Raw genomic sequence first — 66112 nt, forward strand, 5'->3', positions numbered from 1 at the left:
AACATCCACACATCTGGAGCCACTAGACTTATGTTATATTAATAAAACAAAAAATGATAGGAATTTCTACATTGATATAAATGATCCTCAACATGCACACATGCACACGCCTCCACAAATTCTACCACCATTTCCAAAAAGAGCCAACTCTCCGAGATAAGGATCTCACTACACAATCGAACGACTATTCAGTAAAACCAGGGACAAGCCACTAATCCTGCTAAAGTATTATGTATGTGCCATCCTTCATTCTGAAAGAACTCCAACAATGCAACATATTATTATTATTATTTAGAGCCTGTTAAATTCACACACAATATACGCGGCTCGTATGATGCTGCTGATGTGTGCTGCGAGGATTGCTCTTATAGAGGATAACATCAATTTGACTTGAAATTTTCATTTAATTTTTGAAGCCGTGCACATGGACCACGACAAGGCGCTGGCTTCTGCACTCCATGTTTTCAAGTCACATACTGCCCCCTGGTGTGAGTGCTAAGTATTACAGGGAGAAATCAGTGCATGCCTGGCAAGCCTGCTCCTGTGGGAGAATCTGCACAATGTAGAAATGCTTCATGAGATGCAAGGATGCTGTGTATTGTTATTTTGATAGTGTGTGCTCGTGTGTGTTTTGAACAATAGCACAACCAGTTGACTTGGGCATTGCCGGACTGAACAGGGAATGGGGTTAGAGGCAGGTTTGTGGATATATTATGGTATGGAGGTTGGGGTACAGTAAAAATCCAAGAAATGAATGTAACTAAAAGCAGTGTGTTTACCATTATGAATATACATTTGTACCTGTCCAGGTGTCTGTGGGATTTATTGCTCCACAGTCAAACCCATATGGCGATTCTAGCTGCAAGCAGGTGAATCCCCCACCCGTAACCTGGGATGCTATGCTGTTTTGCGTGGGACTATAGTCTGCAAAGGGCCCACAGGCCCCTGAAGTAAGTTGCGATGAGCACTTTAAGCACTTTAACTTACATCTTTTCTACAGCTGACACCAGCAGCAATAATGCAAAAAGATGGATTAGTAAGAAGCCGGGTAGAAATACAATTCCATTTGTTCAGGGGTGATGTATTAACATCGACAAAGACTCAAACAGACACATCCGCACACTGTGATTTAGCCATGTTCAGCTCTTCAGACAGGTAGGACTGGGGTTAATGGAATACTTATGGATGTAGTGTGTCTGAGGCTGAGGAAAAGATTGGGGTGGAGGTGGGATTTGGGGTCGCAGTGCCTCTCACCGCCTCCGTGAAGCCCCCGCTAACCAACAGCGTGCATGCCTTCGTCAGGCTGGATTAAGTGCATGTCAGGCTAGATGGAGCACATAGCCTAGGTTTATATATCACAGAGGACGGACACCGACACATACATCCTGCCCTTTTACGAAGGATTTGGTTTCGGAACAGTTATTTATGACTCCAGATATGGACAGACGCATTGGAGATATTATTGTAGGATTATACAGATGATACTTGAAAGCTATCAGTGTTATGAATTTGAATGAGATGATTATTTTATAAAGGAGGGATAGAGCAGTAATATGTTACAGCTGTTAGGTCTGAAATGCAGGATTTGGAATCTGGAGTGATTTGAATTGTTCAAACTAGTCTGTATGTAGAAATACATAGTGCTCCGTTACAATACGGGCAAAAGAAATCGTGTGGATCCTTTGCATTTCCTGACTTATGACAGTGAACAGACGGGCTGTTAGTATTTAGAACCTGCTTAGATTTGATCAGCTCTGAACTCATCCCAAACCAAGGTAAATCAAGCCAAGGTGCTTTGTAATACCAATGCGAGCCAAGGGTCCAATTGTATCTCCGAACGACTTGTCATTATATTTCAGCCGAGCAAAAATAAACATTTGGATACCGTGAAGCCAAGAATTGATTGTGGCTTTGGGGAGGGTAACATTGTAGCCCATGTAGCTTTGCCTGGGGCTGAAGCTTACCACTGCTTTTATACATAGTTTATTTCTACCTGTTCTCTCTCCATATCTTGGACTTGTATGATAGTATCTGCTTCAATTCCCCAGTCTGAGCAATCTGTTTGAATCCACAAGGTTGTGAATAAAACAAACCTGCTCTCCTGCTCAGCTTAGTGTATAATGCAGGACCTCGCCATTGGTCATGAATTGACAACGTCCACATAGAGCTATATCCCACACCCTTACCTGCTGGAAATAGCCATACAGCAGATGTGCTGCTATCAAGCAATGAGGTGGGAGGATTTGCATGACGGCGTGGAGAAATTCCCGTCGAGTAATGCAGGAAAAACCTTTAGTGAAGGAGAGCAGAAAATGGGACATTATGTTTGGAGGGAGCGGACTCACCGAGTTCACCCCCTCAGGATCACGGTTCAAGGTGTGGAGTGGACAGTGGACGAGCAGCGCGGGGCGAGGCATGCTAACAAAGCCACAGCCACCAGCCTGGTCTCAGGGAAGCACTAAGCCTGAATATTTCATGGCTCCTCCAAGCACAAAAAGACTACAAAACTGACCCGGCTCATTTGGAGCAGTGTGCTCACTGAAGGTCAGGACCTGAACGCAGAGAGGCAGGGGAAAACAGGGCCAAACATCAAGCAAATATCTAATGCTTAATAATATCTTTTATGTTTTGCTTTGTATGGTGTTTCTCCATCGGTGTGGATTTAAAGATTAGAACGCCTACAGTAGCACATGTGTTATTGTTGAATACTGGAGTCTCTCCAGAGTAGATGCAGTCGGTTCATTAGACTGATGTATTTCTCTTCTAGCTGTTAATGCATAAAGTTGATCTTTATTATAGAAAGCTTTGACAAGGTGGGTGTAAAATTCACATTCGCTCACTTCTCCCAACAACACAAAAGCGAAAACAATGGGGTGGTTTATACCCTGCAGACCCTAAAGGGAGGCGTTTAGCTCCTTGTGACTTTGTGTGCAAAGCAACCCAAAATCCCCGCGCTGGCGCATGGCAGAGAACAACAGCAAGAACTCAAGGGCTGTCTCTGACAAAAGGGAGCAGGATAGCGGTGTCTGAAACCCTCGTGTACCTCTTCTCCTATTCCCTCCCTAATCAATATCAAAAGCAACAAAAACGCAGGCGCGGGGAAGACACACAAAAAACACACGCAAAAGCAAACAAACGCCTGTTCAGTGGGGGGAGAGAATTAGAGCAAGGCGCCATCTCCTCTTCTTTACCTGTCATTATCTGCTTTAGCTCTTAATGAGTGCTCCTCTACACTTGGTCACATCGCATTTGTTTTATACAAGTCCCTTTGAACAGCTGAGAGATATTGAGCCTCCTTTGATCACGGAATCCGTCTGAATTTCAAATCAGATGTGAACCCCCACCACCGCCAGCACCAGCACCCCATATCTCGAGCTGGGTCGTCTCCGCATTTTCAGTCACTATTTTGTTTGTTTATGCACCAGGCGTGAAAAAAAAAAAAAAGAAAGAAAGAAATGAGGGGAAATAAAAAGAACTAAGAAATCAGATAAAGAAAAGGTGAATATGCGGGAGCCTCAGAGGAGAAGTGTGAGTTGTAGGAATTTCATTCATTAATGCTTACGAATTTAACAGAGGAATAAGAAAAGAATAAAAGAGAAACAGCCACAAGATGCCGTGGTGCTGCCTTTTTTTTGTTTTTCTTTTTATATATTTTATTTTTTGAAGGCAGCCGTCTTCTAATGATGACCCATGGCATGCTGTGGCACCTGGGACTTCCCCTAGCATGAGGGAGGCTGATGAAAATTAGCCCATTCACATTTCAAACAGAATTTGGCCTGGCCCCTGATCACAGTGCTGGGGCCCCCCCTCACGGTCCTGAAGAGAGAACACGCACCAACAGAAAAGACCTCCACCCGGCCAGAGCCTCTCCCCTGGCGATCATTGCAGGAACACATGGTGACATGACTGGAACGCGAGAGGTCTGGATGTACTCCGGCTGTTATTCCCTGTTAAAAGATTTAAACCATTGGGGTATGATAGGTCCCTTTGATGTTTGCTAAGCACAGAGCTAGGGAACAAGGGAGAAAGGAGAAAGAGAAGGAGAAAGGGGGAGGAGGCGGGGTGAGGTATAGTGGTGATGGTAGCGGTGATGCACGGCAGAGCGTTGTTACTAGAAGGCAATCATCTTTGTGGAGCCACACCAGAGGAGGGAGGAGATGCGTTGAAGCTCTGTTTCAATGCAGCCACGCCAACAAAGGGAAGATAAAAGACAGAGGTTGAAGCCTGGGCCAAGACCCGCTGTGAAGCCAAGATTACTGCCAGCACAAAGTTTTGGCACTTCTACCACTCCAGCAACTTTTACGTTCCTAATTGCCCCAATTTGGTTCTTTTTAGAAGTAAGAAGGAGAAACAGTAGACATCACAGTCACAGTGACATTGTGCAGCATGCTTACTGTATTCCTTCTGTACACAAACATTACGTACAGGTAGTCTGTAGGAGGAACTGGGACGCATTGGCATTGACCTATTCTAGAAACAATGTCATCCACAGTTGGTGCTAACTGGGCAAAGGGTTAGCTCCAGTACAGTATTTTTATTTGATTCAACAGGTTCATTTACCAAGAAATGTGCTATTTACTATTCAATAAGTTAATGGGGGGTCATTTTCATTGCAGCTGCAGCAGCTGCTGTGCAAGAAATAACCAAAGACGAAATGTTTATTCTTTGATCAGCACCATACACATTTGAAATGAGTTCAAAAATTAATGGGACTACCACAACTTTTACCCTCGGATGAATGGGTAGTGCATAATTATATGAGGCCTACACTTGTACTGTGTGTTTACACACAGTGTGTGTCTGTGCCAGTGTCTGTGTGAGTACATGCTGCATCCCCCCATCATGGTACAGCATTTGGGAGACAGATGGAAGACAGTCTCAGCAAAGGGAATACTAAAGATCTGAAAGCGTTTTAGAAACAATTAAAATCTTTGATGGTTTAATCTGTTCACATCAAAAGCAACAATCACTCTGTTTGATTTTCTTTTCGTGACACAGTAGAAAACTGATCGAGACAACTGTGAGCAAACACAAAACCCCAAACCGACATGTACTTTACAGTACTATAGAATCAAATGGCAAATTGCCAAAGTGATGAATCTAACATGAAACAGTCAATAAAATCTTTTTTCTTTTTTTGATGGAGGATGTATATTAGAAAATGTATTTTCTTCAGCATTGAACAGCGTATCAGGTAAAAGCTAAATTCATAAGACAACAAGCAGATTAAACTAGTTGATGATAGGCCAAGTGCTTTATTTGACCTAATCTTTGGTTAAATGTTTGGCTCTGGGGTAATCGCCTGAGAAGTTTTAATTTGCGCCACATCAGAGGACAAAAACTCTTATCAAACTGCCTAAGAAGCGTTATTCTGACCTATTTCAGCGCTGTCTTTTTGCATGTTCATTAGACAGTTAATCACAGGAGGGAGTACTTTGTAGGCGAGGGGATTAGTCGAGTCAGGGAGGCTTTTTGACATTCTGACAAGGTTCCACCAGGTCATCTTCTTCTTTTTACCATGCTCAAGCTTCACTTCTTGCCTGTAATGCTCTCACAGTCTGTCATTCTCTGAGGGATAAAATTCATTTACTTATTTTAAATTAACAGCAATTCAGAGGAAGATCTGGACTGCTAGCAAACCTCCCATTAATGTGTTGATAGCCTAGTAAAGTAGAAAATGTTCAAACCAGTAAAAAGTGTTTTCACACCTATTGTTTTGAGAATTTACTTTTCATAAAACATATCTCTTCCTATTTAATTTACACGTCCTTTAGTGGAAGTCAAATCACATTCCTGTCTGCCTGTGTCTGATGACCCCGGACTACTGAGATTTGCACTTGCGCATTGCACTCGGTATGTTTACATTTGTCTAAAAGCAGTGTAAATTGAATTTTGCTGTATGTTCTCAACAGTGACTACAAGTGTAAAGTGGCGTGTACAGAGTTGTACATAGCACTCCTCTGGGGCCCAACCCAACCCTCCCTCATTGTTCCATCAAGGCTCCGGATGATGGCTCTGAGAGCAAGAGAAAAATAATCAATAACTCACATAGCATCCTGCATCGAGCAAGATGCTGCTGTAAATTAACTTGACAATGGGGATGAAAAAGGAGGGAAAGCTCCTCTGGATATCTGTTTGTCTGCTCTCTTCTTCAGATGCGGCAGGGAAAGAAGTACCAAATGGGGAGCAATTGAATGCAAAGTGCTCGTTTTCTCGCCGACTTTTCTGCAAGCGCAGCCTACCCCCCGACCCCTTGAGGCGAGACCAGCAGAAACCTGCATCAGATCAGAAGGTGACATATCAAAAACCGTGTCACGAAAAAAAGGCAGTAATGGTTGCCAAAGATGTTGCAGCAGTTCTAGTTTTCTACTGGGCTCTTTCTATTGCTCCCCTGTCTATTGGGATTGTATGGTATCAGAGGGAAACGCACTCTCAGGCCTGCCATGTAGAAGCAGGATTTGATCTTGATGGCTCTGTGACAGTTTGGGATGAGGGATAGCGGTTAGTGCTGAACAAGAGACTCGGAGCTGATCAATGAGACTTTTCAGACAGGCCTATGTGCAGAGAAGTTATGGGATGGTACCTCTGTGCTGCTCAAAGCTCCCCTTTCCACTTTTTCACTTGTTAATAACCACTCTTCTCTTTTCCTTCAGGTTTTCCCACACACAGCAGTGAAAACTGACCTGCTGCCAACTCACAGTGTTTTGTTGAAGAGGCAATTCATTAGCACCAATGAGAAAATGTTAAGCATTTGGTGGAAAGTGAAAAATAGGGCAGGAAAATCACAAAAGCCACTATTGTAATCAACCTAACAACCTGTAAAAGCTTTAGACAGATATTTGTCACTGATTAAGCTTGTGAAAAATGTACACAATTGTAGAGTGACTGGTACACTCTGTAGCATTGAGCTGGTCATACAGGAGTCCTCTAAAAATAATCAGCTTATACATTTTACCATTTGACAACATCTAGCTGCTGCAGTAAATATTACATGAGGACCAACCATTAATACCTCCAAAGTTTGCCAGGGGGAGACTGGGTGGATGGGTGGCACAGCAAAGCACAGTACTTTCACGCAGGAGACCAGGGTTTTTGAGCCCACTATATAAGAAATCTTCTATTGATGTTGTTGATTGTTACCAGTAACATGATAAACATGAGCGGTTTGAACAGCTGACTGCCTTTGTGAGACCAGCACAATGTAAATCTTCCTCTCTATAAAATTTCTACCTATCACATCATTTAATAAGATGGGCTGTTAGCACCTATTACTACTAAGTCAATGAGTGAATACTAATAGGGAGTAGCTTTCTTCCAGCAGTAAGCTATCTTAGATTTTTTACAGATCATTATATCTTTATACTATACTGTATGTTTTAAATATATGACCCTCATTAAGTTCTGACCTGAGATATTCAGGATTTGGAAGCAGTTATCCTAATGTTAGTCATATTAGTCTGTTTGTCATGAAACAATTTAAGATACAATTTGAAGTAACATTGTGGGATATATAACATTACTTAAGATAAGACATGGCGTGACATAGCTGATTGATGTGTTTTTCAGCATCTTATAGATAATTTTTAATAAAAATAGGAAGCAGTTTATGTCACCTCATAGCTTAAGAGAAGGAATACTTGTTTTTACTGTTTGGGTGTTTATATATATATATATATATATATATATATATATATATATATATATATATATATATATATATATATATATATATATAAATCCATGATAGTTAAGACAACACAATAAATTTGGCTCATGCCAATGCAAGTGCATACAAATTATTTTGCTTCTTACTACAGTATACCATTTAATATCTGGACTTTACCATGTAGAAAACAATTGTACTCTACATATTTTCTTGAGAGATTCTTAGACTATAGTGAGGTTAGTTTTCCACATCAGGGTCATTGGCTTAGTCCATCCTGAGATAAGGCCGTCTTAAAGGTCCCTCTGACTAGTTCTCAGAACCTAATCAAAGGGCTGCACAGATGAATGAATGAAGGCATCTAACCACTGTGTCGAGATGGAAGGTCACAGGGGTGTATGCTCACCAAAATAGGAAGTATATTAAGGATCAAATGCCAGCAACCACAAGAAATCAGAGGCAAAAACATACAGTGAGGCACCTTTTACTATGTCGTGGCAGCTGTAGAGAAGTGTAGGTTTCATTATGGATGTAATGGGGAGCTGACCAAGGTCAGTAAGCAATCATCATTCTGACACCTGGCCCAGCAGGAAGCCCTGCTCCTCAGAGCATCACCAGGGCCAGAAGAAGAGCTGTTTTACACATAACAACAAGCAAGAGAGGCCAAAGCCAATGTCACAGGCCACCCCTCCATCGATAAGAGCGAAAAGGACCTGTAAGAGAGCTTTCTCAAAGCAGAAAATAGGGCCTGTCAGCGCGCAAAATTCTAGGGCTTCATGTCAGACAGCCCTCTTCAGTAAGTGATCTTAGGTGTGGATATGTTGACTTGACATATGTCTAAACTAGACGGAGAAACACTAAGTCAAGAAGAAGTGTTGCTTTCATAGTAGCCAACCAAAGCTCAGCATATGGCAGAGCCTATGGTGGCGGGAAAAAAAAGACAGGAGGCAGAAGAGCACAAGGTCCGTCCCAGGCATGAGCTGCCATCCCTGTAGAGTAGCCCTGTAATTAGCAAGGCTAATGAAGAATTGGGCTAAGACTAATGTCCCCGCTGACCTCTGAGCCCTTTTGGCAGGGTGAGAGGGTGGACTTCAACAGAGCAGAACATGATATTATGCTATAGCCATTAACCCTGACCCAGCACTCCCCTCAGGCTTACATCTGGTGCAGGACTGGACCGGTACCAAGTCTCAGTGGGCAGCAAGACAGAATACCTGGTTCCACAGGTAATGAATTGTCTGATAGGGCTTATTATCTCTCATCTAGTGCAGTTCACTTACTGCAAATGCAACCTTTAGGTGAGAGTGTGTGTATTACCAGGATGTGCTTCACATAAAATACAATTCAAAAGTGCATCTGAAGCATCCTCAAGAGTTTAAGTCACTTTAAGTCTGCACACTGTAGATTTTCCATCATTATAAAAACTGTTGTCTGTTTTACACAGCATGAGTCCTCACACTGTGATTACATACCAGAGGAAGACACCTGTCACACGGAGCTGTTACTAGCTGTTACTGGCTGTCAAGGCTTCCTACAGATTGGTTGTTGCTCATATGAATGCAAAGGGGAAAAAAATGACAAGGCCAATCTTGAAGTATATCATTTTGTTTTTGCGTATGCCTAAATCCCAGTTGCAGAAACAAAATGCTACATCCTAAAGAGAGAAAACAATCACAGACCCAGGGAAGTGATTTAAAATCACTTTGGGGTTGCATTGAGAGTTTTTTGTTTTTTTTTTCTATGTATTTGGAGGAATACGTGTGTGTATGTGTGTCAAGATTTACATGTGAGAAAGGAGCAATGTATCACATGATGCAAAATAACGAGCATCCCAGTACAAAGCGCTGGCGGCCAAAATTCATAAATAATAAAAAAAATACTGTAATATTTTAAAAAGCTAAATAATTTATTGTTAAGTAGTTGTGATGTTCCAATTACCTTATGAAAGTACTTCTTTGGCTCTGCTAGCAGTATTGGTCCAGCGGTTTTTCACTTTCTCCAATTCAGTCCAGACTACAATATATCATAAACAATTGCTAATGTGCTAAATTAAAATAAAAACAAAATGATTTAACTCAACATGTTCATATTGTTATTGTGAGCATGTTAGCATGTGACATTAGCATTTAGCTCCACTAGCAGAAAAAGTACTGGTTAAAAAGTACATACATCCACATATATTCTAAGTATCATGTTTAAAAGTGCTCATTCTGCAGACTGGGCCATTTCAGAATGTGTATTAACTAATGCATGATGCTCCACTCTTTTATGTAAATAGGATTGCCAAAACATTACAGAACCCCCCCGCCCCACCCGCCGCCCCCTCCCTGACAGAGCTGCTGTTTTTGATTGGAGTAGCTTGTACAAGTGTACCTAATACAGTGGCCAGTGAGTGTTTGACTGTTTGATTAGACCAAGCAGAGGAAAAAGGACAAATAAATATTGTATAAATGAATTTATTGTGTAATGTGAGCAATCAAATTAATTAAGGGGTCCACAGCTGTTGGAACCGAATAAGGCCATGAATTTTTCAGTGCTACCACTTCTCCCTAAGATTTTACAATAAATATTTCTGGAGGTCTTGGATGAATTTTTCATGGCTGAGTGGGGGAGATGAAAGGCGAATGAGGGATCCAGGGGACGGGAGCTCTCTGCTGCTGACACACCACAGAGAGGTGCATCAGCTCCAATCTTTATCAATGAAACCCAACCGGCACTATTGCTTTAATTACCCTGCTTTGTCAAGCATTCCACTATCAATAAAGAAAGCCTTAGCCAGGCTGCAGGAGGAGGAGGAGGAGGAGGAGGAGGAGGAGAGGGGGTGATATCATGAGTTTCACTTGTTTTCATGCCCTCCCACCTTAAAAGAGGAAATGGTGTAACTGTGTTTGAACAGAGAATTCTGGACCACCTTGTCATCCCTCTGCAATACAAGTGCAACCTATGTTTTGGCTGAGAGCCCTGAGATTTTCTTCCAGTTATTTAAATCCCAACAGCGTGGTGGTATCAAAACAGCAGCACCACCTTTAATTCAAGGCTGTATCACTTATCTATCTGTGATATCCATGTGGAAGGCAAATCAATAAAGCATCAAACTGCTGTGTCCTTACTACTGTATACTACATGCTGTGAAGCAGTGATAATCACTACTGATTTGCATCATGTTGTATAAGGATGAGCTATAGACTTAATGAATAAATCAGAAATGTGCACAACATGTACTGTACTGATTTGGTATGCAGGAAGGATGGTGAGGTAACTAATTCAGGAGAGACATCTGTTTGGTGGGCAATACACCAGCAATATTCCACCTGGAATAGCATCCATAAACAGCATCTCTTCCTTTGCACCTCCAACCAAAGCACAGGGAACAGACAGCAGAGGTGGCGGTGGAGGTTATGTGTGTTTGTGAACAGGAAATGATGGTTTTAGCACCATTTGTGCCAACTTCTAAATGACAACCAAGCTCTTGAACATCTGTAGTTGAAAGCAATAGAAATTCTTCTTAGTTTAAGAGAGTAATCAAGTGTAACATGCACTGATTACCATAGACAAACTACACTTTGGGGAAAAGTGTTGTTTTTCCTCTTTTTGACCAAGGTTTTATCTCCCATTAAGATAATCTTAAAGCTGCATTAATTGTTATTTGACCACTTGGGGGCAGAAGAAACAAGCTGAAAGCACAAAATAGACATTATATCACCTTATAATATTGAAAAGGCTAGCAGGCCAAGTAGCATATGTACGCATTCACCAACTATTTAGTCATTCTTATTCTTTCTTTGCTTTGGTTTCCACAACTTCTGAGGGAAAAATTCAGCTCTTTATCTACTAAATAGATAAATAGCTCTGCTCTATTCATCAGCTAGTTGCTAACTGTGCTTTTGCCACTTGGCGCTGGAAAGGCAAAGTACTGTGGGTTTATTTGAGTTGTTTTACCAAAAACAACTGGTAACAAGGTTTGGATTTAAATGCACATATGCTCTTCTAAATACTTGGTTATAATTTGTACTTTGGATCGAAGTCCATTGATGGAGTGTCTAATCTAGGGTTTTCCAGGATTATAGGGCTGAGAATTGAACTTGCCTGCACAGAGCCATGACCATAACCCAATTCCTAACCCGAAACCTTTGGGATGAATAGAAATGGTATGTGCGAGCCATGTCTTACAACCCAATGTCACTGCTGGACCTCACTAAGACTTTAGTGCCCACTACAAGGCACCAAAGTCTAGTGGAGGGCCTCAGACCAGAAGAGTGGAGGCTGCTATAGCAGATTAATGTGCATAGCTTTGGAATCACATATGGATGAAGTGTTCAGTTGTCCAATTCTTTCTGCCACATCATATATTACAGCACATTGTCAATATGGTAGTCTGTCTTTGTGGATAGATGTTGTTTCATGATCTATTAAGAGAAAGGAAAGCAGGCTTACTAAAACAGCTCCACTCAGCACTGAGGAAGACGGATTGTTTAATTCTGTTATATTCTCTCCAATCAATTCGTTCACTTCAAAGCGATGGGAAACACTCGCATCCAAAGAGCATTGATCAGTTCTAATACAAGTCATTAACATACAAGTTGTTAACAAGCGAGGCCTCTGTACTGTATCTAGGAATCAAGAGAGTCATCGATAAAGCCAATTTAAGACTTTTAATGTCTTAAAACCTTGAGTACACACTCTCCCACTTCAGAACGGGATCAACCGCTGTTAAACCGTTTCCTTTCTATCGCTCCCTGTCCTTCATTCACTCACTCAACCTTAGCCACTCAACCTGAAGCCTATACTACGGCGTGAGGCTGCTGGTATACTTTACTGATAATAAATTTATAAGCCAAACTGAGGGGAAAGTATTAAACAGCCTTGTGAATAGCCCGGGTTTGCTTTAACCGAGGCAGCGTATCCTTTTCATCAACAAAAATAACTCTTCAAAGGCAAAAAAAAAGCATGCTTAGAAAGTAAAAGGCCATTTTAGTAAGACGAGGCCAACAGAAGGGAGGGGTGAAAACAGAAACAATCCAGTCTCTGATAGCCCACAACTCTCCTCAAACCCTCCTCCTCGCTCCCCTTCTCCTTCCCTCCCAACTATCCCCAACCCCTGGCCACACCACTACTAACACAGCACATATCCCGCCCCTTAAAAAAAGCTAAATCAAGGCTTTGAAAAACATACAGTGTCTTTAATAATTCAAGCACTGGTGGGTTTGAATAGCCTCTTTAGCGTAGAAATATACAGTCTCCTGATATAAGATCAGTCCCTCAGGGGGCTCCCTCACCATCTTACTGCAGTGTGCCCTTTCCTAACTGCAGCATGGGCTTCTGCTTAAGATGCAACTACCTGCCCGATACATAAGTAGAAATATGGAATGTATACAGGCTTGTACAGGGTGTACCAGCAGTTTTCAAATATATATATATTTAATGGGTTCAGATTTGAAAAAGGAGAAACACTCTGAACTGCGAATCCCTGTGAATCCATGAATCAAGTGCAAAGTTTTGCAGTAAAGCAATTATTGCAGTTGACTAGCATCTTTACTGAGGTTGTGGACTAACACAGGATTGTAAATATTTAACTATCTTTGCACCCAATGCACATTCATAGTTTATTCTCAAAGCAAAGTGTTGGACTGCATAATTATTTCAGTTTAGCATTTTTTCCCAACCTATTACTTCCATAAATACAGGAATTTGAGTTATAGCTCCTCTGAGGGCTAATTTAAGAAAAGCATGCATTAATTAATACAACCTAGATGGAAAGGAAGAAATCCCTAAGTAAGTAAGCTGTTGGCAGATATCAAGGATGATTTTCGCCTTCAAAGGAAATGGGGATGGATTTGAGAGGATGCGGCGGTTTAATCAATACTGTTGACTCTTGAGGTTGGCAGGTGTGGTTGGTGTGTACCTCTGAGCAGAAGCATTTCCATCATTCAGGAAGAAAACCTCAATGCGGTCAAAACTGGAAATCTACTCCCAACTTTCCAAGGCCCTCGGTTGTCACTCAAAGTGTTTAATCGTAGTTCATTTCCGATTTTTCACCTTAAAAAATGAGGCAACCCTGCTGAAATATTCATCCAGGCCCTTTTTTGTTTTTACTTCAACCACTTCTCTGTACAGTACTTTAAACCTTTTGTTGTAGGCTTCCATTTGTGTGTACGTCCATTCTCACGTCCAATGTGTGGAATAATGAAATAAATATCGAACCTTTAAATATTTCAGTGCATTCTAGGAGTAAAGTGGAAGTGTTTTTCTGACAGACCTTGCCCCCCCCCCCCTCTCCACACCCACACCTCTATCTCTCTCTTTTCACAAATGCATTGTGTGCACTGGCCGGCCCAATCCATCACTCGGCGTCTGGCGGGAGAAAAAGCACTTTCCCATGGTGGGTGTTTTTTAGTTCTGCCAGCGCTGCTGTTTCAGTGGGCACCCGTGAGACCTCACTGATGGACACTCTGGTCATCACTGGCAGGGAGCCTTGGGACTCTCTTCAACCTCCCATCCCTCCTCCTTCGCCCCCCTTCTGCTCTCTCACCCCTCTTATCTCCACCTAAGCCGGTTCCACTCACCTCATGTTTTCACTAGCACCTTCCTTTGTCCCAGCAGTGTTGTGCACTCCTTTTTGACAATGATGACTACTGCACCTGCTTGAATTCTCCCTTGCAAAGTGGCTTGGCCTTCAGAGACCAGCCACACTCCATTCGAGGGTTTCGGGCCTCTCAGGGTGCTGGGAGACTTGAACAGACGATTACAGTGTGAAAACGAATGAGCTGTAATTTTTCAGCAGGAGGAGATAATGGTAGAAGACACAGAGTTCAGATTATAACGGTAATAGTTTTAGTCGATATTTACATTTGATGATTACGTTTTCCATTCTGGAGGGATTCTCAGCGGTACAGGCAGTATCTCTTACTGTGGCTCCGGCTCAGCCCCATTTTGCATCATAACCAGGCAAAGCGCAGAAGAAGAGGGTTTTGTGCATGTATGTGCTCAGAACAATTATGTAGAAATAAATCTATTCAAACTGAAGTCTGCTCTAGTTTCCCTTCGACAAACTGAGATTTGATTTCCAAAATGCTCGCTCTTCTCTTCTACACAAAGAAGCCAGCGGGGAGAGGGTGCAATCGCTGGAGAGAAGTGGGCTGGAAGGCAAATCTAGGTGATGCGTATGTTCTTAGAGTGCCCCTGGGTCTTCCATGGGTAGGTAGGATCTGACAAAAGAGATCTGTACAGCAAAAAAAATCCTCCACTCTGCTTGAGCATGGGAAATTAAGCCCAGATAAAGATTCTCTCTTAAACATACTCCCTTTTCTCTTTTCATCCCTCTTTTTTTCCCCTCCCTCTGCAGTGGCAGAAGAAATTACCCATTGTACCATTAGATAAACCCAAACAGCCCTCTCCGTAAGACCTCCAGTTCCTCATGCAGTCCCAGCTTGGCGTCCCTCGGGTGTTTGTTCAAAAGGAAAACTCTGCGGTGCCTCCGGGGGATGTTTAACTCATTGCAATGGCAAGTATTTAGAGAAAACTCAACAAGTTTGAGGCTGTCAAAGCTAGAATCCAACTGTCAGGCAGAATTATGTCTCTGAGGCATGTGATGTGAGGTAATGACCAATTGCATCATTTTGAGAAACCCACCATCGATGAGAACTAGGGCAGACAGCGATTGCTTTTGCACAAGTGTTTCATTTGAATTTGAAACACTGCTGCTAAGTGCATTAAATGATGCTGATTAACTAAGATTATAGCTGCGGCACGGATGTGATTTCTGTTTTGATACGGAGCACAAATTGAGGCAGAGCAAACTGTTTTTTTTTTTTGAGTGGCTGATGAATTATTGAAAGTCAGCAGAGGGTACATCAATAAAGTGGTAATGAAGCATATTTGTGTGAAATTTCTAATTCTCAAACTCTGCCACTCGTCTAGCTGTCTATAACATCTGGTGTTGCGAGGACGCTTACTGCCAATTAGATTGTAATGAAAGGGCATATATACCTGTGCAAAATATTAATATTATTATTGTTACTATCATTATTATTAATCCCACCCATTTTTTCAACTTTTTATTGTTTCAATCTAAAATATAAATATTCTGTTATTATATTAGTTGTTGTCCTAACCTCATAACCCTAAGCCTAAAATCTGTTTTTACCCTGACCGCAACCCTCACCACCTAGTATTTCCTAAACCTACACCCAACCCTAACCACTAGTCTTATTAACCCTCTGGTTGGAGGTTAGGACTGGGGTTACCATTAAAATACAGTCTATACTAAATATTAAATTCACAAAGCACACTCCACTGTGCTGTTGATGTTGCTATAGCATGATACCAAAAATGAGGCTTTGGTGCCCTCTATCCCTCTAATTCAAAATAGCAAAAAAATTGAAAAAAAAATAAGGCGAAGGTAAGAAAGAAATCGTGACCCTGTGCAAATTGATCCACTGCTTCTTGATGATGTGATTTCACTTAAATTTAATTTGCAGCTGTGTTAAGTAATTTAAAAAAAAAACTATAAACATAAATCTATGATGAACCTGACAGTAAATAAAAGGTGCTGATGATATAGACTGATGTGAATGATGCTGACTAATTCAATTTGAAGTTGTTCATAATGCAATGCTGCACTTTGATTATATATATATATATATATATATATATATATATATATATATATATATATATATATATATACAGGTGTATACAGGTCACTTTCTTTGGAGTAAAACTGTTCCTTTGTTCTGCCTTTTTCTAACACAGTTGTGGCATGTTGTGTCCACCCGGAGTACTGTTGACCTTCCGTGAGGCAGCTACCTAGTTAAAGAAGTCCATTTTCAAGGCTGTTCTTGCTCAAATCAAAACTCCATTATAGATTTTACCTCCAGGGGAACCTAGGGCTCACAAGGTCCTTGGCAATTTTACCTGAGGAAGAAGCTAAAAGGATTTGAATCTCCCAGGATGGGTGTAGAGAAGGAGGGTGTGAGGACGAGAGAGAGGGTGGGATACGCACCCCAGGACCCGAGCCCCTAATCTTTCTCTGCCAAGCAGGGAGCAAAGCAGAGAAAAAAAAAAATTGGAGATTTAGAGATGGTTCAGTGGCACTGAACCCTGAACGTCAGGGCCCGCAGAAGTGGTGTTGGAGGAGGCAGGGAAACCTTGAAAAACAAGAGGTGGAAAAGAAGCGTTGAGAGATTGTTGTCGAAGGATTGCCAGGGGAGCTAGCTTCAGCTCCCAGAAACAGCTTCCGATACATTTAACATATATGAAAGAACAACAGCTCTCTCCTCACACCATCCTTAACTATGTGTACTAACAAGACAGATGGAGGCCAAAGATGCAGACAGATCACATCAGGACATCTGTCACTTCGTGGCAACAGCCTCCTTAATAAGTGACAAGGCTTCCTCACCCGTGGGCACAGTACGGGGAGGGGGAGGGCGAAAGGGGGAGGTTAGTGTCTCGAAGCAGTGGCTGTGGAAAGCAGCCGTCAAAGTCATGTGGTGGCCTTTTTTTAAACAACTTGTCCCAATTACAGCCAATCACATGCGATCTGTGGCCGTGATTATCATCCTGGGCAGTAGACATCAAAGCTGCCATCTATGGGTGCTGACACGAGGCTGTGCAGTAATTAGCGGACTTCACTGACAACAGTTTCATCACCAAATGTTTTCAAAATACTGAATGTCTTCATTTGCATGTGGGGGTGGGGGTGTGTTTGTTGGTGGAGGGGGGGGGGGGGGGAAGAGAGAATGATGCCCTACAGAAATAATTAAAACATAATTACAGCTCATCAGCTGTGCAAGTGCTCACAAAGTGCTGTCGCTGAAGATCTGTCGCTGTCCCCGGGGCTTCAGCAGAGTAGCTGGCCACATACAGATCCCAAATTCTCCACAACACACCAAATACATCCTTATGTTTCCTACCGCAAACAGCACCAAGCAAATAAATTGGCCATCAGTCAGGTCAGAAATGTCTTATTTTACATGAGGCAATATTCAATGAATTGCTCCTGCAGTTAAATTGCTAGTTACAGTACTAGTGCTTATTATGGGTGATAAACACCTGCATTTGTTAAAAATATGTCGTCTGCCAAGGACAAACCAGACAGTGCTCATCAGGCCCGAGAGCCCAGGATGCACAGCAGGTCGTTAAAGCAATAACTTGTCTCCTCGGCTGACGTGTCAAACTGTGTGCTCTGTAAAAACGGAGATGCACAGATTGAGGAACCAGTCAACCTTTTAAATTGACATCATGTTAGCTCTCTCTCCTCAGGTCACAGTATGGGTTGATGGCTATTGGTTTTATGATGACCACTTCGTACAAATATGGCTGGCAGTGCGATCTTGTAAGGGGAAGAGTGCAATCTAAGTGTTTGTGACGAGTGCTAAGGACATTGCTTGATCCCAAGGAAGTAATGAAGGCTGGACTGTAGGCAGTGTGTTTTCTTTATCCACCTGATGGCAGCCTTCTAACAACCCCAGTGTCAGGCCAACTTAGAGTCACGCAGCCTCCCTCTACTGCTCCTCCGGACTTCTCACGACATGTTTACCCCAGCCCTGAGCCAAGGAGCCAAATGGCACAATCGCCACAATCAAGCCGGGTTTGATGATATGTGTCCAATGTGTAACACACAGCACAAGTCAGCTGGGAGAGTGTGTTTATTTATCATTTGTGTATGCTGAACACAACGCAGGCTGAAAAGAGAACTGTAGAAAATAAGATGCCCACTAGTGGTGAATGTATGAATAGTATCAGACTGTAGACAATCTAGATAAAAGATTCTGTTAAAAAGATGGTTAAAGTATATTTAAAAGACATAATAAACATAAAAACAACTTACTCATTTAATAACATATTTAATAATGTCTGCTTACAACTACATTGTATTGTATTATAACTAGCTAGTAACTGATTATACTGCTACATACAGATTAGAAATAAATATTTCAGAACAACACGGCATTCCTTTATTATAATTTTGCTCAGCATCAATCCTAATCTCAGACATTTTAGGTCAATTCAATTCAGAAAATTCACATATTGCAATTGAAGCTAGATGACAATAGCAACACAAGCTATTGCGCACATAGCATTGAATTTATTGGTCCTTGCAATAAGAAATGTGTGATTCACTGACATCACCAATTGTTGATTTCTTCTTTTGATGCTCTTTTCCACGCTTTTACTGCGGTTTCCTTTTGTAGTTGTTTGTTTTGGGAGCTTTTTTCCCATCAGCCTCCTCTTCAGTGGGTTAGGATGTGGTGATTGAACCTCCCACTTTTTCCCTCTAGTGAAGTCCTTTGTTGAATTGGTACTGTCTTGCTGCATGGTGAAGCTCCCAATTAGTTTTGATGCATTTCTCTCTAAATTAGCAGAGAGTGTAGTGCTGTATACCTCTGAATTTGTCTTGCTGTTATGATTATGAGATCTGTATATCATCAGTGGAGGTTGGTTGACCTTGTTCCAGAAGCAGCCACCCAGCCCCAGACGTGACACCACCTCCACCGTGCTTCACAGATGACCTTCTACTCTATGGTTTGATAAGCAGGTCTTGTATTTCTTCTTTCCATCACTTTGGTTGATGTTAGTCTTGATTTCATCATTACATAAAATTTTGTTCCAGAACTTTTGTGGCATCATCTCATTTTAATTCCAACCTGGCTTTTCTATTATTACTGCTGATAAGGGGGTCTTTTAGTATCATGACGTTTCTTTGAATGGTGAAAAATGATACCTTCACTACTGCTCTGTGGATGCTCTTTTATACAAGCATGTACGTCACAGTAACTGGACGGTTGATTTGGGGGTTTTCTTCACAGATCTCACAGTGTTTCTGTCATCAGCTGTTGGGCTGACCCATTCAGTGTATGTTGCTCAGTGCACCAGTGGTTTCTTTTTGTTTTTAACGACGTTCCACATTGTTGTTTTGTCTATGCCCAGTGTTTGTGCAATAGCTCTGATGGTTTTCTCCCTTTATTTCAATAATGATTTATCCGTTTTTACAACAAATACAATCTTGACAGATAAAAATCCGAGGCTAAAGAGAGAGCTGTCACCTATAGCTATTTATTTTTTGAACAATCATTCCCACAAACCAAGAAACACCAGTCAGTCACATGTTTCAATACTTTTGCTGCTTTAAAATATATGTCAACCAAAACAAAAGTTAGACACCAGAAAATAGTGATGATGATATGTATGTCAATGCCTCATCGCAAATAGTTCTTCAAAATGTAGTAACAATTTAAGTCCACCAGAGGGTAACATTATCCAAGACATGTGTCCAGTTTTCCACAAAGACACCCTACTGCCACATCCACAGACAGCCCTGCTGATGAAATCAGGTTTAACTTGTTAAGATCCAACTACAGTTGAAATGGTGTGATTATTGGATGTGGCCCTCGGGGTTACCTAGAACTGTGGCTTCCACAACTGTTTGTTACAGATCATGTTGACAGACCCTTTTACACAGAAGCTGCAGGTTGCTCAAGGACAAACGACAGGTTTTGCATAAGAAAATGTGATGACAGACAGAGAATTTAAAAAAACTATAATAACTGAATTCACTGAGTAAAGAACTCATAGGACACTGTTGAAATGTGGACCCAAAGCTTATAAAGAATTCCACATTTATGTTTTGTATGTTGTTTGTAGGTCATGGAGAGCTGAAATCTGACTCGCAATAAACAGAAAAATAAAAACTACAAATTTTAAATTGACTAAATACAGTATGCATCATTATTTCATCTATTCTTTTCTCCTTTTAAAAGATTTTTTGGTCAGAGGTGGAGGTTCCTTATCTGATTCAAGGATCTAAGCACAGAGGATGCCGTTCTATTATACTCTATGCGCATCATGAAAGCCCTTGTGGCAAATGTTTGATTATAGTAATCGCTAAAACATTATGATTTCCCTCATGTTTACATGCACACACATTGTCAAACAACATCAAGTTCATCAAGAAAAAACAGAATATATAATGTTTTGTAGGATACAACACAGTGCAGATGGTCTTTTTATCCTATCCTTCTGTTTCGGAATAACATAAGTACAACTGTCATGACAATCAAGTGGTATAAACTGGCCTGAAAAGGGATGTATTAAAGTACTTTATATTCTACTTTGTCATGTATTTTTCAGACACCAAACAGCAAGAAACTATTTCCTATCTGCGCTGTCTATAGAAGGAAGGGAAGTTAGTGCATATTTCAATTTGGTTCTGTAGTAAATCGTTTGAATTTAGGAATTGTGATGTAAATAAATATAAAAAAGATTCTAAGATGTTCAGATATCTGACTGTTACTTTCTTCCAAGTTATAACTGTCCACTATTAGAAAAACACACAAAACACTTCTGTAAATATATTTTATACATCATATGATAATGCAGTTACACTTATGAATGCTGCAACATATAATGTGATCCTGGTGGTAGAGAAAGATACAGTGTGCACCCTGAGCCTGATTAGAGTGTTAATTCATTAAATAATCAACTAGCTATCTTTGTCCCTAAAGATCAGCTGTACAATTATATTTCAAAATATACTTTAAATGGCCATACGATAAATGTGGTGTACCCCCCCACACCCCATTGTCAGCCGTCTGCAACCCTGGATAAGCCATAACAGACAAAGGATGGATGTTTTTAAGTGCAAAGGCTGAATAGGGCTGCAGCTTCAGCTTTATTTCTGTTCTATTATATTCTATTGTTATTTCTATTATACTGAGTAATGTCAGTAATCATAGTAGTATAATAATAGTATTCCTTTATTTATTTAGCACGTTTTAAAACCAGGTTTACAAAGTGCTGTGCAGATAGAGGAACAGATAAAAGTCAATGGGATAATTAATACATACAAACACACACAGTACAGAAATATATTGTTGACTAGAATAAAACATGACAGCAAAACAATCTCGTCTGTACCTTTGAAAATAAATTGTATCAAAAGTAATAGCATGAATGTGTATTTAAATTGGAATGCATAAGGTTATAATAGTACTAGGTTATACCGTCAGTATGCCAGGGGCTTCCAAATGACAGCGGTGAAGTCCATTAATGGACCAAATTTCCGTTGTGTCTAGGACTCATTCTACTGTTCTCAGGAGAGACTGGACAGAAGGTGCTGCTTAAAATATTTATTTTACACCAAACAGTAAAAGGGGAGAACACGGTATGCAGTGATGTACAACCTTTATTTCTCTTTCTTAATCGTTTTTGAGCCGTCGTGTTGTTACGCTGTAAAATTGCTATTGCAGTGATTTAAATGTGTATGAATAATGGCTTTAGCCCTGATTGCACTTTCTTGCTTGCTTATTTTAGTTGCTGCTGTTGTAAAATAGCATTAGAGGACAGCACCGTGACCTGGATTTGAATGTATGAGCATATTGTAAATTGCTGAAAATATATACTTTGTCACATAGTGCTAGTGATATGTAGCCATGCTGGTAGTTAGTTTTTCTGTCCATATACTGATATATGAAATGTGGTCTTCTCATCCCATTGCAGATGAGGTGAGTGTATTTTATTTTAGGTGCTCACAGCAGTGGAAAATTCACCAGCATCATTTTTTGGTAAACAACGTCCAGGTTGCTCTGGATAATCAACAGACTTCACTGTTAATAAGTTTCACTGAGAATATTTATTAGAAGTGGACTATGTCTAACAAAAAAAATTCAGACATTGAGAGCTTATCCAGAGACTCTGTTCCCGGAAAGAAATGTCAAACTTGATTTTCTTCTCTCAGATATAAATATATATTATTGCTGTGAGCACTGAGGCAGAAAATGTTAAAACAATATCTGGCCCAGTAAAAACCCATGTTAACTGCATAGCTGCATACTGTAACAGGAAAATGGGACACTTTCATTATCTGTATTAACAAACCCTTTAACAGGCCAGTCGTATCTATCTAGTTCATCTGAAGTAAACCAAATGACATCTAAGAGATAGGAGGGGGGGTTCTTTTAAATGATACAGATGTCCATAGATGAACTGTAAATACATTTGCATACAAAAAGATGGCAGAGTGATTTAACTGCTGGTATGCACACACATTCACTGAAAACCAAATAAAAAAAGCGTAAACTCAAGGCATGGTCATTGATCTAGTCATCTAAAATGTCTCCAGTGGCACCCTCCCAGTATGTGCTCTGGTGTGTACTGTAAGCATACTGTTAAAGTTGCTAAAACATTATGGAGTGTACCAACATTGTATACCCTAAACTACTGGTTCTACTTGGATGATTTAGACTCAGATGAAGATGTTTGATGTCACGTAGGACATAACTACCGCCCATCATTTAGACACTTGCATCCATTTCCAAAAGAAACAGCAGATTCCTGATTGATGCTCTCTTTGATCTCTATGGGGAGCGAGTCAAACAGGTGATCTTCCACGATTAGACAGCTCCTGCGGAGGAGGCCGCACTGACCGAGCTGGAACGGCAGGCGATCCAAACAGTTTCCCTTCAGTTCCAGGTGTGCGAGCTGCGACAGATGGCCAATTTTCTCTGGAATAGAAGAGATACAGTTGTGGGCGAGGCATAATGTCCTCAGTTTAGTGCACTTGAACAGTTGCTTGGGGACTACCTCAACTTTGTTGCCTGTAATGGCAAAATGTTGGAGGTTCTGCAGAAAGCCAATCTCCAGTGGTATGACCACTATTGAGTTATGGCTAACATCGAGGTACCTCAGCTTGAGGAGGGTGAATAATGATGAGGGCAAACTCTCAAGCTTGTTGTGTGAGAGATAGAGCAACTCGAGGTTTTTCACGTGGCTAATTGACAAAGGAATGGCAATGATCTTATTGTGCCAAAGCTTGAGGCACGTTAGTCTCTTAAGGTGCTGGAAGCTGATGACCTCCTCAATAGTACGAATGTTGTTAGATTTCAGATCAAGTTCCTGTAAGTTGTTCAAACTGAAGATGGCGTGGGGTATTCGCTCTAACTCACAGTTATGAAGCTCCAGCTCAGCGAGATTCATCATTTTCTTCAAACTATTCAGCACTAAGAGCTTTGTACCATCATTATGAACAACCAATTTGATTAGATGTGGGGACAGGTCTGTTATGTTTGTCGGTATCTTGGTGAGGTTGCTTTTCAGATGCAGAATCTTTAGGTGTCTGAGGTCTCGGAGAGAGTCGAGTCCGATCATTTTATTGTTTTCAGAGTTTAAGTTACCGACCAAGTACAGTTCCCTTAAACTTTTCAACATGTATACCCAGCTAGGAATCTCAGCGACATCTGTGAATTTGACATGAAGGCACCTGAGTTGATCGCGAAGGAAAATAAAAGCAGTCTGCTCAACTTTGGCTGGGCAGTGATAGAAATGCAGCTCCTGGAGATTTATCATTTGTGAAATTTTAGCTGTTATCCTGGCCTCTGGGATTAATTCTAGTTTAAGGATTTCCAAATCGGTTAGATCAAACACAGCATCCGGGACTCCAGATAGCATAAAAAGATGAAGTTCCAGTTTTTCTTGAGGATTGCGCGTCACATGCTGGCGCAACTTCTCAAAGGTCCACTCATGGTTGAGGCTGATTTCTCGAAGTTTGTTTTCACTGACCTCTGAGAGAAAAACCCCAAAACGCTTTGAATACAGCTGGTCGTACTGGTCAACCATGTGGAAGAGGAACGCAAAGTCATTCTTGACATCAGGAATGTCACTGAAGCTGCTCTCCTCTCTGACTTTTTCAAAGGAATACTCCTTAAGTGGTCGCCGGAAAAGCCAAAACAGTGTGTATATACAGATAATGCCGTAAACACATATGATTGCAATATAGCATACAAGGAGCTTCTTTAACATGTAAGCCATGTTATGTGTACAATGAAACTTAGTGTATCCAGTCAAATGCTTTATTTCGGGCTCACACACATGGTCAAAATCTATAGAGGCAACAAAAGTCATGGTGTAGCACAAGATCAAAATGAATTTGACTGTTTTGATGACTGTCTGAATGGCATACAGCCTGTAGATCAAGTCACTGTCTTCCACATGGGCACGGAATTTACGGACTTTTTCAAACAAGGCCTTCGCTTGTTCGCCATCCTTCTTGTCGAGAATGGTCATAGAGGGAATTTCACTCACAAGTTTTTCAGTAGAAAACGCGACCCCAGATTTAGTCAGCACTGGGGCAGACTGGTTTGGACTTCCCTCCTCACTGCTCGTGGAGAGGTGTTTCAAGAGGGTCGAGGCTCCGGCAAGTCTCTGCTTGTTCTCTTCCGAGTCCTCGCAAGCAGTCTCAGACAGTGCTTTAGTGGTCCAAGGTGATTCAAAACATTTTCCAAGTATGGAAACAAAATGTTCAATTTTGGAACTTGTCTTTGGGTACTTGAACCAGAAATTGCTACTAACCATTAATACAATAGTGTGGATTAAAGCGAGGTACGGGAAATATTTGGAATACCAAGGAAGGGCAACATGGTAGCACATCTGGTTGACAAAAACATACTGCTGAAAATCCAACTTGGTCCTAACACCTGAAGGCTGGGGCTGCCCAAACGTAGCTGGCTGTGTGATGTGAATTGTAGGTGCAATTCTATCAGGTGGCCTTTTAGCCATTAGTGGTGCGGCTTGCTCCCCAATGGCACTTTCTTTATTCCAGAAAACATCAGCTGTCTCTGGTGGTTGGGTGCCCAAGAAGCTCCCGGGCCCCTCTGGAGTTTTTTCGAGAATGGGAAGACAAACCACTTGGTCTTTAGTTAACTGCATAGTTCCAGAAAATATGGCCAACATCAGCATGACAATACCAAGATAATCCATGAAGACATCCCACCATGGTTTAAGTATTCGATAAGTTGGCTGGATGTCATTCAGAGAGGCTACTTCTGTGAGGGTGAACATTCCTGCAAAAGAGAATTTAAATAAAAATAAACGCTTGCAATATGCATTCAATTTCATTGAACCATTTCAATTGTTTTCACATAAGCTCTGGTGCCCCTGAAAAGAGATTTGTTATGTTCCTGCTCCCACACAAAAGCCGTGGCACAGACAGCTGGGAGAGCTCTAAGTTTAGCTTTCAAACTCTAGAAATGATCACGCCTCGAGTCTATGCAGACACTGTTGTGACTGTTGTGGGGGTCCTTGCCAACTTGTAAAAACTAAAATGTACATGTTTACCACCAGGAATTTGACCTTGGATGGGTGACACAGTGGTAAATGTCATAAAACTCAACTATGGTAACTATGGTGGTAGAGAAAGAATTCAGATCATTGATTTAAGTAAAACATACTCATATTAGACTTGGTAAATATCTGTCACTGAAATGTTATTTAAGTATGCAAGTATTATCAGGAAAATGTACCTTAAGTATAAAAAGCAAAGGCACTCAATAAAGTTCCCTGTGACATTTGGTATATTACTGTTGAATTTGTGTATGAAAAGCATTGTACTCCCATTGTAATCCCTATTACTTTCACAATTAATTCAATTTGTTATTACAACTGTCACAGAGCCCAAACCAAGTCCAACTTTGTATAAAGACAGGGAGAGTTATTAACTCAGCTTTTTCTAAAATGCAGTATAAAAGAAAATCTGATTTGTTAATTTGTATGAAGGGTTATATATCTTCAAGAGTTTCATGCCAGCCACATCAAGTCAAACACAAAGACAAGATGCTGCTTCATAAACAAGAGGTCCAAACAGAAACGTAAATAAGTAGTAGTAAATAATTATTTACTTCATATTTATTACATTCCACTCTAAACATGGAACTCTTTTCTCAACACTTTGTCAATAATATACCTACAAGTAATTACATTTCCTGATGAGCTCACAATTAAATCAATGCACCATTGATTATGGGATACTAGTAGACTGGAAACAATACACTAGTTGTGTCCTCCAATTTCAGGCAGGGCCACATTTCCCAGGCCCATTAGGAGGCTCCGGGGAGGGCCTGCTCTGATTGTTCTGGACTTAGAGAGGAAGCTGTCTTTGAACTGGGACACACATGCACATGAGCTGTGTGTGGAGCTGGTGCATTGCCATGTGCAACACGTCTGCATACTACAGTCCTAAATGAAGGCTGAATTAGCCATACAACTTTTCTAATGACTTGACAGTGTAGCATGCTATTCTTATCTCCAAACACTTGCCAGCTGTCATACTAGCTTTATGAAACCTAAACATGGAGATCTATTATATTAAACCCAGGCTGTCTGGCATATCGACGTGTTTGCTGTGGGTTAAAATTAAAAATAATGTCTGTGACTAAATCCTGTTACGTAGGTCATGTCCTGAACGGATGAAGGTCACTGTTTTCAATGCGGCTGCTGCAGAACAGGCTGAGACCGGCTCCAGAAGCTGCATGCATCCATGGACGCAGCACAAGAAGTGGCCCCGATGTCCGTGCGGCCTTTAAACGCAGCACCATAATGAAGCTGGACGCTTTATTTTGGTGTTCTACGTTACACATCGCAGCTAATCTTCCCCTACTCGCTGTAGGCTGCTAACATGACAGGGCCAGAGCATTTCATTCATCATTTCAGACCTTGAATAGTGTGTGCGGAGCAGCATTCAAACGCACCTTCAGGAGATCGGATCCAGTTATGCCGATGTCCGCAGTCCCGGACGACGCCTCTCCTCACATGCGGACATGAAGCCGGGGATTCCTCGCATCAGCTCGTCCTGGGCCTGCTGGCCGGGCTGTAAGCAGCTTAGCAGACCGGACTACCCCCACTCTGCCTCAGATGGTCGGCTCCTCTGCCTCTGCCACAGCCAGCGCTGCACCAGCTGCTGGGAGTGAGCTGGGTTTGATGCAATTCACATGAAATCACACAGGTCCACTCTCTATACGTGTCGGCATGATCGACAGCTCAGTTGTAGCTCACACTGCAGGAATAATGTCGCCCGACGCTGCACAGGTGATTGTTTGTCCACATTAAGAGCTGATGTGATGGACAGCGTACTGCGGTTTCAAATACTGCACGAACCGACAGTAAACAGGACACACTGAAGTTAGGGACCGTCGTACAAGTGCGGAGGACGCGAAGAAGAGGGCAATAGAAACTGTTCACACCGCTTAATTATGTTCTCTAATATTCTGTAATATTATGTGAAAACCTTTCTCATGTTATATATTTTCACATTATATTCTTCCCAACCTTAAGGACAAGTTGAAATTCAGATTTGTCTAACAATAGTAGACTACAATTTGGCTGCAGTGATGTTCTCCATTTAATAATTAAATAAAATACAATTTGAAAAAATAGCATTAATGTTTTCTTATTTAGGAAAACCTTATCACTCATGCAAGTTTGGGTATGGTATATTGTTTATATATTAAAATATTATGCTTGGCCTGTTGTTATATCATGTCATTACACTTTTCTTAATTTTACTAACACATGCAACAAAACAAATTCCTTGTAAAACTCCTCTTTTTTTAAATCTATGACTGATCTGACTGTGTCCACAATCACTTAAATTTAGAGGAAAAAAATAACGTGGTTGCTTTCAGTGTTTTTCAGACTAGTAAAATTTTTCTTTGTTGTTATAAAAGTAGACTTAACTCTTTTGCCTAATTAGTTTTTACCAGCAACTGAACACAATTACGAATAAGATGCAACAGTCACAAGTCCAATGCCAAGTGAGCTATTTCAAGTATGAAGTAAAAAAAAACAAAACATTTGGCTCCCCACCAAATGTTCAGTTAGTACATCGCTGCTTTCATGATACTGATTCACCGGTGTAATTATTTATTGTTTAAAAAAAATTCTACTGTTCTGACTTTTACAAATTCCAACTTAAGAAATGGCAACTGACAACGACAGTATGTAGTCCTTTAAGTTTAATGCACTTAACAATTACATCTTTTTATGGTACAGAATTATTTGGCCAAGGTATTACATGTTCTTATATAAGATATGTTCTTTGTTTCTTTTGCATAGACCCGCTTCGGTCCATATTACCTAACAGTCTCTTGAAAAAAATAAAACATTTGTAAGGGCACCATAAAATATATACAATACAGCATAAGGCTACTAGCCAAAACTTAAGTGAGGTCTTCAGTTCAGATTTACATTCAGTAATCCAATTAGGCCTATTTTATGTAGCAGTGATAGAAAATCAGCTTTATATGAGTAGCTAGTTTACTGGCTTTCTAGGATAGACTTGGATGAAGAGACAGACACTTAGCTTAGCAAAAAGACAAGCAACCTGGCTCTGTGCAGTGATTAAAAGAATCAACCAATCAGCACCTTTACACCCCATGTTTAAGCACCCGGTCAGATAATAGTCCATGTAACTCAGACTATGTAGCTCCTCATAAATCCACAAATTGTCCCTATAAAGATCAAAGAAAGACTGTAGGTCTTTATTAGCCAACAGTAGGTGTCACCCTTTGATCAGAGCCAGGCTGGCTGTTTCCTTCAGTTTTGAGTCTTCGTGCTAAGCTATGTAAAGCTAATCCCTTTCTGGAACTTAATGTTTAACATACATATATGAGAATGATAACAATCTTCTCATCAAACTCTCAACAAGAAAGCAAAAGGGTGTGATTCTGAAAAATGCTGAAATGTTCCTTTAAGAAACATTATCCAGCCAGATATTATGATGAAATATAATAACAACAGATCAAGCACCCTCGTTGAGCCACACTCTATGTGACAATATATAAAAAATTTTCCCCTGCCATGGACACTGGAAAAAACAAACATTTCTTTAATTATAGTGTAATACTTAAGTATGGTAATGAGTTCATATAAAACAAAAGTTCCGACAAACAGCAGGCACTATGGCTACATTAAGGCATGTCACTCAGCCCTCATTTGGTCCCTGACATCTGATGGCAGAGTTTCAAAAAGTGTCTCTTCCACTATAAGGCAACTGCTTTTCAAAGCATGACAATAACCTAGCTCCTGTGGCAGGACCTCAAAGTGGTTGCCTTTGAGCTCCAAGTATGTCAGCTGAGCTAGGTAGGAAATCTTTGGTGAGAGTGTCGACAGCGAGTTCTTGCCAAGCTTCAGCGTTTTGAGCTTTTTGCAAAAGAAGAGCTCATCTGGTAGATTTTCAATTTTGTTACAGGTGACAGAGAAATACTGCAGACTCTGAAGGACTCCGATTTCTGGAGGGATGAACCGGATGTCATTGTTGGACAAGTCCAGGTAGCGCAGCTTGTTGCACAAAAACAGGTGCGAAGGCAATATCTCAATCTTGTTGTGGCTGAAGTAGAGGCGCTCTAGGCTGCCAAGCTTTTTGATGTGCTCTGGGATATACATAATGCCATTGTACCAGAGCTTGAGGCAAGTCAGTTTCCGAAGATGCTGGAAGCTGATGATCTCCTCTATTGAGCGAATGTTATTCTCTTTCAGATCTAGTTCTTGCAGGTTTGTCAGGCTGAAGATTGCATGTGGAATGCGTTCCAGATCACAACGCACAAGCTCCAGCTCAATCAGATTGGTCATCTTTTTGAGGTTATTCAGCATGACTAGCTTAGTGCCATCATTGTGTAAGTACAACCGTTGCAGATGGCTGGAAACATCCACAATTGATTGGGGAATTTTGGTCAAATTACTCTTAAGGGATAGAGTTTTCAAGCACTTCATCTCCCGCAGTGATTCAAGAACTATATTCTTAGAGGCATCAGTGCTGAATGATCCGATGAGATAGAGCTCCTCTAAGTTGCGAAGGCCATACATCCAGTTTGGAAGTTCCCTGTTATCATCAAACTTCGCACGAAGCACTTTCAGGTTTTCTTTGAGGAAGGAGGTAGCTGATGTGTGCAGCTTTAAAGAGCATTGGTAAAGAGACAGTTCCTGAAGATCTTCCAGCTGAGAGATAGAGGCAGGGATGGTGACATTGTTAATGATCTCTAGTTTGAGTGACTGCAGCTCTGTTAACTCAAAGACGGTGTCAGGCAGTCCAGGAAGCATGAACAGCTGAAGTTCTAGTCTGTTGTTGCTGTTAGTCTGGATTCTCTGACGCAATTTCTCCGCAGTCCACTCGTGGTTGAGGTTGAGCTGTTTCAGCTTGTTCTCACTGACCTCAGATAGAAAAACTGCAAACCTTTTAGAATACAGTGGGTCATACTGATCAATCATATGCAGCATGAAAGCAAAGTCATTCTTGACATCTGGGATGTCGCTGATGCCTGTTTCCTGGCGCACATACTCAAAGGAGTATTCTTTCAGCGAGCGGTAAAACAGCCAGTAGGAGGTGTAAAGGCTTGTTAATCCGTAGACAGCTACTAAACATAGGTAACAATAGGAAAGCTTAGCAAACAGATGAGCCATAGTGTGATTGCATTCAAACTCTTTATAGCCTATCATGTCTTGGATTGGAACTTCGCAATGTACTCTATTCCGCACTTTATTCACCAAAGAACTATTATAAGCAATGATCAGAACGAACTTGAACACCTTGAACACTGTCTGGCGAACATACATAAGGTAGAGGATGTCTCCTTCCTCAACGTGCAAACGGAACTTCTTTACTTTTTCAAAAAGAGCTTTGGCTTGTTCACCCTCTTTTTTGTCAAGGACACTTGCTGATGCCTTGTCAGCTACAATCTTTTCTGGGATAGACCGGAGGGACTGTGACTTCTCCAAAATTCCTTCTCCAGGAGATAAAGCGAGGTCGCTGTTCTTTTTACTGTCCTTCTCTTCTGGATTTTCTCCGGACACCTCTGACAATGCTCGCGTGGTCCAGGGAGAGTCGAAGCACTTGCCAAGCATGGCGACAAAATGCTCTATTTTAGAGCTCGAGCCAGGGAATTTGAACCAGAAGTTGCTACACACCATGAAAACTACTGTGTGTATAAGAACCAAATAGGGAAAGTACTTTGCATACCAATGTAGAGCCTTCTCATAACACATCTGATTGATGAAACTGTACTGTTGAATATCCAGATTGGTCTTCAGGCCTTTCATTTCTTTGGGTGCAGCCGAAATATTGGTTTGTAGGTGTACCAGTGATTTCAAATCCATTTCACTTGTGTTCGATGGCATTCTCTGTGGGAGGCAGATTATTTTGTCTTGCATTACCTAGAATAAAGTGTAGAAAGAAGAAACAAAGGTTTGAGACATTCAGACACAACAAATAGTGTGTTTACATATTAAATATACAGCATTAGAGAGCTGGATACGACACCGCCTCTCAGACAGTAGCTTAACTGTCAGTAATGTTTCATCTGCAACTCAATGGAAGTCAATGGTTTGACACAGTGAAAGAGAAGAAATACCTTTCTTGCTATTGAATCAAACATTGCTTTGAATTGTAAATTCAGCATTACTTTTAGCTAGGTTTCCCTAATAAACTGTAAGCTGCATGTACATGCATAGCAGGGTTTGTAAATGTTTTTTACAGACATGCATGTGCATGAGTATGACAACATGACAGGAAGAATATTGCTGCCACAGAAGAGGATGTAAGGAAAGATCACCACAAGTGTCATATTTAAAATAACTGAATTTTCTCTTTAATGTGCTGACTAAAACAAACTAATACATAACGTAGCCTCCAGAAGTCAAAATACAGCAAGTTCAGTTTCCACCCTTCTCAGAATCAAGTTGCAGAGTATTGCATCAGTACTGAGCCTCTGTTCAACGGACACCGCAGACACAAAGTATGGGCCATCCTCAGATACCCTACATCACCCTGGACACACTGTTCATACTTGTTTGAGCACTAAACAAAACCTGAGGCATCAAAGACTAGAAGGTGTCCCCACACACTAGAGCTGTTTCAGCAGAGGCGTCTTCCCACTTGCCAAGGACATTCTGGAGAAGGATGCTCCACAGCCCATTCTGAACCAAAACTACTTCACCTGAATACACTAATGCACTTCACAAACTGCAAAGAACTATTGCAAACACCTTTATATATGCCATTAAACTATACAACTGAGAAGAGGGTGCAACATGATGACATCATTTAAGGGGCACCAGTCAAACTTCACAATGAAAAAATGTAGAAGATGTATCCAATAAGGTCTCCTGGGGAAACCTGAACCTAGAACATGTGCTCAATTGGCACAGTATAGATTTTCCTTCATATTTATTTTAAGCTTTAGTTGAACTGATTCTTTTACATCAGTTTGAGTTAGCTAGATGCATCTTCTTTGTTTCTTGTTTGTTATGTCCCTCCTTTTGTTTGGAGTAAGATAACTGTGCGAGAATTCCCATGTGCACGCCAGTAAAATTACCTGCAGTTGAACCTGATGCCTGTACACAAGCTTTAACAGTGACCACATTACTGCAAACAAGCCTTTCCCTGTTGACCTCCTCCAAGTAGCCTGGTTTACAGATTGAATAGAAACATTGGTCACAAGGATGTATCAGTAAACAACGAATGCCTTTGGAGTTTACTAGTAATGTAAATAATCAAAAACAGCTGCTTTGCTCTGCCATGCTAATAACAGGAAATGGGCACTTTAATTCTGCGGTGCCCGGCCTTAGGAGGAGACATTTTGTGCACTCTGTTTAGCAGCCTGACAGCTCAGCTTTCTATTGTGTAACATGATCTGGAACTGCTGCAGCATGGAAATGTGAATACCACCGACTCATGTTATCTTGTATTCCCCATAATAACTACAGTGAGAGAAAGGTTGTTGTGCTGCGGCACTGAAAAGTCAGGGCTGCTGACGTCTCTGAGGAGCTACTCTGCAGAATTTTACAAACTACATCTCGCTCTGTATTTTCCCCTCTGATTCTAAATAGAGGGATTATTGTGTGAGGCATTGAAGTAATTACACATCATGCCATGTTGATAAAGCTCTAAGTTATAAAGTAAACTTGACTGCATAATTAACTGCCCACTCAATTTAATAACTATTAGAAGACGTCTAAACATTGTTATAGTGAGAAAGGGAAACAATGGATGCTCCCACCCTGATAAATATCCTGTTAACAGTTTTTCTAAAACAGTTTGGTATCATTCCCAGAAGTTTACACTAAAGGGTCCTGCAGGAGCCAAAAACGTCCCTATTCCACACAGAGAAAGAAGTAAGGCATCAGGCCACATGAGTTTGGAATCTGGTGTTTACTAAAAGGGGCTGGGTGGGCAAATGTTTCCACTTGTAAACTCCTGAAGGGCTGAATGCTCCCTTTGCTACGCACAGTCTAGGTTGAAAAAAATGCTGTAAAAGAGGTTGTAAAAGAGCGGTTTTGAGCTGGTGCCAGTGCAAGAGGCAGGACAGCAGAGACCCTATAGGCTTCCTCCAGTGGATTCAATTATTCTAGATTAAAAAAAAAAACAAAAACGTAGAGCCACTCCTTTTATCTCACTGACATGTTGGGGTTCATATTTCATGTTACATTAGCGAGCATTAGGTGCACTTCTCCTTCACTTTCCGAGAGATGGTTACATTAGCAACCAAAATAACACAAGCAGCACAAGCCATTAGAAATCAAATACATAAAGGGAGAGACTGGTCCCTTAAGTGGAGCTGTCATTGTGAGGCATTTGTTACTGACCTGAAGGGTGCAGCCAAAGACACCAATCATGAGCATGATCACAGACAGGTAGTCTGTGAACACATCCCACCACGGCTTCAGGACCCTGAACGCTGGCTGCTGTTCAGTGAACTGCCGGAATTCCATCACAGGAATCATGATGCCTGTGGCAAGAGAACACAAAATGAGCCGATGTGACCTTCAGTCAGTACAATAGGACACATTATTTGTCTGTAGGGGGTTGAAACAATGATGTTTATTAATTCACAACATAAAGGATATTCCGCTTCATAACTACAATGTGTGTTCTCAGCCTGCTATGGCGTCCCACTGGGATAAGTTGGTTTATGGCCTTCAGAAAGTAGTCACGTGCCAACATGTACTTTGCGTTTAATTCTTATATTTGCATGTTACTGTGCTGTGATAGCACAGGTATGACTTTTACAGCGTGTTCACACATACAGGAGCATATAGCCGATTCGGTGATAGCTGCCATTTGACATGTTCATCATTTTAATGTAAACCTGTCCACTATTACAGTACAGTGCAGGAAATTCCCAGTGTGCAGCTCAAACTGCCATATTGCAATATGACGATGATTAGCAAGGGTCCAAATTCTCAATTTACTGCTCAATATTGAGTGAACCACTGACTAACTGAATTAGTTAAGAACACATTTTGTAGTTCAGGTTACAAAGACAGAAACTGAATGACCATCAAAAACAGTTCACCAACTTTGCAGGTGTGTCTGGTGGTGGCAGAGAGGTCAGAAAATAAACCTCCAGTCATGGCCTAGCACAGTGCGTGAATAAACATACTTAGCACAACACACCTTCAGAGCCCTGCAACAGCCAACTACTTTGTTTCCCTATGTGTAAATGCACCGGTACGCTGCATTTAAAGTATCTGTAACCCTGCAGGAAATAACACAGCTCTCTAATTCATTTCAATAGAAACAGTCCATCCAACTTTTTTTTTACCACTTCACGCTGAGGAGCTTTGGACCATCCCCCCTCAGCCCCCCTCTCCCCTACACCATTATTGCCCTTCCTCCTATTTAAATGAATGAGGAGGGTTGTTTTTCCATGCAGAGTGAACATCTGTGTGAATACTGCCTTAGTTATGTTAAATCCTGACTCAAAAGGGGGGTTCCTATACATCCTGAACTTCCACCTTGTTATGGAAAACAGCCCGGAAAACACAGTAGGTTAGTTCAAAGTGAGGACCACCTCTCTAATGGAGCTTTAACATTACATGAATGCACATTACAAATATAAATACCTAAAAAGGCAACTAAATAAATGACTCACATTGATGAGATGTGTTTGGATGCTGACTTCATAGTTCAAGAAGCCCACATGTTTATAAAATGGCTTCACACCTGGTAGTGAACACGACGACTGGCAACACTGAATGAAACCAGATCTAAGCCCTTTGCTTGGTTTAAACACGGCATCTTCAAGCTATTCATCTCCTGAAAGCCTGTTATAAATCATGTCGCTTACTAACGGCGGTTCAACATGAAAAAGAGCGGCATATTTCTGATGCTGCCTCCTGTAAAGGCTCTTACTAAAGCTGCGAGGGTCATGTTTCTAATATCTGTCTGCAGTAAGGCGTGTGCTGAAAGTGTAGTTGGGTCTGTGGTCACAGTAAAACATTAGTGCAGGATCTAATTAGTATGTTTTTATGTGCTGGTGAAATAAATAAAAAAAAACATTTAAAATGAAAAATCCATGCATCTAAAAGTCTAAGCAGGTATTGAATAATGTAGAAGGTGGCAGACCACGGTGTATGGTGTTTTAATCATCCACAGCTCCACAGTGTCAAAAAGACAACTTCTGTTAGGCCATCACCAACGAGTGGAGCTCCGTCATATTGTGGAATCTGTAGCTAAAAGCCTCAGGCTTTCTAGATGTCCTATTATTTGATAGTTCAATTAAGTGTTTCTCACAAAACGCCTTCTATTGATTTTCCCATCTCTTTCTCATAACAGCAGGAAGGACGGAGAGCAGCCATTGAGTCTGACGACGGTTCAGTGTAAAGGACCAATTCAGACAAATGACAAAAGAACATTTGTCTCCCTCATCGCCCCCATAAACGCAAAGATAATTTTATGTGCCAAAGTTGGAGATGTCTGTCTCAGGGGATTTTTGCTTTTGGCATTGAAAAAGTTCCTTTATATTTATTAAACAGCTGTATCCAGAAGCAAAGCCTCAGTTGCCAATGCAGCTCATTGTCTGACAATTTCCTTAGAAAACGGTGGTTAGCAACCGAACTAGGACATGTTGTGCTAAACACAAAAACAAACTGATGACTGCCCGGTTATCTTATCTTAGATTCTGCACATCTTTTAATGAGAAGTCGTGATTGGGACGAGGAAAACTGCGGTACACACTGTCTGTAATTACCAATAATTGCTGAACTTTTTTTCTGTTTATATCGCCCTTGAGGAAAAAATAAGTAGAGGAGACAACATTAATTAAAGTAGTTAAAACCGGCTCCACCTCTGTGAGCTACAACATAATAACAATCCTACAGTGCAGTTCACTTCATACTGACAATGAGCTCTGTGGCAAACTATATATTTAGACATTTTAAGTGCATTTGGATCCAGGTCTGACCCGTTGCAGAGTAGCAATATAATTATTATTTTTTGCATGGTTAGTGCTGCGGGCACCACACACACACATTCCTTCACTGTATTAAAGGGAAATTTTGGTAATTTAATATTTATGTTACATAAATACGGGCAACTCACAAGACACGGCTGACTACAAGAATCTAAAAATGGAAAAGGTCATCCTGACTTTTAAAAAGCTCCAAACATGCTCTTGCTCTTCCCATAGTGCGACCCCTCGGCATGGCGCCTTTCATTAGAGCTTCCGTGTAACGCAGGCTTCCTGAAGCTAAAGCAGATTGAATCCTGACCAGATGGATGGTGTGCCTCCTAAAAGTTCAAGCGAGGAGACTGATTTCTCTCCTGAAAGTGGATGATGTGTTAGTTTTTTGTAATTTGCTAACTTTGTATTTTCTGTTTTTTTTCTATAACACATTGAATTTGTGAAAAAATAAAAATAAACCAGAGAGCACAATGAGCAGGCGTTTGGGACAATGCTGTCTTTCCACTGGATGAGTCAGCCATTGATTTGAGCTCACCAGGTCATATCCTTGTCCCTTCCCAACAGGAAATTTGTCTGAATCCCAGATATCTAAAAACAGACATGTTTGGAACACACCCAGCCCCAGGCACACAGAAGTCCAGTCTCATTAGAGATGTGGGCTGAGAAGAAAAACACCCGCATTGCAGGAAGGAGAAAGAAAGAACATCTCGGATGTTTCTGTAATGCAGCACACTTTTCTAGACTTTACATGGGGGGCTCCTGTGTGGGGGAAAAAAGTGCAAACACGACCACATGTGAGTCATTCTGTGCTCAGCACGAACCACCTATGAATGATCCGGACAAGAGGATCGAGCTGGATCTGGAAATCCTGAGGATAAAACGAGGCCCGCACTTGGCCACGTTGGAGAGCAGAGCGCGGCGTTAGCGCTCCACGACGCAGACACGTCCCTCCCGGAGCCCCGGAGCGGACAGCCGCAGGTAAACTAGCGGCTCCCCTCAGTCCAAACTAGTTGGCCGACACTCTGCCTGCCCCTGGTAAACCCTCTGTGCAGTGCCTAAATCACAGCGGAGGGACTGACTTACCTTTCTGTAGACGAGTCCCGGACTTGAGGATCGGACTGTTCGGCTTTCATGCGATGAGCTTGTCAGGAACCAGAGGAGCGCGGTCCCCTTTGTTCTCCGTCCGCCAGCCTTTCTGGGATCCCGGACCAGACCGTGCAGGCATGTACCGCCAGCCACAGGGGCGTGGACTCGACGAGCGGCCCAACAGGGATCTTGACGGTCTCTGATGTGTTTTATCTGTATGAGACAGCTGCGAGGGGGTGGGAGAGGGGGGGGGGCACTCTGAGAAATAACAACACTGATCATCAGTGAAGCTGAAGCTGAGCCATCATTCACCCTGTAAACCAAAGATGTGTGTGGTATAAAATACAACTGGAACAAAATGAAGTCAAAGTACTTAAAATAACATTTACTCTAGTGCTGGACTCAAGCTGTCTATAATCGGAGTTAGGACACGTATCCTCCTTAAACTATCCAAGTACTGCATATAAAGTAATCAAAAGTAACTTCACCTTTGATGTAGGTTCAGAATAATGCAATCATAATTATATATAATGTAGATTCTGACAAGTGGCTTTTATCCAGTGTCAGACATGCAGATATTTCCATTCCCTACATGTTGTTGTTCTTGTTGTTGTTGTTGTTGTTGTTGTTGTTTTGGCTCCTCACTTTCCTCTTCCCTCTACATAAAGGCTCTTCTGCTGTTTTTAAACGCCCTGCTTTCATAGCTGTTTTGGAACATCACAGTTTAATGACCAAAAAGCTATTAAGATGGCATTTGAACATTTCCTCTACTTATTGCTAGACAGAAAGATGGAGCGCAGATTTATTGCATTGTATTAATAATGTAAAAAGCTAGATCGCCATGGGGGAAATTGTTGTCTCCCTTCCATCTCCACGCCACTTTAAATGTAATGTAGGAAAGAACTTGGACATGAGATGGAGCTAAGAGCCGTAGCCCTTTAGTGAGCCACTCTCCTTTGGCAAGAAAATATACATGTAAACTCATCAGAAATATACACTCAGAACTTTATTAGATTAGCTAAAGCTATATCAAGTGCAGTTTAATATAATGGTTTTGCAATTAAATCTACCTGAATGAATATTAAAACTATTTCAGGTAGGTGTTGGTCATTTGGAGCCCGTTGTTTGTTGTTCTGTTCATGTTGGCATTGTGGAGAGAGACAGCTTTCCATATGCATGGACTCAATTAGACTCCTTAGAGGTGGAGCCTCCATAGATCGGACTTGTTTGTCCAGCACATCCAACAAATGCTGGATTAGATTGAGGATTGAGTATATAATGTTTCCAATAAAGAGTTTACATGGTCTGTGACAGTGCTTAGGGAGGTGGCACATATCAAAGTAACAGCCACATGGGTGACTGGACCCAAGGTTTCCCAGCAGAACATTGCCCAGAACATCACACTGCCTCCACCAACTTGCCTTCTTCCCATTGTGCATCCGGGTGCTATGTGTTCCCCAGGTCAGCAACACATGCGCCCAGCTAGCCACGTGACATAAAGAAAATGTGATTCATCAGACTAGGTGCAATGTAAGGGGATGAGCTGGTAGACAATTACATTTAGGTTTTTTAGGTACATTTAGGTTTTAATAAGAAACTATAAATACAACATGTGTCCTTTACAACAAGTCTGGCAAGTAACAAAATTAAGTGGTTATGAGTTGATTTAATTTCTATTTTTGCAACATTATACTTTAAGTTGTTGAGCTATCAAGAAACCAGTAGACAGAGCATGCTGATAGTGCATAATTAGCAGGATCCTACAACCTGAAATAGCCAGTACCTGAGGGCAGTCAAATATCTATACATTCCTACACAAAGCGATTGCATCTGGATAACCATAGGCAAGGGAGAAAACTTGTCAAGACACAGATAATCCTCTCTTCAGCTGGTCTGCATGCAACTAGTGTCAAGCTTTAAGGGATAAACATTTGCTAACTCACAAAGAGAAGTGCTTTGAGACTGTACTTGATGCAGAAAAAACACACTCAGGCGCGTGAAGGCTGCAGAATACTGCCTCACAGCTGCACATGTGTTTGACTTTATCAGGCTGACTTGGCACAGTCATATCAACAATGCATTCATAGCTGCCTGGTGGGAGGGGACTGGGGATAATACAAAAAAACTGGCCTTGCATTTAGCAAAAAGCTAAACTAGTAACCAGAAACATTTCTTGTTTAAATTGTATTGTGTAAAACCCCAGAAGGTGAGAATGTTTCTTAACTTTCTTAACTCACCGGTTGTCCAGTGTCTACTGTGTTTAGAAATTTGTATCATATTAATGATTTTTTTTTCTAGCACATCCCAAAGATCCTCAATGGGGTTAGGGTCTAGAGTCTGTGGTGGCCAATCCATGTATGAAAATGATGTGTCATGCCCCCTGAACCACTCTTTCACAGTTTGAGCCCAATGAATCCTGACATTGTCATCTTGGAATATGCCTGTGACATCAGGGAAGAAAAACTCTATTGATGGAATAACCAACTGACCAACTGTAAAAGGAGGATTTCTACTTCACAGGTCAGTTCACTTCAGAAACCTTTGAATGTACCTCATGAGCTTAATGTTTGCTTGATGCTTTACTAGTCAACTGGTCATTCAGTATATTCAGGTAGTCAGCTGACCTCATTCTTTGGACACTTAATGTTGCACATAGTTGAACATAGACCTGACTAACTGCAGCAACCTCCAGTGGAAGGCACTTACCTATATGTTAAGGTAAATCCAGGTGCTGACTATTTTATTTTACTTTATTTTTGGAGGGGAAGCGTTTATTTTAAAAAGAGCCTGGCACAATGCTGCCTTCACGGTGCCTACGTAGGATTACGTTAACTTGACTGCTGTGCAGTTTTACATAACAGAGGGGAACACTAGGCTACAATCATTATGGGAGATTGTCTGATACTGGAGGTTCGGTGTCTCTGTTATTTTTTTTTTTTAAATTCATGTAAACAACTAAATAGTCCACACCAATCCCTGTCATGCACTGGAAATGTGGCAGAATTAAATGTGCCTCATCATGAGAAAATACATATAACAATACAAGCTTTACATAGTTTTTGCTATCTGCTTATCTTTAAAAAAATATAAGCCGCAGTTTCTTCAGTCTTTCCTCTCCATTGTCCGTAATCTGCATGTAAACAAGGCCAATTTCCCGACCGCTGTAAAGTAAGCGCCGCTTTCTCCAGCCTGCCTGTCTCCTCGTCCTGAACGCTGGAGCTGTGTCTGGTCAAAACAGTGTAACGATAAGTAAGTTGTGGTTGCTGACCTGGCGGCACCTTAACTTCTATCACTACATGGTATGTGTTTCTAAAAGATACCGTCGGCAGCTGTCGTCATTGTGTTTAATTGCACAAACCAGCACGGCCAGTCTGCTTCTCGGCCATAACTATAGCTAACTTTAGCTAAGGCTAGCTAGCAGCGGTAGCCAGGTGTTTCGCATGTACTAGTGACCACGTTATCTGGTGACCGGATACGCCGGATACGTCTGTAGCTGGTCGGACACATAACGTAGTAGCTGTTTTAATCAGGACAGCTTTGCTTATTTTTCATTTGTTTGGCACTAAATTGTTGTATGTGTTTTTATGTTTTTGTTCGCAGTCTTGCTTAGTCAAATAGGAAATAAATGCGGGTCAAGCCATTATGCAGCAATTACGAGTCAACATATTGTTATGAATATGCAATGATGGCTGATGATTACCAGCTAAAATAGTCACTGGTAGATCCGAAACACCGGTTTCTGCTAACACTAATCATCACCAATAACATGCCAGTTTCCTGTGGTCCATCAGCAAACGAAGTCTGTGCAAGGCGAATTTGATGGGGTCAAGATCAGTCCCCACAGTTTTTCTTTGAGTTTCAACAGCAAACACAACGTGTCTGTAACCTTCAACGCTGTAATAGTATAGGCCTCCATTCATAGTGTAACTGGTGTGCAGCACACTGGCCCCATCTACTGTTGTGGTTTTGTAGGATTACTTTGTGTGAGAATGTTTTTAATATTTGTTCTCCAAATAGTTTGGAACACTCACCTTCATCTCTTTGATCCTGATAGATCCTCTTAATTCTAACAATGTCAGAATTCACCATGTTGTCCGTACCTGTACAGTTTTTAACAAAATGACTGCTTTTCAATAAAGGATTAGGGAAAAAAACTGTTCAAAGCTCTAACACGCATACTTTACAAGATTAGAAAATGGAGAAAATCATTATACTTGATGCTGGATTTCCCTTTTTAAATAATGTAACTTGTTAATTTATTAAGGAATTGACTGATTTTCTGTGCAGATTCAAATGTAATCTACTGGTAAGATCCTGTCACCACACTCAGCTCTGTGGTGACTTTTGGACGAATCTGTTTGTCCCAGTTGTAAATGTCAGTTACCTGAACAAACAAGACGCTGTGTGTATATGTGTAGGTAGCTCATACTGTGACAGAAAACATACAGGCAAAGACAGACTGCCAGTGAACACAGGAGAGCGCGATAAGGTAAAAACCTTTCTCACTGTGCTTTTCCATCTTTCTCTCTTTGTGCAGCATGAACATAGCACGACAAGTCCTGAATAGTTCCAGATTGGCATGTCAGTCTTTTAACATAAACTGTAAAAGGAGGATTTCTACTTCACAGGTCAGTCCACTTCAGAAACTTTTGAATGTCGCTCATGAGCTTAATGTTTGCTTGATGCTTAACTAGCTTAACGAGCTGCAAAAAGTTGGACATGTAAAGTAAAGTTAAGGTGTTGTGGCTCAGTGAATTGAAACCAGTACTATAATAGCAAAGTTTTGTTGAACACTTGTTGGTAAATACATTTAGTTTATACAGTGACAGAGCTGTATCAATTACAAAACCACTGAGCAAAGATCAGTCGCAAGTGGTTAATGATTATTTTTTATCCCTAAGGACCCTGTATCTCCCTCATTCTTTTCTTTTTGGCAGTTGCAGAGTTTTGGAGAAAAGTATTTGACATAATGCAGCTGGCGTCTTAATACCATGTTTATTGAGGTGTCATTTAACCCAATAATATAATAATATAATGTGGTTTTATGTTGAAGCATCCGATGATGTCACGGCACACTAACTCCAAGAGAATTGAGGGACTGGACAAGAATGTCTGGTAAGTGGATGAGGAAAGTGGTCCACGTGAATCGGCTTTGGAAGTATTTTGTCACTTTTGGTAATCTGGTGGGGAACATTTTGTAAACTCTGTTCTATCCACTACTGGTTTATTTCTTTGTTTGTTCAGGGTGGCATTCACTGCTTTGGCAGCAGACCCTTCCATTGTTAACCTGGGTCAAGGATTTCCAGACATCCCTCCACCATCTTATGTGAAGGAGGCGCTGGCAAAGGCTGCATCAGTGGACATCATGAACCAGTACACCAGAGGCTTTGTAAGGCTGATAAACTGCAGTAACAATGACTCATGGTAGATTCAGATTTCATATTCACCTTCACTCCAGTCCTATTTTGTGAGTTTGTCCATCACAACATTGGACTGACTAATTTGAGTGGACTGTTACTGTAATTTCACATCCCCTCACGTAACGATTCTGCAGTTTGTAAGTACTCCGATAGGAGCAACCATTTCACAATGTAAGCTATTTTACAGCATTCATGTGATGGTTTGTACAGCCAGATAGCCACCATTTACTGTTCTATTTCTTATGTCTTGTGTGCATTTAAAAGGGTCATCCATCTCTGGTGAAGGCCCTTTCTCAGGTTTATGGGAAGGTCAACGGACGTCAGATTGACCCCTTTAAAGAAATCCTGGTCACAGTAGGAGGTTATGGTTCCTTATTCTGCTCAATCCAAGGATTAGTGGAAGAGGGAGACGAGGTAAGGGCATTTAAAACAGTTCATATATACTTTTATAAAGATGCTACCAGTATGTACAGTATAGTATTTTATCATGCATTGTTTCTTGTTTCAGGTCATCATAATAGAACCTTTCTTTGATTGCTATGTGCCTATGGTACGAATGGCAGGGGCCAAGCCTGTGTTAATACCGCTGCGCTTAGTAAGTTGAATCTAAAGTCACTGGTGTTTTGGCACACATGTGACATACAGTATTAACAGCATTTACTTTACTTACTGCTCTGGTTGGAGAGAGGTTTTATAAATTAAGGATCATGACACGAAAGATGACACTGCACTATTTGTAGAAGAAGTCTGGAAAGAAGACAATCACAAGCGCTGATTGGATCCTTGACCCAGACGAGCTTTCCAGTAAATTCAACTCTAAGACAAAAGCTATCATCATCAACACCCCCAACAATCCTATTGGAAAGGTAAGTATATGTCACATCATCAGTAAATCTGAGAAATGCACTTGCTGACTTGATATGATAAAAAACAACAAGCACTTTCGGTGATTCCCGTCCTCTTCCTACAGGTTTTCACTAGAGATGAGCTTCAGATGATTGCTGACCTCTGTGTTAAACATGACAGTCTGTGCTTCAGTGATGAGGTTTATGAGTGGATCACCTACAAGGGACACCAGCATATCAAAATCGGTATGGTTACAGTTCAACATTCCTGTTTGTATTAAAAAGTCCTGCATCTCTTGTATAACACATTCCTTTACTTAAAAACACAACACTACAACCAGGTAGTTAGTTTTTTCATTTTCAACCAGCAAACTGTACTAATAGCCTTTAACCTTATTTTAAATATGTTTAATTTTCCTCTTATAGCCACTCTACCTGGAATGTGGGACAGAACAATCACTGTTGGCAGTGCAGGCAAAACCTTTAGTGTTACTGGGTGGAAGGTGAGAATTCAGCGGACTAAACACTAACATGTATAACACTAATACAAATATACTATTATACTACTAATATTCCACAGTCATTTCTTGTGCATCATGTAATTGAAACATGTGTCTTGTAGCTCGGTTGGTCCATAGGACCTGCACACTTGATAAAGCACCTTCAGACCGTCATGCAGAATTCAGTGTACACCTGCCCAACACCTATACAGGCAAGTGTGCACAACAGTTTCATACTGCAGGCACCTTCAACGCCATTTAAAGAAATATATATCAAGTTTTACTGTTATTCTGAAGCGTGTCTGTGTCCGTTTCTCTTCAGGAGGCTGTGGCACAAGGTTTGCTGCAGAATGTTGAGCTGATGGGTAAGCCTGACTGCTACTTCACCTCACTGGCAGAAGAACTAGAGAGCAAGAGGGACCGCATGGCTGCCATTGTGCAGGAGGCTGGTATGACTCCTGTCATCCCAGAGGGAGGCTACTTCATGCTGGTGGACATCACGTCTCTCAGTGAGTTACTGCACATTTAAACTGATAGACAGTAGCTATTGTAGATATACAGTGGTGTTTTCTTTTACATAGATCTACACTGAACTAAATCTCAACTTAACCCCCAACCCTACTAACTGAATATTTATTTCTGCCTATTATAGATCAGGACCTGTCACATATAGATGATGATGAAGCTTATGATTACAAGTTTGTAAAGTGGATGATCAAAGAAAAAGTAAGTTAATAATGTTGTGCTGTACAGTAGTTCTTACTTCTCATGTAGTCACACTCACATTGCAGCTCAAAAGTAACTTGGAATTACTGATCATATTCTCTTAATACATATTGTAAAGAAACTGGCGGCCATTCCAGTCACAGCGTTTGTTGGAAAGGAGTCCCAGAAGCAGTTTGAGAAATATATTCGCCTTTGCTTCATTAAGGTAAATACAACATAGTAAAAACGCATATCCAGAACAAACTAGTAAAGAACATTTTCATAACATTTTCATTTTCATTCTCTTAACAGCAAGACAGTACTCTGGATGCAGCAGAGAAGATCTTAAAAAGCTGGAGAAAGATTTAATGGGATGCAGTGTCTGAAGTAGGGTTGCAGCGGTATACGCTTACACAGTATCCCATGGTCTGAGAATTGATGGCTATCATACTCTATACATATGCTTATTACTGGTATTGGACAAAAATACAGCTGAAATAATCAATATAATTTTCCACATCCCGTCTTCCTCAAGTGACTGTGTGTAAGTGAAACGTATAGACAGGATCAGTTGCACAGTTACAGTTCTATCAGAGTGCGCGATAATCGTTTCAAGCACTTGTATCTGATCATTTTCAGAATCTTCACAAACTAATGAATAAGTCCATTAAAGGAGAAAATAATCATCATATTAATCCTTAATGAAAATTGTTTTCGTTGGAAACAAAATTATGGAAAAGGGCTCCACTTCAACCAACTACAACAGTAAAGCCCTGCTTTTTCAGTACATCAGAACATGAGTGATAATAATCTAAGGAAATAACATATTGTAGTGCATATGTACATGTATGTATATAGTTAGTCATTTTCTGCATTGATTACTTTTAATTCTTTAACAAATGTTTTTAGTGATAACACTTCAGTACAGCAGTATTGCAGGAGAGTACTTTAGCTGTATGATCAGCTATTAGTACTTTAACTGAAGTAAAACGTGAAAACTTCCTCTACCACTGATTCTAAGCCTTTCTGTTGTCCTTCTTTTAAGTATTAGAACAGATGATAATGCTGTTACTACTACTAGTAATACTAGTGATATACCATGATACTGTGAAACAGTGCTATTTTCTAACACAGTTATACTGTGAAAGTTTCACACCGTTGCAACCCCAACCTGAAGACTGCAGCGTGATTTCAGGAACTCTGATCAAACTGCAAGAAAAGAAGGCAATTGACGACAACATACGCACAACCTGGAAATAAGTAAAATGCTTGCAGTAAAACCATTAAAAGTAAAATATGACATACTTTGACCGGTATCCTGTTTTTAGGAAGGGACTCACCAGTTCACATAAATGCAGTCAGGTGTGAGATGAAACTTTATTTGGTTATCCCACTGTGGATATGCATTACTTCTTAATATTTGCATAGGCATCTAAATATTAAACACACTACTAATTGGTAAATGAGGAGTTGCCTTGACTGAATAATTCTCGTGGAATTGTTTCAGCAATTTCCAATAAAAACAATAAAATGCAATTCAGATCTTTGTTGAGCTTTTTTGTTGAAATTAATATTACTAATTAATATATACATTTTCCAAACAATGCTCTTTTGTCCATTTATTTAAAATGCAGGCCAATATGTGTGTATAGTTAGAACAACAGAGAAATTCAGAGACCACTGTCTCGTAATGCGAAGTATGATTTACATGTGACTTTAGTGCTTGTTACCCAGGGCCAGTAGCGACGCAGGTTAATTTCTCTTTGGACGAAACAGACTCAGTTACTGCAGTGCCGCTCATCTTGTACAATTATGTCTTTATTTTACTTCCACAACCTCCAAAAGTGCATGCCTGCAGGTGAAAAACCCAGCTTATCCTGGTGATCTAACGTTAGCATGTATCAGCGAGCTTGTTCTAGACCAGGGTGAAGTTAGCTCAGAGCCAGACCTACAAAAATGTCACTAGTCGCACATGAGTGTTTAACAGTCAATTTATACGCAGCTGTTTCCTTAGTGTTTTATTTAATAGGCCAAATGCAATTTAAGCTTGTTATGGTTAAGTCTTATGCTTCTGTCCAGTTTGGAAATGCATTCATTTCTCTAAGGGTCTTTTAAAATCATGACACGAAACACCTAGACAGATATTTATATTTAGGCTGCTTGACCAGGACTAAGCTCAGGTTGAAGGTGGACTGAGCCTTGATGGGACCAGAACCTTTTCACAGACATTTTAAAACTGGGAATCCACAAGTGGAGTTAATCAAAGGAGTGAGGGCTGAATTCCACGGAGCTACTTCAGGGCAGTGAATATATAAAAGCCATTGTTAAAGTTATTAATAACACCTGTACATTTTGACTTAAAGTACATTCAAACTTCATTAATTCCAGGGGGAAAGTGTTTAATTTCATTCAAATTATAACACAAACCCAGTAAAAATATAACTAGAGGCTCAAAGTATCTGTACCTGTGATTTTCAAATAGGTTTAAGTTACTGACCAAGCTTATAGAACAACCTGTGAACATCACAGCACCTCGTCAGTAGCATCAGTAGCTACTAGCACTTAATGAGAAACTGACCAGAACTACCAAAGTGACTGGCTGCATGGTGCTGACACTGAAACATGGAGGTGGAGGTGTGCAGTATGAGGCTGCATGGCGGAGATGACATTTATACAGTGGATGACACAATGAATGCAGCTTTATAAACCCAAACACTGCATGAAATATCAAAACGCTTGGATGAAAAAAAACTTTCCAAAAACACAAACGCACACAGCAGCACACTGAAGAAACCCCATATAGAAATTTTTAAACAAGAAATAAAGGGAAAACTATGGGCAAACTGATTTTTGTTTCTATGGAGGCATCAGGCCTGAACACTGGTGGTCATGGACAGCAGAATAAAAAAATAAAGGCCCACCTACGGTAATAATCACGCATAGTAATTAAAGAATTAAGTCAGTCACAAATTAATTCATTATATTACATATTAATTTACCATTATATTTTAATTAAGTGACTTAATTCTTTTCTACAGTTGTAAATAGGCGGGCTTTGTAATTAACAGTCGACGGGTATTGATCAGGGGAGTCCTCGCTTTTGTTGTTTACTGTAATTTTGTAATTTACGTCAAATTGCCACTTTATTTTTCTAGTTGCTAATTTATGATTGTTGCCTTTAATTCGTTTTAATTTAATTGTAATCACACGGTGTAATTCACAAGTGCAACAAAAGAAGTGAATACGAATATGTGCCTTATTTAAATTGCTTCAAGGCACAAATGTTCTCCGCACGTGTGATTATTAAAGCGACTCCATAGACAGGCCATTTATGAAGCAAAGCAGCAATAGGCACACGTACAGTTTTTCTTTCTTTATTTCTTTTTCTTTTACCTTTCTTATTCTGTATGTTTTGGACTTTTGTCCACATGCACATTGTTTTTTAGGTCACTGAACATCCTGAAAACTCCTTCCAGGCTGAAAATATTTAGACAGTTTATTCGGTGTTGACACATAGTTAAAACTGAGTTTGCACTGTGAACTCCTTTGTTTGTGCAGTGGCAGACACAGGCAAGCAAGAGCTAGATTTAACGTCTCTAACTGAACTTTTCACATACTTATGACTACGTACACAGTTACTGTGTAACCTCTGTAACGTTGTGGTTCTGTTCAATTTACATGCTCTTTATAGCAGTTTTCATTTTTTGGGATTTTATGGATGTGGATTTTTTATTTTTTTTGCTGTTTATAATAGCAAAAGAAAATTCATATTTCAAAAAGGGGCGACATTTTGACTCGTCTGTACCATTATAATGAATAATATTAATCATCACGACGCTCTATTTTAGGATCTCAGTTGTGAACCAGCCGCCATAGGAACTAACTCACCTGAAAGGAAGGAAATCATCAAAAACACAATTAATCTCACCTGTTTGTTTGCTGCTTTGGTTTGTCAACATGTCTTTTTTTGAAAAGGTCTGTTTCTGCTTAACATTTGAACATACTTTGTCATCACACACTGCACTGTGAGTAGTGATGTTTGTTGATCCTTCAGGCCACTCGAGGGAGACAAAGCACATCATACTGAAACAAAGCTTCACAGTACACTTCTAATGTAGCATTTGATTTGTATTTTACACCAGTCATGCAAAAGAAAAACCAAAAGACTACTAATTTTGTGTTTAATATATATAATTTAATGTATGTAACATGACTTTGTACTTGCTGAGTGACTTTTCTATCAAACTCCAGAGGCATTTGTTTATTTATGAATTTATACATGCTGCCTCATTCAAGGTACAAGTGAACCAAAAACACTGTACTCACATCAAGTCTGTGCTAGGACTGCTGTGACACTGTAATTGTAATTTAGATGGAATCTCCCAGGGTTTTAGTGTCAATAAGATGTTAGGAATTCAGTGTAACACTCTTAGAGCATGTACAGTTTGAATTAACGAATCACGTACTGTACAAACTATGCATGTATATATAGACAGTGCATACAGATCATATCCAAACCCCAGGAACACATGTGAGTTAACACAGGCCATCACATCCCCTTAGGCAAAATCTTCAGTCCTGAGTCCTAAGCATCTATAACAACACATGGAAAGAAGCATGAGCCAGAAAGAAAGTGCAGAACTTTCACATTAATCCTGTAATGATTGGAAAAAAAACGGTAAAATATAGAGTGAGACGTGTTTTTCCTGCTTGATCAGGAAGTAGATTTGACAGATATTACCTATCAGTTTTCGAAGTCAAGCAGATCTACTATTCTAGGTCTATTAGTTGGACAAATTAATGGTATTTGATGCCTAAAGCATGTCAGTAAATACCAACTTAAATCTATTTCCAGCTGTACTAGTCAACAGTGATATGTCTGCGCTTAATCTGGTGAAGGATACATTATCTGATGAAATTCTTTTAATTGTAGCCTCAGAGTTAATAGCTAGCGTTCCAAGCTACTTAGCATGAAATTGTGCTGTTGGTAGAGATGAAGGTGCTCTGTTCTGCTGCAGAAATGGGGAAGGTGAGGGGAGTCATTGAGGTTCACCCTCTCTTTACCCTCAGTGTAACATCTACACTACATGACTGTGTGAACCACCAGTTTAGAATCGGTTCATGCAGGCTGATGTCATGGAAATTAGAATCCAGGGTTATGCATAACCAGATGTGTGCGTGGACAAAAGATTCATGTCTTACACAAACAAAGACAAAGAAAAAATATGTGGAAGTTTGTGCTTTTTTGCACTAATTTGTCACAAAACATGATCTGAGCTTCATCTAAGTCAAGAGAATTAACAAATATGATGCCTAAAATAATGACAGAAAAAATTCCGATCTTTCATGTCTTTATGGACAACAACCATAAAAACCTTAATTTAATACCTGGTTTAATAACCCCCCCCAAATCCGGAGCAATGACCTCAACCAAGTGCTTCCTGTAGCTGTGGATCAGACCTGCACATTGTTCAGGAGGAATTCCATTCTTCCTGTAGAACTGCTTTAGCTCTGTCATATTCTTTAGACGTCTTGTGTGTGTGGTTCACTTCAAGTCATTTCATAGCATCTCTATTGGGTTGAAGTCTGAGCTCTGACTTGGTCACTCCAAAGGGCAGATTTTGTTTTTCTGAGGCCATTATGTTGTGCGTTTTGGTTCATTGTCCTGTAGCATCACCCAACTTTCAGTTTCAGCTGATGTACAGGCATTCTCACATTAGGCTGAAGAATGTTTTGATGCACTTGGGAGTTCATCTTCCCCTCAATTACTGCAAGCTGACCAGGCCCTGATGCAGCAAAGCAGGCCCAAATCATAATGTTTCCTCCACCATACTTTACGATTGGGATGATGTTTTCATGCTGTGTGTTCTTTCCAAATGGTTCAATATGGTTTCATCAGTCCACAAAATATTTTTTCAGTAATGCTATGGACTATGGACTGCTATGAAGCAGCAGCTCCGAGCATCATGAACTGTGATTTGGTCAGTGAAGTTAAAACGGTTTGCCTCAATAACGATAAACAAGTCATGTCAGATACTATGTAGTTGAAATGTAGGGTGAGAACTGGTGCTGGGAACAAAAACAACTGCAGTCAAATATCTGAGTAGGATTATTATTCATGCTGCTGTTATCAGACGTATTTAGTGTACTGCTACCAGATCCCAGTGGATTAGATGTCTAGCTGCATAATACCATCATGATTTATGTTAATTATCATCATTGTGCCAATAATCTAATGTCACAGTCCTGTTCAGAAGGAGGAATTGGGTTATTGTAGCCATTAAAATGAGACCAGTGTTATTTTATGTTACCTCTAGGTGGCTATGTTGATCATTTTCTGTAGCAGTACAGAGCTGAGCAGACTGCCCTTCTTGCTGTTCCATAGCCAAACTTTGCCAAAAAGCACTGTGTCTGATGTGGACAGTGCTTTAGGAGGGTGTTGGTATTGTTACACCAAGTGTTCAGCCTTTCTACCATTTAATAAACTTCTTCCTATGGAGGGTTTTCAGCTCAAATTGTGTATAAGACATGGCTGAACATGATTTTGGTTGAAATGATAGTCCAGATACTCTTTAAGTCCCAAGTCCCAAGCCAACATATCCTGATGATATAATTACATTAAACTTTGGGAAAATCATTCCACAGCTAGAGAAAACATTTTCGAACTGTTTTCACACAGTGAGTACTTATCCTCACGATGAGTAAGTGTAAGTTTCAGAAGTGCCCCTTAAAATAATTCTTGCTGTTACAGAAATGTAGTTTTCTTTAGCTCAGGAAACAAAAGAGCAGTTTAGAGCAGAAACAATTTTCTGCAGTGAACAGTAATGTCACGGTAGGATTAAATATCCAACAATCATCAAAACAAACAAATAGAAAAATGTTTCTAATAGTCTCATTCTCCAGCATTTCATGACATATGTTAGATATCTTTTGTGACCGAGACATAAATATGTGTGAGAATTTCTGGGCTGTACCACTGCACCCCCGATACGATGTCCGCTCTCACACACGCCATATGGCAGTGTGTGCCCAGCTCTTATTGCCAGCCCCTGCTCTGTGCATGCAGGCTAACAGCTTGGTGGACACATAATTAATTTGCTTAGGCGTCTGCCATTTATTTTCCAACCTACATTTTGTTAATTGGACAGAGGAGGTTAAAATCAAATGAATGTCTCTGGGTATGTTAAGGCTACTAATTGCTCAGAATGTACAAGATAGTGCTCGCTTGTGGGAATACAGTGTCAGGGGAGATACTGGCGAGGTTGTAGGGCAGGAATGCAGCGAAGGCATCATATGTTTTACTAATGTGCTGTGTAGGGCTTGTGCTAAAGTCCACAGAGATCACACTGATGATCATAGACAAAAATGTCAATTATTATCTTTTGGAAAAATGATGAAAGAAATACACCAAATGAGTGGAACGCCCATTTACCTCAGACAGACATGCCTTATGTGACTTATATTACTTGTAGCGTGTAATTTCTCATGTTGTGCATTGTTTACAGAATTATAAAACCTGACATAGCGCCCCCCCCCCACCTCCATTTCTCTGTTGCAACATTTTGCTCATTCCACTATTTAATTCGCTAAGCAATGTCTCTTGCAACCAAAGTTGAATCAGACTTGGAATATGAATTTAATCAAGTTAATTGACTAGTAAATGCAAATGTTATTAGGAGCCAAATATGCAGCATAAATCTTGATGTGTTTTTTTTTTTTTTTTTTAATTTTGTAAACATCAAAAGATGATGATGAAAGTTGTTATCTAAATGATCAGAGAGATAGAAAATGTCTATAAAGAGAAACTGGTAATTAGAAATCCTGAATATAAAATAGGTCTCTCATTGTACTGTGTTTTCATTTAATACAGAGTAATTAAAAATGGCAGTGTACTCAGATAGCAAATAATTAGCTGAGAAAGATTAGAAACATTTAGGGATGTGCCATAAAAAGATATCCTACTCAGTGTGTCAGTATACAGCAGCTGCCTTTTCCTGTTAGGGAACTTTTTAAATCCAGTATCAACAAGCCTTTCTGTCGGGGCTGTGTGTTGAGGTTGAGGGGTGAAATTATGGGTTTATAAGTGCTGAGGCATGGAGACAGTGCACTAGGGGTTAATGACAATAAAAATTATTGCACACATTCAGGCTTTCGGGGGATGGTCCAACTAGCCAGCGCCTGTAGCAGCTGTGTGGAAGGGGTGTTCATATGGTGCCCCTCTAGCTGAGCAAAACAGGGCACGTTGTCCACGGCGGCAGTCCCTGCTGTTGTTAATCACCTGCCTTCCCTCCCAATCTCACCCCCTCCTACTCTGCTTCTTTCTCTCTCTCTTTCCCTGCACTGATTTGCAAGCGCAGATTAATCAGAGCATGGGGGCCTTGATGAAATTTTGCTGTTATTGTTCCCAATTTTAGCAACATCTTTTATTGTCTTCATCATTCATTTACAGGAGGGAGAAGGGGGGACTGTGTCAATTATGCAAATTATGTTGCACACTTTTGCAGATTACTTCATTCGGTTGCCATTGTTTGTGAGAATTTAATTATTAAATATTATTATGCTCATGTTTCCTTCAATTTTGCGAAGCTTTGTTTCAATTTGATCTCTCCTCCAGCTGCTCATCCCTCTGCTTAGAGCCAGAATCAAAGCAGTCTGGCACACCAAGGCCAAACAAACTCCCCTCAATTTAATGATTTTGAAGTTAGTACCTCGCTCTCATCTGTGGACTCAAAACTATGATTGGAAAAAGGCAGACCACATCCAGTTTAATGACCAGGAATTGAATTCAAGTTTATTCAAAATTGACATTCAATTATGTAGCACCTAATGATATTTTAATCTCTTTTCTTTAATTCCCAGGAATTGGCTTTTCAAAGGCTTTGTCTGGCAGCAACACAGACGGCCTGAATAAAGAATACAGATTGGTATTAGATCCCAGTAATGATAGGAAAATTAAAGCTTTTATAGTTCACACATTCAGAGGAAAGGCAGAGTTTCCTTATTAGACATTTCAATCCCTGTTACTTGAAGCCATCGCTGCCATCTTTCCCCTGACATGATAAGTTGGAAATTTAAATACTGCAATACATTTTACAAAGCATTAAATAATTTCTACTTATTTGATAATGCTTGACTATTGTAGATTGTGGAAAATCTGTCACATGTAGATGAGCCGATTATCGTTTGATCGATCTGATTGATCCCTTCAAGTCTTAATATTTGATGAATTAAAGCTATTTCACAAAATGTTTAGGTGCGTACCACGGTAGGATTTTGTGGAATGTAAGAAATCGAGCAAATTGGTATTTGAAACAGGACTGGGAGTCAGAAAACTTCATAGATGCTGCATGGACAGACCTGTGCTGTTCACCCGTCTCACTGACCAACAACTCCACCTTCAGAGCCATGTGCACTAAAGCTGAAACTAAAAGGTGTTAAAAAAGTTAATCTGCAACCGTCTTGCTTACTGAACAATCATCTATCATTTAACACTATCGGATAATAATTGTGTGGAAAATGTAATTTCTCATTTTGTCTTGGACACTGAGAGTAAGTTTTAAAATACAAGTAAAGCTTTTTAAATAATAAATATAAAAAATACATAGTTTGTATTTTGTGTGTCAAATCCAAAGCAACATTAACAATTTCAAAAACGTCTTGTACACATATTTAAATGAAGATTAAATTATTGTAACTGAATGAAAAACAAACTAAACTGGGTAATTTAGTAGCATATCGTTATTAATCATAAATTTTAGTTAAGGCAGATTTTGTAATTTTGTATGTCACTCCATAACACTTCTAAAGGGATGTGTTGACCTCTGTGTCATCAGAGATCTACTGGTAACTAACATAAGAGATATCTGGATCAGTTATTATTTTCTTCCTTTATATTTTCCACAGTCATTCTCTTTCCTTAACTTTGTCGTAGTAGGACTGAAGAGTTCTTTAACTTAAAAGTTTTTTTTTCTCTTGTTGTAAATTTCTCTTGTGGTGTTTAGATGAATTTGTGCCCATTGCTTCTTGTGCCTGCTGCAGCACCTCTGCTGCATGTTCTGACAGATAAACCTTAAATAGGATTCCTGTAGCACTGTTTATCTCATATACATGGTTTTCCTCACCACGGGTCACTGGTGGAATTATACACCAACTCCACTTTTGACTGCACCAATTTAAAGGGATAGGACCAGGTCACGAGACAGCTTCATGAACAATCTTGTGAAGGGGAGCGGCTGGTTGATGAAGGGTTGGGGGCTGGGCCTGAAAAACATAACCCAAGGAACACTTTCTCGCTGATTAGTCATTGATGTTTTCCTGCCTTGTGGGATACTTCTATTTCTGAGTTGCTCCCGCAGTGGGTGTATTCAGCAGCATGTCCGGCGCCACTCGTCATGTTGGCCATGGCTGTGGCTGGGAGGAACAGCTGTCTGTGTTAACAAGGCCATAGCCACACAGACCAGCAAGGCGGCGGTGCTCGAGCAGACCAGAGCACCACTCAGGCTTCATAAGGCCCCGGGATACGCAAACAATGACTTAATGAGAATGAGTGCCATTACTGTAATTAACACAGCTCACGTCAAAGCACTGTCAGCTTTCAAGAGTTTCAGGAAGGTCTTGCATTACATCGAAAAAGCTGGCATGCAATGACCAGGGGCCATCCCACTACATTTACAGCACAGACTTTACAGAGCATAAACACACTCAATAAAACTATACATAACTGTGTGTACTACCATTAAAACACAAGGATTTATCCACAACATTGAACTTTTAGCTTGCATACGTCTCAATGTTTAAATGTTTTGTGAAATAAATCATTTCACCCATGTGACATTTATATCTGAAGGCCACCCAACGACTCATAGCATAAAATGTAATAGCATTATTTAGCTGTACATGCAGATTTTTCATTCACTATCGCTTTTTCTTGAGATATTCGCTGTTCTTAGGATTAATTGGACCAAACAAAGCAAAGTGTATAAGTACACTGTCTACCTGAATGGCAATTTCAATATTCTGTTTTCAAATGTTGTAAGAAATTGGTAACTCTCAAGCATGTTAACCGTTAAAACGGTATAAAGCAAACAGGGCTCTACCCTCTGTTGTAAAATATTGGACTTGGGATTAAAGATTTTTTGTGAAATTATTCACTAAGTGATTTAGTAGCTAGCAATTCAAAACAAAGCACAACTAACAAAATGAAATGATATAATGTGATTGTTTCATCTCTTTCGTCTCTTCACTTAACCCACATTGGTACAGTATTGTTGTTAATGTTCCATTTTGCATCCAAGACGTTGGCCCACAGTTGTTTCCAGAAGTGTACAGATGTTAACTTGATGTATGTATTTAGTGTCTAGGATAAGTAAATGCTAGTGAATACTGACCCCACCAGTCTTAATTGACTTTGTGGTTTCGATGGATGACTTCTGCTTGTTGTAGCTTCAAGTTCCCCTTTTTACCAGTTACCAGTCATGAATCAAGTTACTTGTAGTAAAATTTGGTGTTGCATTGAAAAAAATAAACAACCACATCGTTTTATTTTCACAGGCGCAGCTAGGCAGAAAAAGAGAAGAGGATCGCATGCTATGAAGGTTAGTAACCAGAACTAATACTGTGACAGTAGTCACAGTGACCTAATAAAGAATAGCTTAATCCTAACATGTGCATCTAACTGTGCATACATATGGATCATTGTGTGGTTTGAGAATGTTTTAATGGTCCTATTTTGTTATACCTCTGGATCATTGAAATCCTTTGTAATCTATAGCTTCCTTCTTTCACAAAGGAACAAGCTACAAACCTTTCAGAGCCTCCTGGCAAGTTTTCTATTCATGTGTTGAAATTGGTTGAAATTCTTTGAAGCGCCTGATGATTATGTCTATGACACTGGTTAAACCTTTTCCTGATCGGGGATAACATAGCTAAAGTAATAACAGACAGTTATAATGTAAAAACCACAAAATGTATGTGAAAGTGTCCCCTAACCCTGCTTTTGACCCTTTGTTCTGGCAGTGGATTCTACATTTTCAGTTGTAACTGTGTTTTTGCAGGAAAGCAACATTATTAACAGTTAATCATAGAGTGAAGTTGTCAGCAGGGGTGGCTGCAGTTTTCAAAATGGCCTAATTTCTAGCAATCACAGACTAATTATCTGAATTTGCAGTTGTTGTGAATTCTCTTTGTGACTACACAGGAACTTTTAATAAAGAGTTTATGGTCCAGGGATTAGTTGGTGGGTTATGTGTTTGTAGGAACACCACAGGACATAACTGCGCCATAAAGCTGTGACATAACTGCTGCATAATTAGGAATGTAAATTCTGAATAGAAGACCTTGTAATGCATTCAAGTTTTAGAATCCACTCACTACCATCTGGATTGTGCAGTATAGATAAAACACCAACATTTTTGACAGCACAAAATCACAATTTTACCACGCAAAACAAACTTTCGGCTTTGCTTACCAATTTGTTTACATCACTGTGTATGTGTGTGTGACACGCAAAGACAGCATGAGGAAATAAGAGAAATAGAAAAGAAATTTGCAAGTTGTAGTTATTTTAAATCCATGTCAATTTTCTTGAAATTCAGGCTACATGACTGTTGCTTAAGCTAAAACATTTAGATAAAAACAAAATGATTTTGTTTACTGTGGAAACCCAAATCTGATGGCTCATTAACCAGCCTGGAAACCAGGTGTTATTAGCGCACATATGTTAATAGTGGCAGCATATCACAGACTTTTTAATCAGTAGTCCTTCATTTTAAATGCACCTGTGTAAGACAAAACTGTTGTTTTAGGTGTGAACATGCAATTGTAACTGATCCAGTGTGGTGACAGTCGAATGGATGTGGAAATGTTTTTCTAACACAAGTTTCCCAGTTCTGTCTTTGAAGGGCAGTGGAGTGCAGAGCTGCTATTTTGTCAAGTTAAAAGGTGCATGGCTTAACAAATATTGGATGTAGACTCTTGACTTTGTTGTTAAATTTTGAAAATATCTCTTCAGCTAAACTAACTCATTAAACTGCTACGTTTATGCTGAACCAGTTTTGTTGCTATTGTTTACCGTCCTGTAGCGTACTTTGAGTTTTTAACAACATTTTCAGACTTTCTAATTTAGTTTTTAGAACAGATGACCGTGGATGGGTTTTAATCACACCATTGATTCTGTTCTGACATACGGCATTGAAATTGAACAATCGTAGTATTATAATAGAATATTTCCCCCAAACCCTGTTTAATCTATTTTTAAAGACATTTTGAATTTCCTATTATGGACCTTACATAACTCAGGGAAACAATTCACTACAGTAAATGCCTATCTGTAAATGCTGTTATCAGATTAAAGGAAATTATTCCATCATCTATTACAGTACTTCAGTACCATGTGCCAACACCGAGGAGGGCAGCCATCTTAATCTTGCTCCCTTACAAGTCGATTATCTTGTTGATAATAGCTTCACTGTGCAGGATACTTGATACTGTTGTCCCTCTGAAAAAGAAGACAGCGAATCAGAGATGATGCAATTCACAAATCCATATTTTAAAGCAGACCTTACAAAAGCTGGAAAGGAGGTGGCAATACAATAATTAAGTCAATAATAAAATAATAAGAAATCATGATTAGCCTGGAACAGGCAAGTCACAGGACAGTTAATATGTAAAAAGCCCTCCTTACTGCTGCAACGAAACATTAATTGTTATTAATAGAGGTAAATTAATAATCGCAGGTTTCTTTTTAGCACTGTAGCCAGGCTGATATTGATACTACTACTACTAATTGATACTTTATTAAGACCCTGGGTTAAGTCCTTGTGAACAGCATGAGTAATGTCTTACAGTGCATCACAATGTGCGAGAGGGTTAAAGACAGCCATTGTCATGGTCTTCCAACCAAAGATAACCTGTGAATTTCTGACAGTGACAGTGTCTTGCAATGTGACTGCTGCTACTACCTACGTCTTCTCACCGACCGATTAGAAAACCGCATGAAATGATTCAATGATTAGAGCGACATGAGACTTGATTGTTTACAAATGTTGTTGCACAGATGGATCATGCACTCCTACATTTGCATCGTAGCCCACGACTCAGTCGGTGTTACCATCGTACAGTCTACATCAGAGATGCGCTGAGCCGATAATAATATTGACCTTATGATGTCTAAAGAGCTAGATCGAGTATTGGATAATTGGGTTTATCTATGGGGCTGATCTAGTCACTTCAGTTGAATATTTTGCGACACATGCTACATCATGCACCAGCAGGATTTACAGCATGCTGGTAGACTTGACTAACAACAACAATGGAGACAAAGATTCAACTCTGTGGAGTTGTGGTATGTTACACTTGCCATGTTGTTTCAGCTACTATATTATAAACATAAACATTTTTACATAAACTCTAGCCTAAGTCGTGAGAATTCAGATAGTGTGTGGAGTTGTGCTTTGTCAGAGCCAGATGAGTTCTGATCAAACTTGAACACAACTTAAATCCAGTAAGGGACTGATAACAGTAACCTCCTGGCTGTGTGACAGCTCACCTGGGTAATGTCTAGATTCAGTGTGTCTGAACACAACAAGTGTCTAATGAATAAATTGTATTTTGAATTCCAGTCTGCACTAAATGATTTTAATTCTGTTTTACAAAGTCAGGAAAGAACTTTTTAAGTCAAAGCTGATGTCTTTAATGTTGTTTACAGGTCAAGTTTATTTATTATGAGTTTATTAATTTAACAATTGTACTGGAGCATTATTGGAACTGAATAAAGTTGTATCTGTGCATGCCTAGTCTACATGCATGAAACTTGATGTCATACCCAAGTTTATTAGATCCATGTTGCACAAAGTGACTTGCAGTAAATTTATTAGATTGGTGAACTATTATGGTCTGTCAGGAGGCCAGATGTGATCCAAAAGAGGTCTGGATGACCTGTAACTCTCTACTTGTAAATTCAGATTAAAGAGAGTTATTGTATTTAGACCTAAAAACCTCAGATATATGATATCTACCATACATTTACTCTAGAATCTCCTCTATTCTCGACCCAGACATTTCCTTTACCGCACATACACTGCCCGTGTATGAAAAAAAAAAAAAAAAAATCACCACCTGGATTTAACTAAGCATAGTTATTGAATATTGGATAATTACTTCATAAAGGATTATGTTTCAGCTAGCAACAAGTTATTTAACCCTACCTAATGCAGTGAGTAGTTTCTAATTTCTTAAACAACCATATCTAAAGACATATCCTGTGGTCGTGAAAAAGATGTTAATCTGTTTCAGAAGGGTCAAATTATTGGCATGAATCAAGCAAAGAAAAACATCAGGAGATTGATGAAACTACTAAAACTGGGTTATGAACTGTCCAACACATTAAAAACTGAAAGGATAGTGGAGAACCATTATCCTTGAGGAAGAAACGTGGTTGGCAATCACTTAAACATTCAGTGAAATCAAATTATAAAAAACTTCAGTAGAACTCACGACTGTGTTTAATAGCAAAGTAAACTCAATTGGAACTAAACAACTGTGTAGCCTTACGGAAACCATTTGTCAGTGAGGCTAATCGGAAAAAGGCTTTAATTTGCTAGGCAGCATAAAGATTGCACTCTGGAGCAATGTGGGAAGGTCATGTGGTCTGATGAGTCCAGATTTATCCTGTTCCAGAGTGATGGGAACATCAGGGTAAGAAGAGAGGAGGGTGAAGTGATGCACCCATCATGTCCAGTGCCCACTTTACAAGACTGAGGTGGCAGTGCTATGATCTGGGGTTGCTGCAGTTGGTCAGGTCTATGTTCAGCAACATTAAGTGTCCAAAGAATGAGGTCAGCTGATGACCTGAATATACTGAATGACCAGGTTATTCTATCAATGGATTTTTTTCTTCCTCGATGACACAGACATATTCCAATACGACAATGTCAGGATTCACCCATCCATCCATCCATCCATCCATCCATCATTTTCTGCTTATCTGGGGCTTGGTCATGGTGGAAGCAGTCTAAGCAGAGATGCCCAGACTTCCCTCTCTCTAGACACCTCCTACAGCTCTTGTCTGAGGTGTTCCCAGGCCAGTCTTATAACATTGTCCCTCCATTGTGTCCTGAGTCTTCCTTGGGGCCTCCCTCCTCAAACTGCCACCTTATAGTGGTGGAGGGGTTTTTGCCCGAATGACCCTAGAAGCTATGATGCCATGGGTTTTTAGCCCTCAGTAGGGTCTCCAAGGCAAACAAGTCCTAGGCAACAGGCCAGACCCCCTTATTATTCATAACCCCTTATTATAAGAATAAAATCAAGGACCGCTATGTTGCCCAGATTGGCGTCATCAAGGCCCCACCCTGGAGCCAGGCCTGGGGTTGGGGCATGTGGATAAGCACCTGGTGGCCGTGCCCAGCCCCAAGCAGCAATGTGGCCCACCACCTGCAGGAGCGAGCATAAGGGGCCCATGCACTGTAGATTGGGTGGTGGCCATGGGCCACGACCCTGTACTTGGACAAGGAATGCCAGGATTTGTCTGTCTCAAATTGTGAAAGAGTTGTTTAGAAAGCATGATATCATTTTCACACATTGGCCACCACAGAGTACAGACCCCAACCCCATTGAGAATTTTTGGAATTTGCTGGAGAAGACTTTGTGCAGCAGTCCGACTCTCCTATCATCAATACAAGATCTTGGCAAAAAATTAATGCAAGTCTGGATGGGAATAAATGTTGTGACATTGCAGAAGCTTATTGAAATGATGCAAGGGCAAATCAAAGCTAAAGGCGTTCCAACAAAATATTGTGTGGGAGTGAGTGACTTTTTTTTTGACGGGCAGAGTATATCATATTTCCTCATATTTCATATATCAGGACTACAGCTCCCATCAAAAAATCCCCAGTAGAGCTGGTGCCTTGTTATGGTAACATGTTTGATCCATATCCTTAAAAAAATATCCTAAGCTATTTATCATTATAGCTGTAATCTCTGCTGTCTTTACTATTTCTACAGCTTTCTGTCTGAAATCTTGAAGTTCCAGGTAGGACAAAATAAGTAAATGAGAAAATCTTAATTGTACCTCTATCATAGATTTATTGCTTTTTTGTGGTACATGTCACACTCTTAACTCAAGAGATGGACTACTCAGTTTTCATTGAGACAATGGTAATATATATTGTATCTACAAAGTATTCACAGTGCTTCCCTTTTCCATATTGTTACAAACTGGGTTTTTTAGTGGAACCAAAAATGCCTGGCAAGTAAAACAGGGGACAGAAGACTGAATACAGAGACACAATGAACAAAAGAACACGGCTGGAATTGAACAGGCACTAAACACAAAGTTTACTTACAAAGGAGGAGGCACAAGGTCCAACAAACAAGAAACATGAAATGAGTCTGAAGCACATGGCAACAAACAAGGCACAAACTAACAAGTTGACAGCTGGAGTGCAGTACGAACACTGACTAACTAGCACGGAGTAGTGGATGAGGGAGTGTTTATGTAGGGAGGAGGGTGCACAGGTGGAACAGTGTAATCAAGGTGAGTGAGCAAGTACTAACCAAGAGGGGCAGTTTTGTAACATAGATTTTGTAATGTTACAGCCTTATTCCAAAATAGATTCAATTAATTATTTTTCCATGACAATGACAATACCCCATAATGACAACATGTTTATCAGGTTGGAAAGGATCTCTCTTCATTTTCAGATTTCTCCAGAGATGTTCAATTAGGTTCAAGTCTGGGCTCTGGCTGGACCGCTCAAGGACTTTCCCAGAGTTGTCCCGTAGCCACTCCTTTGTTATCTTTGCTGTGTGCTTAGGGTTGTTGTCCTGTTGAAGAATTAACCGTCACCCCAGTTTGAGGTCCAGTGTGCTCTGGAACAGGTTTTCATTAAAGATGTCTCTGTACATTGCCGCATTCATCTTTCCTGCAATTCCTGACTAGTCTCCCAGTTCCTTCTGCTGTAAAAATCCCCACAGCATGATGCTTCCACCACCATGCTTCACTGTAGGGATGGTATTGGCCAGTTCCTGAGTGGTGCCTTGTTTCATACAGACATGACACATGGCATTCAGGCCAAAGAGTTCAATCTTTGTTTTATTAGACCTTGTTTCTCATGGTCTGACTGAGACCCTATTCATTTTACAAACTTTTACTGACAAGGGGTTTCCATCTGGCAACTATACCATACAGGCCTTATTGGTGGATAGCTGCAGAGTTCTTTGGTCTTCTGAAAGGTTCATCTCTCTCCACAGAGAAATGCTAGAGCTCTTTCAGAGTGACCTTCGGGTTTTTGGTCACCTCCCTGACTAAGGCCCTTCTCTCTCAAATGCTCAGTTTGGCCAGACATTCACTTGGATGCCTGAGCACAACACCCATTTAGCTGTAAGAACTCTCAGTGGCTACATACATTCCTAGTTCCTGACCCTCACCTCATTAGTCAACACTATATTCCAAACCTCAGCTCATCTATTCCTACATGCAAACTTAAAATTAAAACTAGACAGACATCATACATGCACAGCAGTGAATGGAGTGCTGTGTGCATGTCAGCGATTGATGACTGCAGTACTCAAAGTGGTTGTATATCCTAGTGTCTTTTTAATTAGTGCTGAATTATGAAGGCCTACACAGCCAGTGTTTGCTCTAGGGTTTGGGGGTGATTGAGCCACAGAGGGAGGTGGCCTCTTTTTTTACTCATTGAAGCCCCTTATGCTCAAAACCCATTTGCCAACTTTTTTTTTTTTACTTATCTTGTAAATAAAACATGTGTCTGTGTTTTCCAGTATTTTTAGCCTTTGGTCATTAATGCAAACGAGATATTTTTTTAAACAATGTTAGTTAGAGTTTCATCACACCTACAGTATAACAAGATTTTCATCACTTTTTAATTGTGTTTGTGACACTGAGTTAAATTTGTGAAAATGGTATAAATTCCATTTGGTACCATGGGACTACAGTGGACTCGGCTTTACTGTTCACAGCCCCTTTTTTGCTTTCTCTATCTCTGTCTCTCTTACCCCCTTTTCCCTACTCACATTCTTGTCTTTGGAGAAAAGATGGCTATGCATTAATGAGTCAATGCGGAGCTGTATTATGTTTAATTAGGTAGTTTATATAATGAGGTGTTCATTTCTAATGGAGGGACATGCTGTGAGCAGCACATCTGCAAGAATAACTCAGGCAATCAGTGGCATGAGGACCCATGGAACTGCAAATGAGACTTACTTACTCAGAAATGAATTATGTCTCAGTGCCTTTCCCAAAACCCATTAATTAAATCCACTGGCATCAAGGTCTTTTTCTTAATTTCATGTACCATTAGCATAATAAACACAATTTGAGTTAGCACAATGTGATCAGTTTAATGGATGCTATTTATTTTTCTTTATTATTTAAAGCTCTAGTAATGGGGGGGGGGGGGGGGGGGGGCATAAATATATCTCTATGGCTTCCTCTATGAAAAACTCCCATCAGGCTGTGGCGTCGACAGAGATGCTTGTTTCAGTGGCCCCATACATTTAGAGTGCTGCTGGTGCCCTTATGAGTGTGCAGAGTGGAAAGGTGTTACGTGGCTATAATTTTAGGGCACTGTACTGTGAATCAGTGTAAACTCAGGCCAGGTTTCACATTCATTAAAAATGGGCCTGCGGTCTTGTATGTCACAATCTCCTTACTCATAATGTTTTGTGTTCAGAGGTGTACAGTATTTCAGCATATTTTTTTGCTGTATGTGAGAAGCAAATTAAGATTTGGAGGCATTTATACACATGGGTATTTGAGGTGTAAGTGCAGTATGTAGAGGCAGAAATCCATGCAGCTTCATTAAAACAATACAAGGACTTAATGTATGGTAGGGAATTTGTTCTGACCTTAAAGCGATACCCCAGAGGTGAGATATGATTAGCGTTATTGTTGAGGACAGGTACATCATTATCTCAATGTACCTCGACCATTGCCAAGTTCCATAGTCATGCTCCATCCTCTGACTCCTGCACTGGCACAAGACATAGTCTTTTCTCAGGAACAGAAATGCACTTAATCATCTACTCAAGTTTCAGGGACTGCCCGCGAGTGCGCTCTGCCTAGTAGAACTACGCCGACTGCTCGGCAGAAATCTGCAGCAATGTTTTAAGTTCCTAAATTAATTGCCTAATGGATTATGAGGTATGGAGTGTCCTACTTTGCCGGGATAGAGCAATAATTTAAATTGTGCCAGGTGAGGGAAGGCAGAAGTTGTATTTCAGGAGAATATATTTTTTTCTTTAGACAGAATACATCTTTTATTGCCCCAAATACTGTGAAGTCTCCTCCCCCACCCTCATTGCCATTCAGGGGTTCATTAGACTCTGTAGTGTCTTGAAACAAGAATTACAACCAGTAGTTTCTTGTTACTTCCATACATGGGTAGACACAAAGGTATTCTAGCAGGCAGACATTGCCTTTTACACACTTTATACCACAGAATAATGTCACATACACACCAGAAACAGTTCAGCTGTGTGTTACCAAGACAACTTAGTGTGCAGAGATACAAAGGAGGTATGGTATTTTAAAAGGAGGGATGTCTTTAAAATACACTCTCATTTTTGGATGGTCTAAGTGACCAAAAGTCAGCCTGTTACTTTGGCATACCTCATCGTAATGGACATTAAAGTGGAGTGATTGAAGGTAGAACGGCTCCATGTGTCAAGTGTTGAGTGAAAAACACATGACACCAAAACCCATTAGTGTCCTCTGGAGAGACAATGCCCAGAACTCCCCCTCCTCCTCCTCCTCACTCCAGACTCAGGGTGCTGTTTCTGACAAAAGACACTCTTTCTGCTACAGATAAAAGGCCCCACGATTAGCCCAGGGGTTGAACTGTGCTCCATTCCAGTTTCACTTTTTTTTTGT

The 66112-nt window shown here is 40.3% G+C and overlaps 3 protein-coding genes across 5 annotated transcripts; 1 reads left to right on the plus strand and 2 right to left on the minus strand.

Moving 5' to 3' along the window:
- Nucleotides 1–21469: 21469 nt before the first annotated feature.
- Nucleotides 21470–27819, minus strand: lrrc8db (leucine rich repeat containing 8 VRAC subunit Db). The gene is made up of 2 exons (XM_026343850.1): nt 27184–27819; nt 21470–25500 (listed from the first exon to the last, which is right to left on the minus strand). Exon 2 carries the CDS (start codon nt 25496–25498, stop codon nt 22943–22945), a length of 2556 nt encoding a protein of 851 aa, XP_026199635.1. The 5' UTR covers nt 25499–25500; nt 27184–27819; the 3' UTR covers nt 21470–22942.
- Nucleotides 27820–28431: 612 nt separating this feature from the next.
- On the minus strand, nt 28432–37945 carry lrrc8c (leucine rich repeat containing 8 VRAC subunit C). Its single transcript, XM_026346086.1, has 3 exons — nt 37753–37945; nt 34070–34212; nt 28432–31639 (listed from the first exon to the last, which is right to left on the minus strand). The coding sequence occupies exons 2-3, from the start codon at nt 34205–34207 to the stop codon at nt 29411–29413; spliced, it is 2367 nt and encodes a 788-aa protein (XP_026201871.1). The 5' UTR covers nt 34208–34212; nt 37753–37945; the 3' UTR covers nt 28432–29410.
- A 2297-nt stretch (nt 37946–40242) lies between these two features.
- LOC113152742 (kynurenine--oxoglutarate transaminase 3) lies at nt 40243–46527 on the plus strand. 3 transcript variants are annotated; one of them, XM_026346162.1, is made up of 14 exons: nt 40910–41004; nt 42293–42383; nt 42809–42870; nt 43000–43144; nt 43440–43589; nt 43684–43770; nt 43916–44041; nt 44146–44266; nt 44447–44523; nt 44643–44732; nt 44843–45029; nt 45173–45246; nt 45365–45451; nt 45538–46527. In XM_026346162.1, exons 2-14 carry the CDS (start codon nt 42294–42296, stop codon nt 45592–45594), a joined length of 1353 nt encoding a protein of 450 aa, XP_026201947.1. In that variant the 5' UTR covers nt 40910–41004; nt 42293; the 3' UTR covers nt 45595–46527. The 3 variants fall into 3 exon arrangements, with proteins under 3 accessions (XP_026201950.1, XP_026201947.1, XP_026201948.1); XM_026346163.1 differs by having other exon boundaries at nt 40935–41054; XM_026346165.1 differs by lacking the exons at nt 40910–41004; nt 42293–42383 and adding an exon at nt 40243–40275.
- Nucleotides 46528–66112: the final 19585 nt, after the last annotated feature.

This window comes from Anabas testudineus, chromosome 4 (genome assembly GCF_900324465.2).
Source record: "Anabas testudineus chromosome 4, fAnaTes1.2, whole genome shotgun sequence".
Classification (NCBI taxonomy): Eukaryota; Metazoa; Chordata; class Actinopteri; order Anabantiformes; family Anabantidae; genus Anabas; species Anabas testudineus.

Excerpts from the sequence above, each read along its gene's own strand:
- lrrc8db (XM_026343850.1), bottom strand. The coding sequence starts at position 25,498 with ATGTTCACCCTCACAGAAGTAGCCTCTCTGAATGACATCCAGCCAACT.
- lrrc8c (XM_026346086.1), bottom strand. The coding sequence starts at position 34,207 with ATGATTCCTGTGATGGAATTCCGGCAGTTCACTGAACAGCAGCCAGCG. Across the intron at positions 31,640-34,069 it reads TCTTTGGCTGCACCCTTCAG|GTAATGCAAGACAAAATAAT; the intron begins GTCAGTAACAAA and ends ACTTTATTCTAG.
- LOC113152742 (XM_026346162.1), top strand. The coding sequence starts at position 42,294 with ATGAACATAGCACGACAAGTCCTGAATAGTTCCAGATTGGCATGTCAG. Across the intron at positions 42,871-42,999 it reads GGACTGGACAAGAATGTCTG|GGTGGCATTCACTGCTTTGG; the intron begins GTAAGTGGATGA and ends TTGTTTGTTCAG. Across the intron at positions 44,042-44,145 it reads CCAACAATCCTATTGGAAAG|GTTTTCACTAGAGATGAGCT; the intron begins GTAAGTATATGT and ends CTCTTCCTACAG.